Here is a 57,500-nt window from a genome sequence, read left to right on the forward strand (position 1 = left end):
TTTTTACTATAAGTGAAGTGTACAACGTCGATCAGATCATCTTCAATTTAAAAATATAGGCATAGACAAATTGGCTTTGTCGCAAGACTGCGGTCTTCTGGTGTCTCTGGAACCGTTCGGCTCTTGCTCTGAATTATGGACAATTCTGTAAAGATGCTTCAGGATTTACTGCACTGAGACAAGTACAGAGCACAGGAGGACCGCGTTCCCATCCGGGCTTCAGGCCACCGCTGGAACACAGATTTACAACATCAGTGACATACCTGATTACTTTCGGACACCAAGGAGAATTGGACAGTGTTTTTCCCCTCTCCCTGTTCCACTTTTACAACAGGGTTGGACAGTAGATGTAAGGCCTTGTCTGTTCCCACATGCAAGAAGACAGTCTAGGTCTGAATATGGGTCTGTATGTCTTGATTCGACGAGATAAACTGAAAGACACCGATGGTGGTGACGATTTTGGCTGGATAAATACAAGAGAAACGCTGAAGGGAAATACATTTCTAGGGGGGGCTAGTTATCTACTCTAGTATATCCTAGCCATGTCTATAGAAACATGAGGAAGCCTTCGGCAGCCTCTAGACGATCCCTTTCTTCTTATGAAATAAAGCCTTCATTCCCATACATTTACAGCCAAACCATGGACACATGGAGGCAAGCCAAATCCAGCACATCATGCCCAAAAGACACTCAGCCCCCAATGACCTCACTCTGGCATCTAGATTTGCTGAATGTCATTCAGACTTGCAGCAAATGACACACGTTTCCACTCATTTTTTCGATTGCATATACAGACAAAACAACCTGTCAGACAAGTCAATTTGAAATGTTTGAGTAGCACCAACATGGAAGGATGTCTAGGCTGGAAGTGGATTGCAGGTCTTTTTTTCCTTAAGAGAGGAGTTCCTAGGAAGATTCCTTCTATATCGTGCAGAGATCTTAAACCACAGGAACAAGTTTACATAAGCGGAAGAGAAGAGATGTTTAATGACTGCAGCAGGCCTCAAAATATGCCCGCTCTCCACCCATCCTTTCTAGTGTCTCTGCCTGCCTCTCTTACTCGAAAGGACACATAAAGTCTCATGGCCTTTGCATTCGACACAAAGTCCATCTTGGTGACATAAACCAGATGGACACTTCACATTGTGGTTTCTCACAGACCGCATGGCTGCTTCCTCCACCCAGGGTCTGCTTGCTGGCAACTGGGAGGCAACTCGGTCCCATTTGTCTTCTTGAAACTCGGATGGGACTTTTGGTGAAAGGGACGGCTTAGCGAGATTGATGATGCGTGGCCAATTATTGGCTTAGCCTCTGATTCTCACAAAGAAAGAAGGAGCTTTAGATGTAAACATACTGTAGGCTTTGATGAAAGAAGGAAAGGAAATACCTGTGGGGCAACAAAGTGAAATCAATTTCTCTATCAGATAATATCCAGGTCTGATGTTCCTACAATCTGTTCCCTTCATTCTGATCAGGGATATTGTTGCTGTTGAACATACTTTTTGTTATTTTTCTCAATGGTTCGGTCAAGGGTGGTGTACCATTTTTACAATTAGTTGAAATTCCTTGGAGCAGCCGCTGACTGTTTTTTTCCACCGAATTTCTGAAGATGAGCGCTCTAGACAATCCCTTTAACCAATTCCATTCAGTTGGCTGATCCTAGTATTCCACACTGGTGCCATCCGGGTGCGAATGGGAGGGGTGTTTGGGACACTCAGTGGTTGACAGGCATTTGGGGCGCCAGTCTGTAGCTTGTTAACCAAACTCTGACAACAAGAATGCTGCCCTTGAAAATCAATTATAAACATAGGAGTGCCACCACAACTGTTCCTGGCACTGTCTGTCTAGGCATGCTTTTTTGATCCCCTCTCTGTCTGTCTCTGTCTCTCTCTCTCTCCCTCTCTCTCTCTCAACTTCTGCCTTTCAAATGGCTATCTCTCAAAGACTTAATGCTCCTGCTGAAACCCACCAGAACATAGCACATAAATCAGCAGAGGTGATGACAGGTCATGGTGCTTTCGCTTGTTGTGGATGGTCAGTTTTATGGGAGCAGTTGTGTAGTCTTTCATTGTGACTGCTTAGCACCATTCGCTTGTCCCGGACCGTAATAAAAAAAATTCAAAAAACGGCATTGCCAAGCTTTAAAAGGAATGCAAAACCCTGGTTCACACTTAGCGATGTCTATTAATGGCACTTCAGACTCCAGCTGGTGCAACCCAGGGCCTGGAGTTATTCTCAATTGTTTCAGTATGTCACCCTTACACCATCGAGTGCCGGGGTCTGGTGTTTACATTAAAAAGTAACGGCAAATTCCAGGCAGGCCAGATCTGTTTCTTTCTTTTTTTTTTTTTCTCCTTGCGCTGAACCAATTTCACAGCAACTCTGCCAACTGCAGAGAATCTAAGCATGCACTTGGACATCAGTCCCACTAACAAGCACTTTTCTCATTCATCTTTTATGAAAGCGCAGCTCGTTTTCGATGTTTAAAGTGAAAACACACGTAGGAGCTGAGCTGCTCCTGGATTTACCTGATGTGTGAAGTTTCTCGCTCAGGCAGTAAAGTGTTTTTCCTTACAGAGTTTGTACGGTTCACTTTGTACTTTTATACATCTATTATACGTGAGAAAACGGTAACGATTGTTAAGATACATGCTTAACCTAAAAAGTTTATCCTTTTAACTAAGCACTATGTTAATGTTGTATTTTTTTGCATCAATACAACATTTGTTTGACTGTATATTTATAATCACTCCCTCCAGTGTCACCCATATGAGGATGAGGTTCCCCTTTGAGTCGGGTTCCTCCCTTCATCATCTAAGGGAGCTTTTCCTTGCCACTGCTGCCTCAGACTTGCTCATTGGGATAAATACATACACATTGTGAACTAAATCTATCTAATATTAATCTTGAATTGCGTACTCTATTAATCTTTATATTGTTCTTTATATTAACTTTTTGTTCTATGTTTATATTCTGTAAAGCTGCTTTGAGACGATGTCAATTGTAAAAAGCGCTATACAAATTGAAAAAATTGAATTGAATTGAAATTTTATCAGCTACAATGTTGGTTTTCTTCCCAAAGCTCTGATCTGGGATATGGGTGATGATACATACTTCGGTTATGTTTTGTTCGTTTTGGTGAAGTTTGGTGCACCATCTTAACGATTAGTTCTGGAAATTTCATGGAAGGAGTTGTATGAAGATGGTTTTTTTCCCACTAAATCTCTAAAGATGTCCACCCTAGACAATCCCTTTAACTGATTCCTTGCATCTGGCCAATCCCAGTATTCCACACTGGTACCATTTTTTGTTTCGTAAGTTTTTTTTTTATAACTAAAGGAGTTATTTTCTAAAACATGTTTTATACTGAAACCCCATCCAGCATGCCCCCTGCCACCTGGTCCCCCCGAGTCGCCCCGGGATAGACTCCAGGCTTCCCGCAACTTTTCATAGTACACAGAGTTCAGGAAATGGATGGATGTATAATATTATGTAGACTACATGAGATTTCCATCAGTGCCTCAGTAATTCATGCTGAAACTGTTGCAGTGGTTACTGGTATTATGTTTATTGAGCGTTCACTCAAAATGACTTGTTCTCAATAAGCCGCATCATTTTACACACCACATCATCTGTCTTGCAGTCAAACCTTTATGTAGGACCATAATATCTTTTAGAAGTTCATTTGACTTGAAATGACTTTTTCTCTTCAGAAAACACAGCATTTGTCATATAAATGAATGCAGTCTTAATAAAAGTTGTGTATTAATGATTTTTTAGTTCTTTTGTATGGATTTCTGTATTGTGTGCATTTCCGCATTATATATGTGCACAGTAGATTGTTAGATTGTCAATTGTAATGAACCTTTAAGATAAAATTGCTCAAATACACATACATACAAAATGACGTAGATTTGTCAACTCAAGCAAGAAAGCAAGTTTTATTATGATACGATTACCATAAACAAGCTGTTGTCAATAAGTAGTTTTGTTCATAAACTTGTGTTCTATTTAATTTATATATGGAATATACAACATTCATTCATTCATTTTCTACCGCTTATCCGAACTACCTCGGGTCACAAGGAGCCTGTGCCTATCTCAGGCGTCATCGGGCATCGAGGCAGGATACACCCTGGACGGAGTGCCAACCCATCGCAGGGCACACACACACTCTCATTCACTCACGCAATCACACACTAGGCGGAGGTGGGAATCGAACCCCCAACCCTGGAGGTATGAGGCAAACTTGCTAACCACTAAGCCACCGTGTCCCCCCGAATATACAATATAACAATATTAATATAAATACAAATACTTTTATATCCATCCAACACACATTGTTATTTTAAGTTGTTGCAGATATAGTGCAGCTATTTACTGTATGTTGTTGAAAGCAGTAACCCTCAGCTGACCCTACACACACAAACTCACACACACACACACACACACACACACACACACACACACACACACACACACACACACACACACACACACACAAAGGAGTGTTTAAAGTCATTTTTCAAGACGGTTTGATGAAATAGCCGCACTTCGGGACCACCACAGCGACGGATGTTGAACAGACGTTCTCAGTGCCACCATATTGTTCTACAGTCCGTCTTTCACAATGCATCCATCTGCTGCTTGCATTGGCACGTCTCAGTTTTATGACCTCTGCTCATCTGTAGTCCTCTTCTGCTGAAGCATCTCATTCAATTATCACAGTCCTTCATCACACAATAGACTTTATTGCTGAACACCTCACAGTCCTGAGGACCCGGTTATTGGCATTCGTTTTGTTTTCCTGCTGACTGATGGTGTTTAAATGGCAGGGTTTCTGAACGTTGCTATGGTGCGATGCATTTTTTTTTTTTTTTTTTTTAGAAATTTCACATAACTCTGTATTCATAATTCTAAAGCAGTGATTTTGTCTTTTGATTTCATACAAGAAAGAAAGAAAGAAAGAAAGAAAGAAAGAAAGAAAGAAAGAAAGAAAGAAAGAAAGAAAGAAAGAAAGGAAAAGAAAAGTAAATAAATAAACAAACAATGAAACATGTAAGATGGCAAACAATCATTTAAACATAAACAAACAAACAAACAAACAAACAAACAAATAAATAAATAAATAAGCAAATTAAAAAATGTGTGTGTGTGTGTGTGTGTGTGTGTGTGTGTGTGTGTGTGTGTGTGTGTGTGTGTGTGTGTGTGTGTGTGTGTTCTCTGGGTAGAGGTTTACTCACTCACTCACTCACTCACTCACTCATTATCTACCGCTTATCCGAACTACCTTGGGTCACGGGGAGCCTGTGACTACCTCAGGCGTCATCGGGCATCGAGGCAGGATACACCCTGGACAGAGTGCCAACCCATCACAGGGCACACACACACTCTCATACACTCACACACTCACACACTACACACAATTTTCCAGAGATGCCAATCAACCTACCATGCATGTCTTTGGACCGGGGGAGGAAACCGGAATGCCCAGAGGAAACCCCCGTGGCACGGGGAGAACATGTAAACTCCACACACACAAGGCGGAGGCGGTGTAGAGATTTAAATTTTGAATATAAAACCAATTCAATTGGTTAGTATGTTTATATAAAATGAAACTTTGAATATAAGTAAGCAGCTGAGTGTTGGGATTTGAACTGACAAACTTGTTCTCGGTTGCAGAAACCCTTAACCAGTGAACCGGCCCGGAATAAAAGTTACAGAAAGTAAATGCATTGAGGCTCAAGACTTTCTACTCATTAACTCCAACGATCAGGACAAGTTTTGGATATAGAACTTCGGTTTATATGTTTTTAGAGATGGACTCCCAGTACTCCAGTACATTGTCTTGTCTTGAAACAAAGCTTATCTTCATGTCAGCTACTTGAAGCAGCAGGTGAACTTTTGTTTCTCATTTTAACATCTTGCAATGTCTTACTGTGTAACAGAGGGGTTGGGGTTCGTGGCCACAAATCAATACACTGAGACCACATGATAATACTGAGACCACTTGAAATCTAGTTTATGGCCACAAAGTATTTAAGTCATGCCAACTCTTATAATATAAAATGACGGATGTTAAAACTTTAGACGTTTGACCACAGGAACCTAAAACACTTAGATGACTGATATTATTGTACTTTAGCTTAGTCACGAAGTGATACACAAAAACATGGCCACACAGTAACATGGACAACAATATACTGAATATGGCCACTCTCTCTCTCTCTCTCTCTCTCTCTCTCTCTCTCTCTCTCTGTCTCTCTCTCTGCATCTCTCTCTCTATGTATTTCTCTCTCTCCCTCTCTGCATCTCTCTCTGTCTCTCTCTGTCTCTCTCTGTCTCTCTGTCTCTCTGTCTCTCTCTGTCTCTCTCTGTCTCTCTCTCTCTCTCTCTCTCTCTCTCTCTCTCTCTCTCTCTCTCTCTCTCTCTCTCTCTCTCTCTCTCTCTCTCTCTCTCTCCCTCTCTGCATCTCTCTCTCTCTGTATTTCTCTCTCTCCTTCTCTCCCTTTCTGCATCTCTCTCTCTCTCTCTCTCTCTCTCTCTCTCTCTCTCTCTCTCTCTCTCTCTCTTTATGTACCCCCCTGTCTTTTATATCTCTCTCTCTCACTGTGTTACTGTAGAAACTACACTATCTGACTGCTGAGATTAAAACTTCCCTCTTACTACAAAATCACATAAAGTTCATACATGCAGTTATTCAAGTCTTAGAGGCCTTGTGATCAAAATAAAACAGAAACAAAATAAACAATCTGTAAAAAAAAAATGAAAATAAATGAAAAATCTGTAAATATCTGTTAAATTGTTACATGAAAATGTTTGTTTGTGAAAAATAAAAGTGTAAATAACTAAATAAACAAACAAGTGAAAAAAACCAACCAAACAAACAAACAAATAAATAAAATAAAATAAAATTAAATTAAATTAAATTAAATAAAATTAAAAATAAATAAATATTATATAAAATTCATGCAATTGTTTCTCTAAGAGCTATCGCTACAACCTTTTTTGCTAGGTCCAGTAGGATCCAAGGTCTGAAACAAACCTAAAAAGGTCTCTCGCTCACACACACACACACACACACACACACACACACACACACACACACACACACACACACACACACACACACACACACACACACACACACACACACAAACACAGACAATTTTGTGTGGTTTTCTAAACAAACTCCCCATTATCCATCTTTGTGCACATCCTTAGTTGCATCCGTTCGCATTGTGCACAATGTCAGCACATTTACAGCATTGACACGTAACGCAAACATGCACATGTAAACACACACGCAAACAGTTTACAAACAGCAACATTACAAGGACAATCACAACCATCTGAGCACTTGAAGAGACAGTCGACCGGAGCGTTATTTACCTTTTACTCTGCAATGAGATTTGATAAATCGAACAATACCTTTCGGCATGCACGTGAAAACCTTCCCACAGGAAGAGGTCGAAGAGGTCGGAGCCCAAATCAAATCTATCCATTGAGGCTGTAATGGCATTCTGTTGGAGAGCAGGAGCCTGCGGGATGTTATTGCCCGCTGCTGGGCATCGTTGACATTTATCAGGCCTGCATCTGGATGGGAGAGTGAGATTACTGTGTATAATCTGACAAGAGCGAAGGGCTGGGCAGGAAGCCACTGTAATGAACGAGATGAATCAGAGAAATGGGATGTCTGAGCTCAACAGCCTTCTATTCGAGATGGAGCTGTCCAGGATAATAAAAGCACAACTTTGTGTCTTTAGTGATGATAAGAAGCAAAGCAGTGTGTAGGAACTGAAAACAAGCATAATATATAGGTATAAACAGAGTGTGTCATCTGTGCCCCACGCAAAAATAAATAAATGACTTTAATTGCGTACTCTTTCATCTTCACAATAAGCCAACGGAAAGCTGATCCTATATTAACACGTCCTACTTCTTGCCTTATCGTAAGCCTTTCTTCGCATTCTTTCTTTGTTTTTATCCTCCATATCAATGTTAAAACCGTTTTCTGCTCATGTCACACACGCGCACCGAACGCTCTCTCCGCCCATATAGACAAAACACACCCCTTTCTGCTCATTGGCTACACGTTCGTTTTGATTTTTGTTTATTTTGTCGTCCCGATTCAGTTTTCTGAAGCATTTCTAAAACAACGGAGACCTCACCTTTAAAGAGAGAGGTCAGAGAATAAAGACCAGTCTGGTTTAATCAGAAAAGTATTTCAGAACACAGATTACATTAAACATTGAGGCGGATGAGCTATAGCTGTAAGAGAATATGTGATGTCAGGAATCTACAGTGAGTTTGAATCATTTAAAGCAGAAATATGTAAGCGGTCATGTTACTGTACATTGATTTAGTTTATCTGATCCTATACACACCGCATGAGAGTGTATCGGCACAGCTGGAGTCCACCAGAAAGACAAAGTCAAAGTAATCAGCAAGCGGTCTATTGGCAGCTTTGGCCACCAGCGTGATCACACACATAAATAACTGTCCACACAAAGGACATGCAAGGGCATCAGACATTGAATGAGATGGCAATTTAGAGTTAAACGAATCCCATCGGCGACACAGATTTATTGGCAAGCGACAGGGGTTGTCTGGCAGACTGGATTTCTGATAACCGCATGGTAGACCACTGTAATGTGGCAAAGAATAACGTGAGGAAGGAAAAGTAACAGAGCTGCTAGATCACTACCTTCACATCCAGCTGTGTAGAAATGGCAAGGTCCTAGTCTAGAGTGCAGATTAAACATGCAGCATTGGAAATGTGGTTCTATTAATTATGAGTTGGTGTTGTGACTGTGAAGGGTTGAATCATAGCATAGATCACTGAAAGCAGGATTTATAGCTCACAGGATTACACCATTCAGACTTTGATACGGAACAGTTTTAGAGCAGCATAAATAAAAAAAAGTATTTATGATTGGAAATTCCCATCAAGCCTAATCACCAAGATCAGTCCTTGAAAATAAATAAATAAATAAATAAATAAATAAATACATACATACATACATACATACATACATACATACATACATACATACATACATACATACATACATACATGCAATTCATTCTGTATTCTTTACAATCACATTATTTAACACTAACAACGCTAATCATCATCATCTTCTTCATCGTCTTCATTTATTTTTTTACATAGAACTTTTTTTTTCTTAGATCAAAATCTTAAATATTTTACATATAGATTCAGGAATAACAAATAAATTTATGAAACTTTCCCTAGCTATAAAGCATTTATAATAATTATATTAAAGTAATTTTAAGCATTTATAAACACGTAAACCTTATAATAAGTATAATAATGTATAATAAGTATAATAATGAGACAATAATATTTTATTTAAAAAATATTTATTTATTTTAGACTATTCTGAATAACAACAACAACAACAACAACAACAATAATAATAATAATAATAATAATAATAATAATAATAATAATAATATATACTATTTTCTATTTTTTAGATGGTTTTATTATTCTAAGTAAATAAAAATAATGATACAACTACTTTAGTTTTACTGTGATGTTTATTATTTATTTATGATTTGTTTTTTGTTTTTTTTTAATATTCATTATTTCATTTCATTTCATTAACACTGCAAAGGTATCATGGGTTTATTTATGTCACGTGACAGGAAGTAGCGGTCCCTTCGGGGTCAAGATGGCGGCGTACAGCGTGTGAAGAGGACACTAGCGGTAGCTGTTTGGAACGTGGAGAACATGCTTAAGACGCCATGTAGCCGTGCAGCAGGTGATTGAGCGCCTATGTAACGTGGCGGCGTTTATAAACGCGCCGATAATAAGTCGTATCTGTGGATAGAAATACCTAAAGGGCCTGCATTGTGGGTGGCGTGTTAGCCGGTTAGCTTAGCCGGTTAGCTTAGCCGGTTAGCTTAGCCGGTTAGCTTAGCTTAGCCGCCGTCGTGCTGTATTGGGTTGACTTTAGCCGGTTAGCTTAGCCGGTTAGCTTAGCCGCCGTCGTGCTGTATTGGGTTGACTTTAGCCGGTTAGCTTAGCCGGTTAGCTTAGCCGCCGTAGTGCTGTATTGGGTTGAAGTTTCTTTCCTTTGAGGCCGTTTGGGGCTTCATCCTTAATGCGTTTCCTGTTATCAGTAGTGCACTACATAGGGCGGTAGACGCCGTTATATCATACACTATGTAGTGCAGCAGTGCAGAAAGTAAGGGTACATTTGTGATTCAGCCCTAGCTGACCTTACAGCTGGTACCTTTAGCTGAAGGATGTCTGAATTATAAACATTTTTCGTAGTATTTCTTCCCATCATAATATAATTTAGCTTAACCATTTTGTGTTTAATGCTCATGTTAAGCAAATGTGTTTTAATTCGACAGATTTATTTATGGCTGATTTTATATCATGTTTATTTAAAGATTTTTTACTAGCATTATACTAAACATGGGTTCAATTATTAATAAAATTATTTCTTTTTTATAGCCTGAGCTTTAGTTAGGAAACACAAGACGTTTATGTGGAAGTGGTTTTCTAGGGGTCGAGTCTTAGTCATCTGTATGTTTTGACCTGAAGAAATCCTGCTGAAGCCTAAAGGTGGCATCAGATAGAATATTCAACATCTGTTCTACAGTCACCATGCAGATGTTCTGCACTTCTACTGTCACGTCCTATAAAGCATCAGATGACAAAAGTAGTGAGAGACAGCATCGATTTGCACGCTGTACTTTTTTTCATCAGAATTGTACTAATGATTAATGGATTTAGGATTTTTAATAATAATTAAAACTAAAAGTTAATGTTCAGTATTTCAGAAGACACTCAAGGAGACATGGACTTGATCAAAATGTATCATCAGGTTTCCAGGTCCACTAAGCTGTGACTGCTGGGCCCCTGAGCAAGGCCCTTACTTAACCCTCAATTGCTCAGTTGTATAAATTGAAATAAATAATAATAAAAATCGAAAAATGTACGTCACTCTGAATAAGGATGTCTGCTAAATGCTGTAAATGTAATGTAAATGTTTGGAGTCCCGGTCAGCTCGAGTGCTCCATGACTTTAAAGCAAAAATGTTGTTTTTTTTAAATTCATGTAAACATTTTCACTATTCTATTTCTACATTGAGTGTGGTGTGAGAAATATAATATGTAAATAAAATGTTTGGATTAAATTAGAAATCTTCTTTAAAACCGAGGTGGTTTTATTAGTGCTTTCAGAATTTTGGAAGTCGCCATATGTTGGATTCAAATGTGCTACAGGGCATTTAAAAAAAAAATATTTCCTTCTTCCGGATTTTTATTTTCTTTCTTTCTTTCTATTTTTTTTTTTTTTTTTGGTTTTGTCAGTTGGCAAACTTGCACCACACATAACGACTTTCATGGCCTTACTCATGTTCCACGCACGTCACTCGAAGAGGGCTTGTGCTGCACGTGTGTTGTGATGTCTTATGATGCGTCTCGGCAGAAATCTGTAGAAAATCTGCTGTCATTTTGAAAAATTGCAAGATCCTCAGAATACCATAGAGTTTGCTTTATTGTGTGTTTGTTTCTGTGATTGAACAATAGTGAAATAATCAAAGCACCGAATTTTATTCCCTTTCCCATAAGCACTTAGAAATATAATACAGAAATATTGTGGTGATACATATTTCTCAGACTTGGTGGGTTACATACTTTTTGGGCAAAGTTTTTTTTTTCTTTCTTTTTTTAAAATTTATTATTTTTTTTTAGTTCAAAATAATTACTTTTTTTTAAGGCTTTCAAAATCACAAAATGTATAATTTGTTTGCCATTGTTGTTTTTGTTTGTTTGTAGAAGAATGAATAGATTAAATGGTATGAAAGGGGGGGCACGGTGGCTTAGTGGTTAGCACGTTCTCACACCTCCAGGGTTGGGGGTTTGATTCCCGCCTCCGCCTTGTGTGTGTGGAGTTTGCATGTTCTCCGGTTTCCTCCCCCGGTCCAAAGACATGCATGGTAGGTTGATTGGCATCTCTGGAAAATTGTGTGTGGGTGAATGAGTGAATGAGTGTGTGTGTGCCCTGCGATGGGTTGGCACTCCATCCAGGGTGTATCCTGCATTGATGCCCGATGACGCCTGAGATAGGCACAGGCTCCCCGTGACCCGAGAAATTCGGATAAGCGGCAGAAATTGAATGAATGAATGAAATAGTATGAATTTTTGACTCCAGTGCACCAGTTTTTTTGTCCCTCATGCAGCCTGCCACTTTAACTTCCTTTACTTTCTCGATCACTTTGTCGTTCTGCAGGTCTGACTGGTGCCGCTGTGACCCTGACGCTCTTAATTAACGCCCCCAGAAACCAGCGCAGCATCCGGACTGTAGCGCAGCTCTGCAGGAGCGACCCGGCGCGCTGGATCTCCTTCCAGCACCTGCGTTTCCTCAAGCGTCAGGTACGATTTCGTTGTGACGATCAACCCTCTTCTTATATTGGTACTGGAGATGCAGTTTTTTTTTTACCTTCTCAGCACTCTGACCACAGCGAGTAGGGGAGATATGGATTAAAACAATTTTATTTTTTTAAATTTCATGACACAGCACCTTCTATTGGGAAACTCTGAAAGACTTTGTTTTTAAGATGAAAACTTTGAGTTTCAATAACATTGTATAGAATTGTTTAAAATAAATAAGCTGGTCCCAGTGAAAGCCTGAACAGAACAGAAAACTGCTTCAGAAAGTCTCTAGATGAAATATTATTGGATTGTTTGATAACATACCATGCTGCACCTTTTTTATTTTCTTTCTTTATTTTTTTTCTTTCTTTCTTTTTCCATCAGTATGTGAAGGCGAGCAGTGATCTGAGCCAGCGAGCTCGGCCGAAGCAGGAGCCTCTGAACTCCACACTGGAAGAAAGTGCAGATGTGGTCCTCAGGCAGATTCAGGAGATCCCAGACATTAAGCCTGTGCCTCACGTGGCAGTTCCAAGCGCTGATGATGAGCCCGAGGCAGTCAGAAAGGCTCGGATCGAGGCTCGGCAGTGGAAGGAGATCAGCGTCAACTACTCAGAGTTACCAGGGATCTATGCTCGGCTCTCTAAAATCAAGCTCACAGGTATGACGGGTGGAGGAAGATTTAATCGAGTAGCCTAGGCTAGTCTGGAGAAGGATTTGAGTTTGCTTTTCCTTCTAAAGTTTTCAAATGTAGCGTGTGCAGTGTGTGTGGGGCAGGGAAGCAGATTCTCGATTCTGATTGGTCAGAAGATGATCGGGGCGGGATCTCTAGCAGTAACTGACGTTAACGCAGATTTGTAATGCATTATTTGCAGAGACACTGATATTTCTATAGCAACAGTAACAAAGTAATCTTTGTTGCCATGGTAACAGTAGCATCATTCTATTGCGATATGTTGTTTAGATGCATAGAACAGCTCGGGCCTGAGTGGTGGTGTTTTTTTATTAAATGCATATCACTGAATTTGTATCTCTCTCTCTCTCTCTCTCTCTCTCTCTCTCTCTCTCTCTCTCTCTCTCTCTCTCGCTGTCCTGATGACACCAGCGCTTGTGGTCACTACAGCGGCAGCTGGATACGCAATGGCTCCTGTGCCCTTTGACCCCATCACCTTCCTGCTGGCCACAGTTGGAACAGGACTCTCATCATGTATGGCCAATTCTATTAACCAGGTCAGTGACATTATACATCAACAATACATTCAGGACTCAGGGGAAAAGGGCTGTAGGTTTGTTTTCCCACTCTGTCTAGTAAGCAGGTAACAGTGATGTGTAGTGACCGTGTGAGGTAACGGTCATGTGTAGTGACAGTGTGAGGTAACGGTCATGTGTAGTGACAGTGTGAGGTAACGGTCATGTGTAGTGACAGTGCAGGTAACAGCCATGTGTAGTGACAGTGTGAGGTAACGGTCATGTGTAGTGACAGTGTGAGGTAACGGTCATGTGTAGTGACAGTGTGAGGTAACGGTCATGTGTAGTGACAGTGTGAGGTAACGGTCATGTGTAGTGACAGTGTGAGGTAACGGTCATGTGTAGTGACAGTGTGAGGTAACGGTCATGTGTAGTGGCCGTGTGAGGTAACGGTCATGTGTAGTGACAGTGCAGGTAACAGCCATGTGTAGTGACAGTGTGAGGTAACGGTCATGTGTAGTGACAGTGTGAGGTAACAGTCATGTGTAGTGACAGTGTGAGGTAACGGTCATGTGTAGTGACAGTGTGAGGTAACAGTCATGTGTAGTGACAGTGTGAGGTAACAGTCATGTGTAGTGACAGTGTGAGGTAACGGTCATGTGTAGTGACAGTGTGAGGTAACAGTCATGTGTAGTGACAGTGTGAGGTAACGGTCATGTGTAGTGACAGTGTGAGGTAACAGTCATGTGTAGTGACAGTGTGAGGTAACGGTCATGTGTAGTGACAGTGTGAGGTAACAGTCATGTGTAGTGACAGTGTGAGGTAACAGTCATGTGTAGTGACAGTGTGAGGTAACGGTCATGTGTAGTGACAGTGTGAGGTAACAGTCATGTGTAGTGACAGTGTGAGGTAACAGTCATGTGTAGTGACAGTGTGAGGTAACGGTCATGTGTAGTGACAGTGTGAGGTAACGGTCATGTGTAGTGGCCGTGTGAGGTAACGGTCATGTGTAGTGACAGTGCAGGTAACAGCCATGTGTAGTGACAGTGTGAGGTAACGGTCATGTGTAGTGACAGTGTGAGGTAACGGTCATGTGTAGTGACAGTGTGAGGTAACGGTCATGTGTAGTGACAGTGTGAGGTAACAGTCATGTGTAGTGACAGTGTGAGGTAACAGTCATGTGTAGTGACAGTGTGAGGTAACGGTCATGTGTAGTGACAGTGTGAGGTAACAGTCATGTGTAGTGACAGTGTGAGGTAACAGTCATGTGTAGTGACAGTGTGAGGTAACGGTCATGTGTAGTGACAGTGTGAGGTAACGGTCATGTGTAGTGACCGTGTGAGGTAACGGTCATGTGTAGTGACAGTGTGAGGTAACAGTCATGTGTAGTGACAGTGTGAGGTAACAGTCATGTGTAGTGACAGTGTGAGGTAACGGTCATGTGTAGTGACAGTGTGAGGTAAGAGTCAATTGTAGTGACAGTGTGAGGTAAGAGTCAATTGTAGTGACAGTGTGAGGTAAGAGTCGTGTGTAGTGACAGTGTGAGGTAACAGTAGTGTGTAGTGACAGTGTGAGGTAACAGTCGTGTGTAGTGACAGTGTGAGGTAACAGTCGTGTGTAGTGACAGTGTGAGGTAACAGTCGTGTGTAGTGACAGTGTGAGGTAACAGTCGTGTGTAGTGACAGTGTGAGGTAACAGTCGTGTGTAGTGACAGTGTGAGGTAACAGTCGTGTGTAGTGACAGTGTGAGGTAACAGTCGTGTGTAGTGACAGTGTGAGGTTTAACAAGTGAGCATCTCAGTTTAACTCCTTATAACTTTGCCTCTAAACAGCCTTCATTCTCTCAACTCAGGGTTAGTCCAAGCTGTGGGTGTTTTCTTTTCTTCTTTCTTTCTCTCTCTCTCTCTCTCTCTCTCTCTCTCTCTCTCTCTCTCTCTCTCTCTCTCTCTCTCTCTCTCTCTCTCTCTCTCATGCTTGTCCCCTGCATCACAGACACTTATTAGAGAATAACATCAGTTTATTAAATTGCTGTTTTATAAAAATCCCGCTAGCTGCTCCAGCCGAGTGCAGTCTATTGTAGTGAGCTGATGTAGATGATCTTATTATATGATGTTTTATACGGTTTTATATCATATTTCTCAGCACTAGTCTAAAGTCTTTTTTCCTTTAAAAAGATCAACACTAATGATAACTGTGTAGCTAAAAAGTTCAAAGTACAGCATCAGACATGTCGTAGCCTCACAGTGAGCTCTGTTATGAACAGTCAGAGTCTGTGTGTACCGTAGCTAATAACACGCTGAGTAATGAGCTGGCGTTTACAAAAGCCTTGCTTTTAAGCAGAGTCTCTCCTGTATTTAACCCCGACTCTGCTCAAGCGCTCCCGACGCAGTAATGAGCCTCTGGCAGTGCTGTGATTTCTGTATTGTTTTGTTCGCTCTCAGCGAGATGGATGAAGCGCCGCTGCAGCACTGGCACGACTTCACTGAACGCTCAATAGACTTTCATTGCGCATTACGCAAACACAAACACTCAGTGTGGCCTCTCATGGCGCTCCTTTTTTTTTCTTTCTTTTTTCTTTTTTTTAATTCCTTTTTATTTAGACAGACGTCTTGTGCAGAGACTGAGCTTGTTCTCTGCCTTTTAACTGACTCGTTTTTAACTGACTCTTTTTTTTTTTTGTTGTGTTTTTTAATTTCTCTGCTAAAAGCTTTTTGCCAGACAAAAAATAAGGAAGAGGGACCGAGACAGAGACTGTGACTGTAAAGCAGTTTGTTCAGTTGCACCGCAATCAGCGAGCTTCTTTCATCGCCGTGATGTCGTTCCGCGCAGAAATGCCATCCGTGCCTTTAGAATATCAGAGTAATAGCCGGCACTCGCATCAGCCCCGGTCTGAACTCCATTAAGGCTCGGACGTGCTCTGTAATTTTAAAAGAAGGTTGTGATTGGAACGCCAGGTTCTGCCCTCGGGGATGGAAAGCGGCTCACCTCTCAACTCCACTCTGAGCGCACGGGGAAATTCCTCAGTTCACTGATTTACTCATCCTCAGCCTGAGCAGCATCTAAGCAATGCCGATGTAGCTGCTTATTAAGGCCCTGACTCATCACTACACCTGCACATGTATATGCTGAAGCTATTCATAATCACACTGGCTCAAAGCATCCCAGGTTCATGCTTAGCAACACTTTGTGAAACATAAGTCATAAAATCAAAATGAAACATAAAATCATATCATTTCCTGCCTTTTTATGCAAAAGCGTAATTAAAATACATAAATCGTCGCTTATTAACACATTGGCAGGATGTTGTGAAACGTTACGATAGGTAGATTCTTTTGTAATATTAAAGCAACAATCGGCTCAAATTTATCGATCCAGTTTGTAAACACGAATTAACGCTCCGTCTCGCGTTCCGCCCGCCAGTAAAACCTATTAAAGGTTTAACCCCGTGTTAGCTGGAAATCAACGGAACTTTTCCTTCAAATTTACAATTGACCCAAAACAAATTCGCATTTGAAATGAACTTTGTGCATTTTGACTTGCGGTTTCTTTCTTATACTTGAGTTATGCTTCAGAAACATTACATTAAGTAATTAAACCCTCAGTGGTGTGCGGAATGGCCGAGCCTGACGAGGTTTGCTTTACTGCACAGAGGTTAATGGTTTTTCTTTTATTGGTCATCCTTAGGTTTTATTTTATTGTTTTTTATTATTTATTTATTTATTTATTTATATTTATTTTATTCATCTTTATTTTTTGCATCTTTTTAAATTTCAGAACGTATTCTAAAAACTAAAGTGTAAATAGTGGTTGGCTGTGAGATGAATGTCTGTTTAAAAAAAAAAAAAAAAATTATAAAATCCAATGCGTTTAGTCATTCACATCACACCTGACTTGATGCACGCAAACATGTTATCCACACGTACAAATATCATCAACGTACGTCCTCTGATACCGTAAGCACAGCACAATCCACCCTGGCTTCAGGGCTTTGGGTTAAGTTCAATTCAAATGAAGGTTGTGGTTATTACTTAAAAGCTTGCCAGGGCCTCAGGGGTTAGAGTAAAAAAAAACAACAACAGATTTTTGTGTGTGTTACAGCTTCTGTGTGGGTAAACAATTAGAATAGAAGAATGACAAACAATAAGGACAGTAGAGTTCATGTAAGTACGCATATTCATCAGAAATGTATTTACATAGAGCTTTTAACAATAGACGTCAGAAATTAGCGCTTATTCTTTTCCACAAACAAGAAGGTAGATCGAGATCCGTAACGGGACGAGGAGTCATGGGGAAGAAATATTACTAATAATATATTCATGAGGGAGTGAATTTCAGATGTTCCAGACAGAACTTCGGATCATACGATTTTCAGACGTTAATCTCGACCGCTTGGAACATTTGGTACTCAGTGTGATGAAAGGATGTTGAATATACGGGGATTGTTTAATGTGTTGAAGATTACAGCAGCAGGCCAATGGAAGAAATATTAAATCTGTAGGGTTTCTGTGTACAACCAAAACAACCAATGGTGCCGAAGCTCCAAGCAGATCGAGAACATCTGGATGAATCAGTCAGGTTCTTTTTCTTTTCCCCAAATAAACACACATTTGTGAGGCTGGAGCCATTATTGGACCCATCATCTGTATTTCATTGGACAACATCTCAGCCATACAACACGTACTTTGTTCATACTCGGCCATATCCTGGATATCGAGTGGGACCGTGATCTCAAATCCAACTCCAAGCAATGAAGACATTTTCATAGCATCTGGCAGCCGCTTGAATTCAAATCACCTTGTACGCTCGGAAAACACATCTGTCTGCTAGTTTATATCTTCCAGAGTCTAAAGACAGGGACAAGCTAAAGCACTGCCAAGAACAAGAGTCAATATTGATACAGGGGGAATATTAATTATAAAGCCAGATTACATTTGCCTTTTAAAGAGGAGATTGGTCTTTAAAGACTGTGAAGGGAAAAGCTTTCATTTCAGACAGGCACCAAAACATGGAATAAAAGTTCTGGTTGTGAATTCACTTTCCTTTGGTTTTGGACCTCCTTTAATGGACATTTGGAAAACAGATTGGGGGAAAAAATGCAATTTTAGACCAATGTGGAGAAACTACATGCTCTCAAGAGTCTCAAGATGCCTTAAAATAACAAATCCAGTCATCATTTCATCAATTCTTTCATTTTATGACCATTTTAGTAATTTTGTGAATGATCTATCATAGCGAAATGATTGTTCTTGTTACCACTTGGTCAGGTCATCAATCAGAAGCTTGTTGAATCAATAAAAAAGACTTTGACCTGTGGGTTTTTGACCTTAAAAATATTCTTGTTTGCCGTAACCCGACCGACCCTGTCAATTTAGGACCGACTCAAATTTTAATTTATTTTGCTTTTTTTTTTTTGCTTTAAGTCCGACCGACTTGCCGGTTGTAGATTTGCGTTAAGACCGACCAATTATTATTTTTTTTACTCTTTAAACAACTAATACAAGAGCAATATAATAATATTAATTATATTTTAGTAAGTATTGTAAATATATAAATCACCTAGGCCTACATACAAACGAAGGCTACGTTCTTTCTTTTAAATAAAAACCCATGATCTATGTTTACACTATTGGTTACCGGATGTCACACTACGGCCTGTGCGTTCACTTCGTCTCATTCTCTCATTCACTGTCAGAGTCAACGGTTCGTGCTTGGTAATGATGGCTGCGGCTGCAGTAAACAAAATTTTCGCGGTCACCGTTCAAAGTCATACGGGTTCGGGCACCGTAATACATCTAAAAAATTCATTGAATCAGCTCGACACCGCTTTAACTTGGCACGAAGTTCTGGAAAAACTGTCCAGCATCAAAATAAGGTTCGCAATGATGCGCCCGAAGGCACGGGTTGCAGACCCAGTCAGTGACGTCACAATATGCTAATTTGTTTAAATTCATACCTACGTAATTACCATCACCAAAATTGTACTTTTTTTCCTTACATTGAAACTTGGAAAAAAAAAATAGACCTACCTACCGACCCCTTTTTTTTTTTTTTTTTTTTAAACTGTTACTGCAAACCAAAATATTTTTAAGGATTTTTATGTTTTTCGCAGTCATCGGAACACTAATATAAACTATAGAAATGTATGACTGTTGTATGTATGTTGAAGGTACGTTTTGGATCCATGAGAACAAAACCAAGAACAACCTTGATCACGTGTCATGCTCGAGGTTTGTCTGAAGTCTTATGTTCTAAAAGTAAGAAGGAAGCGGCACTAAATTCTGCCATGTCAGACATTTGTTCTAAAAAAATCGAGCACATCACCGACAAGTATCAAACGAGTCGAAAATCGTAATGTACTCGCCGTATTTAAACAAAGCGATAGTTTCCATGTAAAATCCCTGTAAGTCTGAGCTGTCAACTACAGCCGCAAGCAAACAACTGGACTGGATCTTAGTTTACAAGGCTTTTAATGAGCTCTGCTTTATTCTGTGTAGATGGCCTTGTCCATGCTTGTGGAGCTCTAAACTAATAGGCCATGCGTGATGTTGAAGGTCATTCAATCTAGACATATTATAAGTGCTTTGAAGATAGCTTTCTTGGGGTCGGCAAGTAACATTTGCAGCGAAGCTTCACTCTTCACATGTGGGATTAGATCGAGACCTTGTCTACTCCTTTGTCTTGCTACTTCGGTTACTGCTTCATGTGGACACGCCCTCGGATCTCATGCAACCTTGGAAATCTTCCATACGAGTGTCTCTGGGACAATTAAGTTCCGTCTCTCAGATAATGCATATTCATTTCACAAGCCCATTAAAATATGTAGGGTTAAAAAAGGACATTTAGTTTTTGCCTTAAGGCAAGTGTGCGCTTTAGACTTGCTTACCACTACAGTGGGTGCTGCGAGTCGTTCTTGTTTTGGCCAAGAGTGCATAATTACATAAACAGAGGCTCAGCACTCGTCGAGCGACACTTGATCACCTGCTGCAAAGCGACACGGGCGGTCTTTGATGTGCGCCACACTGTCCCGACACATCCAGCGTGCAAACCTAGACAGATCTTTACCTGGGTATAGGCTAAATGACCACACCTTACACACTCTGTGCTTTGTTTTCACATGTCCAAAGCAGAAAATAAAAGACACAGTGGAATAAGACACCCCTTGATGTGGTGCCAGTGTCTTTTTGGTTTTAAAACACACCTTTCTTGTTTGCCACAACTTTTGGGCAATCTGGTTGATCCAAGCCACGCTATAGTAACAGCAATATAGTATATTATGTTCATAGTACATATCCCCCTGTTTATTTCGGTTATAGTAATGACTATATTTTGTTTATAGTAAATTCTTTTAAATTCTTCTTCCTTCTGTAAATTTTAGTTTATAGTAATAGACATCTGTATATTATATTCATAGTACATATATATCTTCTGTATATTATATTCATAGCACATATATATTTATCTGTATATTAAATTCATAGCACATATATATTCATCTGTATATTACATTCATAGCACATATATATTCATCTGTATATTATGTTCATAGTACATATATATTTATCTGTATATTATATTCATCTGTATATTACATTCATAATACATACACATCTGTAAATGACTGTTTATAGTAATAGCCATATATTTTGTTACAGCACATATCCTTCTGTAAATCTGTATATGTTCATAGTACACACACATCTGTAAATCACGTCCATATTACCAATAATTTAACTTATTTAACTCTTGTACAAACTGTATATCCTGCACTTGCTGCTATTGCACTCTGGTTAGACCTAAACTGCATTTCTTTGCCTTGTACTTGTACATGTGTAATGACAATAAAGTTAAATCTAATCTAATCTATAAACAAAGCAAATGGAGCAAACCAGAGGCACGTCATGGTACTTGCTTGGATCGGTATCAATCTTAGAAACTGCTTTTTAATTGTTTGGATGAGTTCAAATTGAAGTCGAGCAGTTATGTGCATTACGCTTTCAAGCAATGGTGGTTTACTACCCCTATTGTCAAGGGGTGGGGTGTTTGCCCTATGACCAGCCTGAACAATTATCCCCGACATGTGGGATACTTTTTTTTTCTATTTGATAAAAATCTGATCATTTATACCTCTCTTCCAGGCCTCAACAACAGAAACTTTAGCTACCTTCAAACTTCCTCTAATTGAACTTCTGGCTTGATACTGTAAGTGTCCACGTTACCCCTCATATGAGTACTCCATTATATAAAGGGTTTTCGTTTTGTTAGTACTCAGGTGTTGTGGTTGAGTCACGGATGTGACAGCAAGCTAAATAATCGCTTCTTCCTTGGCATGTGACTTTGAGGGTGCTGAAATACTAACTGCTAATCAGTCACGGTATCCCACGAGTCACGTTAGTGTGCGTGCATTCATTGTCATCACTCAACATGAAAAGCAGAGGCCCATACATTCATGCCTGCTGAGGAGGCTTAAGCTGCTCTAACAGCCTTAGGGAGTTGGCTGGAGCTGCACAGCAATGTTGTGGTTTCTTTTCTTTCTATTTTTTTTTTTTTAATAAAGTAGAACCCTGTATAGAACTGCCAGAGAATGGTGTAAGAGCCCACAGACTGAATGATAGCATGTCTGTGTCTCTGTCATTACCAAGTGCTTGAAAAAGTAGGGAAGAAATGGACTAACAATTTCTGTTCATGCACTTTAAACTTACCAACTGGCACTAAAGAGTTTTACCACTTCATGAAATCCGGTTAATTCAGTACGGTAGCTTCGGGATGTACACAACTGTCCTGCCACTCAAAGTATTACATGTCACTCCCCACTGATTGATGTCTCATGGTTAGGTTCAGGTTTTAGCGACAGTGAATGTTTGCCAAGAAGAACTCCAGTGCAAATTTCCAAGTAGTCGAGCAACGGAAAATGAGAACTGGATGTTCATTAACTGCAGTTATGAAATATATATATATATATATATATATATAAAAAAAAGAGCGATCAGCAAAACACCGCCATGTGCCTGCAGCAATGTATGTTGCTTGTAACACACAAAACTGAACCACTAAGCACATCATGCACTATATAAATGACTCTAATCAGTGTAAGACAAAATGGTCCTGTCCCAGTGATCAGGTTGAACTCTATACTAGAGCCCTGCGCGGGACTGTTTTTATAAACCCGCACCCGCCCGCTCCCGCTGAATTTCTGACCAGGACCACCCGCACCCGCAAGCTGCGTGTTCCACTCCCGCCCGCACCCACAATGTTTGTGTCCTCTCCCGCCCACTCCTGCGGATTTTTTCTTGGGAGCTTGTGAAAATTTTGATTATATACAAATGATCAGACTAATTATTAGTTCAGGCTTATGTCCAGAATAACGGAATTAAACATGATTGCATTTAAATAAGATAAATTAATACTAATGCTAATACAAATCTTCTTCTCAACGTCATATGTTGACTCCATTCTTATTATTAGGCTACACGGGGTCCCGCGGATCTCCCGCAAAATTTTCTGACCGCCCACTCCCGCCCAGGGCTAGGGTGAAACCGCCCGCTCCCGTGAGATTTGCGTCGGGTCCCACGGGAGCCCAATCCCAATGCAGCCCTCTACTCTATACCTCTACAGGTGGTTTATTTTTGCAGTATTTTGTATCTTTGTATTGATCGTGCTTTTTCCTCCTCGGTGTGGTCAAGGACAGATCAAAACAACTGGTCCAAAATTGCTTGAGTGAGGTGGTCTTGAACTGCTACCAGATGAACTCCAGTGTGGTGTGCAGAGAATGAAACAAACATATGAACTTTGGGGAACGCTTTTATAGGTAGATCTGAACTGAGTTGGGGGTAAACAGGAGCGAGTTCCTATTTTGCACCCCTTAGGGAACGGTACTTTCGCCTGTGGTTCACTATGATCAGTGTGAAGCTAACCCAAAAGTAAAAGTATCAGTTATAATCATGTCAATCATACTAAGCAAACTCATGGTAGCTATGGGACCCATTTGGGTTAGGGGCGTGTTTGTTTTGGTGATTTCAAATGTCGACATTGGCTTTCAAACATCGAAGACCCTGCCTTGAATAAGACTTTTGGCCAGTTTCAAAGAACATGATTGAGTCTGTTATCATGATGTTAGGGATAGCCTTACCATTCCATGTTAGCCTTGCCATTCCATTCCATGCTAACCATTGGCCAGTCTCGATTAGCTCTTGTTTACAGAACAGACAGTCACAATCCGCAGTCAAACAGGTTCAGCATCAGGCTTGTCATGTTCCGCAGGAAGCATGTCATCACCCTCTCCATTTGGTAGCTGGCATACAATAAGACCGGCTGGAATTGGTTCCCAAAAAAGAGTTTTAAATGTCATGCAAAGCGTGAAATGCATTCTTGCTGTGTCATGAGTTGTTTTTCTGTTTATAAAGCATCAGCCTTTCCAGCCCAGTAATTTGTTCCCCACAGATTCTTAGCATTTCCATTTTGTTTTTTTACGCATAAATTAGAGATGGCGGTAAACCCTACATTTGCTTGACCCAGCACATCACGTCTATGCCCTCTGGATTACCAAAGCACCACTGCTTGTCTGACTACATGACTAACTTTTATGTTTTTCTTCATCTTTTCCTTTTTTTTTTATTTTTTTATCTTTGATCCATACCGAGCAGTGTGTATGATTTGCACACTACAACCTCAGGTACAACTGCAGCCTTTCATGCAGTGTTTGTTTGCTTGCTCCAAGAACGGTATTTTTTTTGTGTTCACGCAGCTGCGGGACGAAGCAAGTCGTTATTGATTGAACTTGTCAACGCAGGTTAAGACGTAGTCGACACCAAAATGCACTGCGACTGCAGGTACTCCCAAGTTTCCTAGTCACCAGGGTTATGAAAGCTCCACTAATGACATGGAAGTATTATGTCAGTGACAGCCTGTCTTCTCATGCAGGTGTAGCAAACAAGTCGAAATTCTTTCGAATGTTGTCTTTCGTCGTGCGCAAATATTGACAAACCACGCAGTCTATGCTTAGCGCACGTAATAAATGTGCATGTGCTGAAACATCTCAATATTCTCTATTCACAGTGTACTCGTGATGGACATTTCCTGTGTTTTTCCAGGTTGCTTAAGTACACATCGTTTTTGAGAAAGAAAAAAACTGATATGAAATATGAAACTGAAATGTCAGCACCCGGCGATATAAAGGTGACGTAACGTAGCTTAAACTTAGCATCAAAGGGTTTGACTAAAAGGTTTTTGTCTTTATGCTCAACTAAAGTGAAATAATCAGCATATTTCATCTTTGAGAAGCTCGTCTTGCTCTCGCCTCGACTCGCTGTAACTGCCGCACATACTTGAATAAACGGAAACACGCCCACAGTGCGGCGTCTTCGTGTTTACAGGTTGGCATCCAACGATCCTACAATGCGTCGCTGCTGTAAACAGGTTAGTATGTAGGCTAAACTTCAGCCTAAAGGAATTTATTTAAAAAAGTAACGGACAAACGCACCATACGGTAACGGAGTTACTTTATTTAAAAAGTAATGCGTTAGAGTATTAGTTACTGTCAAAATAACTGCGTTACAGTAACGCGCTACTAGTAACACGTTATTGCCCAACACTGCTCATAATCAAATAATTCTTTCATGATGTGCAGATTTTTATTTGCAGCAGAAAAGTCTTTTCCTCAGCCGGTGAAGTCCCTGCTATACACCGGTGTGGCTGCGGTGTCATTTCTAGCTAAGCTCAATTAGGTGCTACTTAATTCCGTTACTCATCTGGATTCCCACATTCACATGGTTTAAATTGGCACATTTCCAGCTGAAGAAATGGAACTTGCCAAGAAATTCCCCAGTGAGATATGATGTTTTAAACGGCCACCAATCGAACCCACCTTTAGCATGCCATTATAATGCAAATCTGAAAGCCCGCTACGGTAAAAGTAGCATATCACATCAAGCCTGGAACTGATTTAATGTGCAGCAAAGTTCCCGTTTTGTTCAATGATCAGAAGGTACCGTTTGCCTCGGTGCTACTTGGTGGTATTAATCAAAAATTAAAGCATGATTGCTGTCATTTGGAAGGAAAAAAAATGGCGCTTTATTAAAACAAGTTGCCACATCAAGCAAATGATATATTAACTAACAATGTGGGACAGTTCATGTCCTGTGAATAAAGGCAAACCGTACGGATCTGAATCGTCGTCGCTGCAGAGAAGAGGCTTGATGAGAACACTCCCTTTGGCGTTTGTCTTTTTCCCGTTTTCTGGTACATCGACATCTGGACTGTTTTTCTCGGGCTTTTAAGCTAGAGAAAGCGAAGTCTAACATCCCATGAGAATTGTCCATGATGACAAGCATCTCTTACTTGATCTCGCTGGTCATAGACAGGCAGACTGGCAGTCGCCGCAAATTTCGCTTGCATCCATTTTTCTTTTAAATCCCTATTTGCATGCATTCCTAAAGATAAGTAGGGATTTAAGGACAAACAAGAATCGTGTTGTTTTCCACCATCGACTGTTTAAGACTCAAAATACATCCTGAACATCTCGTGGCGATTATTTGTCACCAGCGATTGTCGGGAGTCGATTACAATTTTTAATAAATCGGTAATGCTGTTTTGTTGCTGCACGTAAATTGCTGAAATCGCATCACTTCCATACACATCTACTAGCTCCAACATTGTAAATGTACATTATTACATGTTTAGCATGTATGACAAGTTAATGATTTTATGTTTAAGACCCTAGAGCAGTGTTGAAAAGTGGCCAACCGTTGGAAGCCGGTTTAATAACTTGTGTTTTTATTTCTTTTGCTTCTCTCTTGCTGCATCGAGTTAAGATACACAGATAAAATATATGCAGATAAAATCTTTTTGGGCCTATTTATTTATTTATTTTTATAGAGTACATCCCAGTTTACAGCTCATCCTCCTCTGATGGGACTAGTATGAGTTCTGAATGAATTGCTCGAAGCCCCACTTACTCCATCGTATCCAAGGGCACCCTATTCACTTTAAGCCTTAAAGATTAGTCTTTTTTATTTATTTTTTTTGTCATTTCTTCAGCGAAATGCAGAGCGATATGCTTTCAAGTGGCACGAAACTTCAAGGCCACGGGAACAATGACTTCGCCGGACATTATTCTCGTCACGCTCGCGATCAATTTTCCATCCTCATCCTTGTTTTTAAACCAAATTTAGTTTTCTTCGTCTTCGTTAAAAAGGGCCAGAATTTGCTGTTTGTATCCTACATTATTTAGCTTCATCAATTATCATGTCGGTTCCACTTACACAACTTTGAGGAAGCGTGATGGTTACCTTGCAAACGGGTGTGTAGTCCTTTTGCTCAGATTGCTTCCCGGGAACTAGCTTTATATTTTCTTCTTAAGACTCCCAACGCGATTATAGACGGCATTAAAAGACAGGTTTCCTCTAATCACTTGGCACTCTGGAAGAGGATCCTGCATGGCGGGAGACTTTTCATAGAGTTTGGATACAAATTAATATTTAACCAGATGGGGCTTATTAATTATTTATTTTCTGCAAGACTTTAGCGGCAGAATCCTCTCGGTGGCAATCTACGTCAAACTTGACATGCTGGCACATTTATGTTGCTAGCTCCACACGGAACCTGGTGCTTTGTCTAACGATCTGCAAACGAACCCTCGCTGTTTACGCTGTGAAATTCTGTGTAAAAGACATCCTGAGGCCGGCTGCTAAGCTTTTTTTAGTCGGGCATGGACCGGCACTGGTACATTTGGCTTGATTCTTCTTTTTTTTAAATTAATTCTTTAATTAATTAATTTATCATCATCTTTGACCTTTCCCCATTTTATCATATTGAAAAGAAAGGAATCATGGCCGCTCAGGGAACAATACTGTCTATACAGTAAGTCCCTATGCTTCAGAAATAACATTGTTCTGCCTGATACGTGCGCATGAATAAAATATGAACTATATCCCTAACGTGTGCAATGATGTAGATTTGCTTGTGGCAGCACTGCCTCGGCGGGGGCAAATCTGAGAAGACGTAATTATAGCATGGATCACGTCCGGGCAATATCACCGCCACATCTCATGTATATTGCAACCCCTGAACATTTTCCTGATTAAAATTGTTAGTCTTTTGCATGCCACGGTCACCAAAAGGTCATTCGGTGGTAAATGAATGATGCACTGTTGCTTCTATATGCAACTGGCTTTTTGTCAAATCCCATGACCTGAGACCACTGTTTTCAACAACCAAAAAAATAAATATGGTGATCTATCATCTACCGCACTATAAGGGGCAACTAAGAGCCTTAAATTTTCTCATAAATTGGCCGTGCGCCTGATAATCCGGTGCGCCTTGTGTGTGCACTGAGTTCCAAAAATCTGTAAAAATGTTGTTGTGCGACTTTAGTAAGCGCTCCGCTCGATTGACTCTCGAACCATTTCCCGCTGATACGGGGACGTGAATACATACACTACGTACGCTAGCAGCGATAAACCAATCAGAGAACATTACGTAATACGTACAGTACGTACGCTTACCTCCGCCACGCCTCCGGTACTGTAGGTATCCCTCAAAAATGGCACCGGTGAAGAGACATGCTTACGAGGCACAATTCAAACTACAGCCTATCAGTTACGCGGTTGTAAATGGGAATAGAACAGCTGCGAAATAATTTAACGTCAATAGTAGAATAAAGTTCAACTAAACTCACTGTTTTGCTTCTGTTACCTTTTTTTCTTTGTAGACCGTATGTTTTAGCATGCACCTTATAATACGGTGCGCCTTATGTATGGGTTAAGTACAGAAATAGACCCCGTAATTGAGACCGCGCCTTATAATCCGGTGCGACCTTATAGTGCGGAAAATATGGTAATTGAAATCTGACTACATAGTTGGTGAGGAGTTAGGATGAAAAATGGCTTTGGGTAAAAATGATACCACTGTTGAATCGGGTATTTTATATAGTGTGATATAGTGGCAGTCTGGTCAGGTTTGTTTCTTGACCTGTGGCTGATTGATTGTGGTCTTTATTATATTCAAGCTGTTTGTTCAGCCTTACATATTTTTACAAAGATTTTCAAGACCCCGTGGTCCTTCCCTTCCTTGCCAGTCTCGTTTGCATCTCTTAAAGTTTCTCAGTTCGTGTCCTCTACAGTTGGCAAAGCAGACAAAAGATGCGTTCCACTAATCCTTTTCTTTCAGACTCCAAGGTTGAAGTCGTGTGCCATTTCTTTTCATGATCAAAGGTATTTGCCTGTTAGGATTGGGACTGTGAGATGTGTCTGATCACTAGCCTTTGTTTACTCAGACCCCTCCCAGACAGAGAGCTTTGTCAAGGAGGAAGTGTAGCACATCGCTACCTGTTTGATGTCTGTGGAGAACGGAGCTTGTAGGGCTGAAGATGAAGGGCCAGATTTCATAGATCTGAAAAACCTCAGCACACGACACGTCAGCCAAACGCCAAGTTTAATCTCGTGTCTTTTCCAAGCAGCCCATTAGTACTTTTAGCTCTTTTTGCGTATTAACGAAGGATCTTTAAAATTATGCCTGCTTTTCGTATGACTGCTAAATGTCATATAATCGTTTTTTTTTTGTTTTTTTTTTACCATTGGCTTGTTCCACGAGTCAACGAAACCTCTTGGTCCCAAGTACACTTGTAGACTGTCCGGTCTTGAAGGTACTTCTCATTTCATTTCACTTCACAAGCAGGATTTAAGAACCTACGTCCAGATTTACACATTTTCTGCACTTGTTGAAATCTTGAAGGTAACATGCAGATACCATTCTGTATTGTCTTGAAACTTTTTTTTTTTTTTTTTTTTTTTTTGCATAAAATCATGTTTTTTAATTAATTATTTATTTATTTCTATAATTTTTTTTCCCCTCTGACTTGGAGACTGACTCCTTGAGGATACTCTGATACCAGTGGAGCAACACTCTCTTGTCTTTCGTGACCTTTTGGGTTAATCTGATCCACACCCTGAGGCAGAAGTCCGTGGCCTTTGTTGTACACATCCGTGATTTTTAATCCTAGGGTTTTTTTTTTTTTTTGCACCTCTTCTATGACTGATATTTTAAGGCAGTTATACCAGAAATATTCTGATTTTACATTCCTTACTTTTGTTCCACCCGATCAAGGGTACCTCTTGACCGTATTCAGTCTCTTGAGGCCAGGTAAACATGCACCCAACAACCCCCCCCTCACCAAATCGAAAAGCCAAGCTCTTTGTTCGGTTTCTTGGCACGTCGTGCGAGGATCAGGTACTGCGACAGGAAAAAAAAAAAAAAAAACATCCCTGTGATCTGATCTACAAAGCTGACAGTGGAGCTCACCGTGAGGAGATTGCTGTCTTAACCCAGTTTCCTTCAAATCAGACAACGAATCTGTTTAAACAAATAAACAACGGTCGTCGGCTGAAAACGATTCCTGTATTTCCTGCATAGGGATGGCATTAAATTGACGGCATTAAAGAACTTTAGATTAACCGAATTTCTGAGTAATTGTGTTTTTATTTTAATAATGGTGTACGTCATTTACCCTCTTTCGTCTTTCCTTTTCTAAAGATCGCAATCTTTTTAGGACATTTTTTCAGGATCTCTCCTTTTTCTCTTTTTCTCTTCCGCTAGACGTACTCCGGGTTTACACGGCGACTTAAATATATACGAGCAGGCATTAAGAGCCTGCGAAAAAGTGTGAATTCCAGCCTCACCCCACCACCACCACCACTTTGAGTCGGTTAAAGGTAGATGTTTACCGAGCCGCCTTTTGTGCATCGCCCTCTCTCCGTCATTCGATGGAGGTGACGCTCAATGGCAATCGGAACACTCTATTTACTTCTGAGATGCGTGTCTAATTAACAAAAGCCGCTCTGTTAGCTCCGTGCCTGTGAGCTAGCGCTGAATGTTAATTTGAACCCACTGGAGCTGTTTGTGATCAGGGCCATTACTGGTGAAAAATGAAATGGAGCTTCACCATGAGCCAGAATGTCCCAACAGCCTCCAGCTACACGGTTTAGGCTTGTTGGCAGTTCTCTTGGTTTAGCAGGAAGTGGTCTTTAAGATTCAGATATTTTTATTGTGTAACTTATACAGTAGATTATGATTTCGACTCAGCTCGATGTGTACTTTTTACACAAGTACCCCTGCTAATCATCATCTAATTTTCTTTTCTAAACTATGGTTAGGGTTATCAAACTTTATCTTTTATTTTTCTTTCCTACCTGTTTTTCCTCGTGCGATACTATAAGGTACTGTACGCTTGTCTTAACCAAGACAGTTCTAGCTCCGATGTCTCGAAAGCTTCGCACAAATCTAAGCTTTTGCTATTGCACATTTTCTCCTCCACCCTGCAACGGGGAGGCACATTCTGGTATGTCTTTAAAAGCATTCTTTCGCAAGCCCTTTGCTTTTGCACTAATAGGAACTCTCGCCTGAAAGTCTAGGCACAGCTCGAGCACTACTATTAAGGGCCAAGTCGTTCGAGGCTTCCTGAAGCTAAGAGGGGGGAACGTTGCTTAGACTTTTCTTGGGCTTTTTCTAAACAGTATTAGCAAGCTGATAAAGATTTCCTAAGAATCGTTTTAGGTTAGTTATTTTAAACTTTGGCATAACGCCATCTGTTTTCACAGCAGGTGCTTTTCAAGCAGTGTTTCTCCAAAGCTATATTTGGTTGTTTTTTTTGTTTTTTTTTTTCTAATAACCAGTTTCTGGAATTTAGTTATTATTCATTATTATGTTAAGCACGAGTACGATGTAGGTAACAGCTGCGTATCCTGTCACACACCTCTGTGTAGGTTGAAGTTTGAGTTTTAGTTCTATTTCAGTCTCACCACATCCATGTGTAGTTATCAGTAAAATCCCACTTAGACCTTATCAGTACATTTTACTTCTACAGCATTTAGCAGACACCCTTATCCAGAGAGACTTACATTTTATCTCATTTTTATACAACTGAGCAATTGAGGGTTAAAGGCAGGGGCGGTTCTAGGATTTTATCTTTAGGGGGTTTTAGCCCTCAGTGAGAATTTAAAACAATGAGTTTTATATTATATATTATATGACTACATAGTAAGCCAAACGTTATGGTATTATTTAAAATGGCAAAAGTGGACACCAAAATGTTATGTGTGATGTAATGATGCCAGTCTTGAATCGAATACAGTTCATGTATGTGTGTATTCTCTACAAACAGTGTGTCCAATGAACGCAGTCTTAAATAAAATCATATTCACAAAGACCAAATCAATAAATGTTATTTTTATTTAGTATTGTGTGGATTGTTTGCATTAATATTTCGTTTGTGCTACAACTCTGGTAATAAGAATAGTGACATTTCGCTGCTTTTGGTTGCCGTCTTTGCGTCTTTCCGCCGATTAACGTTATAGATAAACGCCTCCAGCTCTGACTGCGCGTGCACGCTGCGCGTACCTGTGCTTCTCCGTTCAGATAAAGCAGACAGCTGAAGACGCACTTTTGAAAGACTACAACATACGCGTGTAAAAGCAAAGTAAAAAAAATCGCTCTTGGATCAAACTGATAAATATGTCCTGCATTTTAACGTCATTTTTATTTTTCATTTTTGAAAATAAAAATTATACTTTAGTTTTAGGGTGGCTGAGATCACACGCAGGGGGGGGGGCTCGAGCCAGCCTAAAAAAGGTCTAGAACTACCCCGGGTTAAAGGCCTTGCTCAGGGGCCACTTGGTGGACGTAGGAATCGAACTCACCACCTTCCGATTGGTAGCCCAACACCTTAACCACTGGGCTACCACATCCCAAAGTAAAATCCCACTTCTTTTTTTTTTTTTTTTTTTTAATCTTTTCTACATGTTTTTAAAACGATGCCTGTAGTAGAAGCAACATCTCTTCTCTAAAGTTTGCACGGTACTTTAATGGCACTGACACCGGAGACTCCTTCAAAAAAGTCTGTGTTCACGTGAAGCATTCCGCCATAGAGTTCCCCGCGTAAGTTGTTTAAATGAAAACATAAACGAAACCTGTGATTTTTGTCTCGTCAGAACTACAGTACTGTCAGAATTCACCAGTGCTGTGGTGTAAAAGTGTTTATCCAGCTGGTTGGAGCTGCTTTTCTCTTTCTGCTTGGCTGCTTTTTCGGGAACTTGAATCTTGAATCAGGTTTTGAAATGTTTCCTATCAGGCAATGTGCATAGTCACCCCAGTTGCACCACATTAACCATGTTATTCAAACAGACAACGGCAAAACATGTTGTTTCCTGTGGCTCTTTACTGCCCCAGCCCCATGCTTGATGTGCTGCCGAGATCCACTACCTGTATATGTGTGTATATATATATATATATAGGATGGGGGGTTGTGTTTTGGTGCCTTGCTCAAGGGCACCTCAGTCGTGGTATTGCCGGCTCGAGACCCGAACCCACAACCTTAAGAGTCAAACTCTCTAACCATTAGACCACGACTTCCCCATTGCGTGGGGAATTGCATGGTACTTTGGCTCCGGATGAAATAAAAGCTCATCTGTTAGTCTTAAAAGCAACACCACAATGCTGCAGGTTTTACTCTGTGGTTATCGTGTACTGTGACCGCCTAACCCCAGAGGTCTCCGACTTTTCTCTGGCATCCTGAAATGGCGTAGTTACTGATTAACGTGTGTGAGTGACAGGATGGGCTGCTGTACACAATACATCAACATCAGAAAAACAGCGAAGCATGACATTGTAACTGGGTGTGACTCGGCTGAACAGCGCCGAACCTCCATTAACTTTGCAGGTCAGGAAGTAACCTTTTAGAAAAGCAACCCAATAGTTGAACGGATTAACACGGCTTAGTGTTGTGCCACAGCGATTTTTGGTGTTTCTTTGTTTATAGCCAGATGGATACCCGGTGTAAACTCGATACGGTTCAACACCGGCACTTGACCTTGTCATATACACGTCTGGAGCTATACATGTTTTTCATCTCCCCCCTTTCCCTATTCTGTTGTTCCTGTGTTCTTCAGAAGTCACACTCCTCCCTGACTTGTTGGGATTAAAAGACGATGGAGTCAGGGGTAGCCGTATCCTGTGTAGGAAGCGGAAGCACTTTGTTAGCAGTGCGTCCTTTGTTGTGGAAATGCTGGTGGCAGTGATCGATGGTAGCCATGCCTTTGTGCACCGTCAAACAGCTGCTCGTACCAACAACTTAGCAGAGCCGAGTCGCAGTGCACGGACGATTTGGCTGATCAAAAACACTAGTTAGGGACTGTTTTTGTTGGAACGTGAGGATTCGGTTTCTCAAGTGCATCAAACCCTCGCATCCATTCTCTTTTCTTCATTTGAAAACTTCATAAATCAAAGCTAATGGTTTTGAGTTCTATAGCTGATCTTGTTGAGTATGTTTCAAACCTTTTTTTTTTTTTTTCTTATATCCCCTCCTTCACGAGTAAATCAAATGTGAACCACTTGGGTTCAGGATGCTGTGGCAGTCACTGGTTTATGACCAAACTGTATAAAGTATAATCTGGTGACACTTCTTGGAATCTGTCTTCTCATGAAACTTGGTTAGAGATGCAGTACAACTAGATATAAATAGATTTCTGCAAATCTGGACAGCCTTTACATTTCTTACATAAGAATAAAATCATTCCATTGTTTTAACCCCCATTGACCGGTGGTTAAAGTAGTCTGGGACTTGTTTTTTGTTATACTACTACTTTGCCTTTTTGGCCAGTAGTGCGAGAAAAGAACACTTAGCATTTATTTATTGATTCATTCTTTTTCATTTCATTTATCCAGCCCACCATACATTATATTATATATTCCACTTCCCTTGTAACCGAACAAATATATATTTTACTTGCATTGTATCAGGTTTAAGGTAATGTTAGTTCTAAACGCTTTAATGTCATATAAAAGCTTGTTTCATTTATATACTGCAACACCAAACGCTTCCCAGTGTCAACCATTTACATACACCGCTAAATGTTTTCTTGCTTTCTAAAGAAGTCCCTGTAAACGAGTTGTTACTATAGAAAGACGTCAGAGCAAGCGGATTAATATCACGTTATTTGTCACGCAGTCGAAAATACTGTCGTTATACAAAATCTGACGCTTTTAACCTTTTGACCAATCCTATTTGAGTCTCGTTCAAATGACTCCCACCTGGTGTCATAGGCCTTAAAACGACATTCAGAAGAAAAAATATATATATGTATATATATCATGCTTCATGCTTTTTAAATGGACAGCTTTAGCATTTGTTAAATATAAATATATAGTTGTATATTTTTATTTGTATTGCTTGGAATATTCCCCATCCTTCTTCTCATTCCAGCTTCCTTGACTGCTGTGATCTGACTGCCATTCGTATTATACTATTTCTGGCCATCAGGTCATTCCCTCATTTCAGCCTGTCTGTATCCTGCGCATGTTCTGACAAGAACGGTTTTACTCCTTTTTACGCGCAGATGGTTGACTGCTCACTCCGAGGACCCGGCGGAGGAGCTAACAGGGCCGCGCTCAAAGTGAGGGATGAGGAAAAATGAGTGCGGGGGCTCTCTGAGGCCCAGTGCATATAGCAAAGGAGAACACAAAACGACAGGAAACACTTAACACGTCTTCGAGCTGTTTCGAAAACCCGCCCCAGCTCCATCTGTTGCCGCTCGTGCTTGCGTTACTTAAAACATGGATTATTCATCTTGCTGTTTCACAGTTGTGCTTTTACAAGTCCTCAAAGCTCAAAGAGAACGCGGATCCTCTGCGTCATGTTATGTGTCGGCTAATGTGAGGTCCCCACTCGAGCAGGCTTCGCGTTTTTAACCGGGCCCGTACCTCATCCATTAGCACACAGCTAATAATAGGGTAGGAGACCACAAGGTCTGCATCTCAGAAGCCTGTTATATGGATTTGAGAAACCACAATTAGAGCGTGCTGTATAATTGCCGGCTTAATCCTGGACAGGATGAAGGGGTGTCTCCCTCTCTTTATTTCATGCAGTCTTTTCTTTCCTATAGCCATTTAATCGTGATGTCGCTGCACTCAGCTGTTGACGTTTTTGATAAAGACTGATGCACACAGCTGTAGGGTTTGCCTTGCAAAAATTCCCTGTTGACTCAATCAACTGCTCAGCCTTTTTTCTTTGTTGCAGACACTAACAGGGATTTGTCTTTGAAGATGTCTTTTCCTGCTATCTCTATCTCCAGTCGTTGTCTTGTCTGCCGCATGTTTGTGTACGTTATCGGTTGTCTGCGGTAAAGTGTGCGCAGGTGGCCTAAAAACAGCAATGTAGTGAATTGGGAGACTGATTATGGAATGCAAACGTACGAAAGGGGCTTGGATCTGAAGCACACGTTGCGGTTGTTGAGAAAAAGCGATATGATTCGCAAAAAAATGCAGAAGCCGCTGACCCGTGTCTCAGCATGTCTTCAAAACAGCAGATAAAGAATGAAGGGGAGAAAGCAAGATTATATATCGAGAGGAGCTTCTGTGACATTATGCAGCGTGTGAGGTTGGTGGGAATTAGTGCGGTAACGCATTTGCTGAAATGCCGATTGGAAAGAAGTCAAAAAACGAAATGGTTCCATCAGCAAACCCTTCCATCACGCTGGTCTGTTAAACGGAGCGGGTGCTGATAAGAAAATTCAGCCGTCTTTAAACGATCCATACGGAAGATGTCTAAACCTACGTTTGAATTTGTCTAGCTGGAATTTAGATGTAAATTCTGATGATTGGACCATTACAGAACATTCATTTACTTTTAGGTTCTTTTGTACCGCTGTTCTCAAAACAACCCACATCTACGACTTCACAGCGCTATCTTTAAAGGACCACACTCCAACTTCTCTCCAGCCTTTTCCTCTTGCGCACAGCTGGAATATCCCAATATAATCTAAACTCTGTCGGATAAACACGCCTGCTTACTCATCATGTTCTTCTCCGGGATGCTGAAATGAGACAGCTTTGCCTATTGAACAAGCAAGCTTTCAGCATTCAACTTCCATTCCCACCACTTTTATAAGCACCCCGATTTCCGACCACATCCTCGTCGCCTACCCGTGAGATTCACAACGGGACGCGGGACCGCATATTTCGCTTATCCAGTGAAACCTCGGGCATGAACTTGTCCAGTGTACACAGCTTTAATGGTTATCTGAAAGTGGTCCGGAATGTTCTCATTAAAAAGCCAGCAGACTTATCAGAGTTTGTCACACAGAGCTTTCTCCCAGAAAGGAACTTGTCGTTTTAGCACAACGGATGTGTTTACCTTGAGAGTGAAATAATGGTATCGCCTAATTGGCGTCTGTGTTTTGTTTGAGAGAGACTCAAAAACTGGGCTGATCAGTGGATTGGTGGAATGCTGATTAATGGGGTTCTTAGGAAAGACCTCAGTATACACATTACATGATCTCTGAGAATGAAGAATGTTCTGAGAATTCCTGTGTTAAAAGCAGATTTAACAATATTTAACTTGCAGGGAAAAAAAAAGTGGTTCCGATATTTATTTTGTAAAACAAACCACTTTGGACCACTTTGCCGTTCGACTACCTGCCGTTAGTCAGTGGTGGCAGTGGGATTTCACCCTTGCTTCATGTCTATCTACGAATAGTCATGAAAAGTGAGAAGAGAGTCATTTATTCAGCTCAGCTTCTATAAATTCCCAAAGCTTTCGTGCAAATACGTGAAACTGTATTTAGTTATTTGAAACGGATGGGTTCGGATAACCAAGATATGCAGTACACATGGTACTTCTGGACCAGTTTGGGAACCTGTGCTATAACAGAGCCATACGTAACGTGACGTACAGTACGTTCAAGGATCGATGATCTAGATTAATTCATCTCACTTGTGACACCCTTACAGGGATGTAGATATGATAGATACATCATGGCTGTGCTACCTAAAATACCAGCAAACTGCTTTTTGGTGGGAAAAAACACATCACGGCTTACTCCTAAGAGACGGCCCAAATGATTTAATATGACATCCAGGTTAAGGATGAAGGACGGCTTCCCTTCTCCCCTGCAAGTCCCCTGACCCCGTGAACCCTAAGGCAACACCGCTAAGCCTTTGGGTCCAGCTCCCGTCCAGCACAGACTGCCATCATCCATCTTGTGTCGTCATCTTGAAACACATGCTAATGTTGTCCTAACTCGAGCAAGTGCGGCAAAAACATCTGCAAACGTTGATCAAGAGGCAAGGCTGAGAAAATGGGACATGTTGAGGAATGTGGAGCTTTTGTGTTGTTGAGTACATGGGGATACAGAGCAGGTGAACATGTCAAATCATTCAAACACAAGTTTTCCCTGGTAATTTGTAACTCTGACAGCAATGTTTCCATCGTTCCGTTCTGTGATAGTAATTCAAGCTGAACTTTGGCGACGGCTACACACATCGATTAACATGGACTCCATGATAACATGTTCCCGGACATCAGTAATTGGCTTATTACCATGTCGGCTGTTTAGCACATCACTCTGACCATTAATCACGCTTGTCAGCATGCCAGCTGACCCTCTGCCAGGTTGTTTACAGCAGTGCTCCCAGGCTCAAGGGACAGCAGCATACAAATGATCAGAAGTTCAAAAGTGTTGGAAGAGACTGTCTAACATCATCTCACTCCTGGCTCATGAAGTTACCTGAGAGTACTTTTTATTGGCAGGATCATTAGAGAACCACTGTTACAGCTCAGCGTTTTCATGAAGGCTGATTTCATTTAACTTGTGTTTGCAGTACCTTTTAAAAGTTTGGCACCAGAGACCTGTAGCCAATCGTTTCCCACGTTTTTGTTACTTGCTCAGGATTGGTATCTTTTTTGAACTCATGGTAATGAGAGGGATGGAGGAGTTTGGCGAGCTCGTAGCAGCGTGTTGTAGCCGTGTCGATGGATTACACCAAGAAAATGATTCACTCCAGTCTTTATTATCGCCACATATACATTACATTCATTCATTAATTTTCTACCGCTTATCCGAACTTCTCGGGTCACGGGGAGCCTGTGCCTATCTCAGGCGTCATTGGGCATCAAGGCAGGATACACCCTGGACGGAGTGCCAACCCATCGCGGGGCACACACACACTCTCATTCACTCACACACTACAGACAATTTTCCAGAGATGACAATCAACCTACCATGCATGTCTTTGGACCTGGGGAGGAAACCGGAGTACCCGGAGGAAACCCCCGAGGCACGGGGAGAACAGGCGGAGGCGGGAAACGAACCCTCAACCGTGGAGGTGTGAGGCGAACGTGCTAACCACTAAGCCATCGTGCCCCTCTCCATATACATTAAAGCAAAGTGGAATTCTTTTCTTCACATGCCCCAACTGAGGATGTTTGGGTCAGAGTGCAGGGGCAGCTATGATACAGCACCCCACAACAGTGGCATAAATTTCATAAGGGTGGACACGTGACAATCAAACCCTTCCTCAAGCTGTTATCACAGATTTGGAAGGGCACAATCTTATAGGGAGTCTTTGCTGTACCAAGGAACCCAAACCTAACAACAGTAATGGTCTTGAGGCTGAATGGCCAAATCTCCACAGCTATACTCCAACTTCTAGAGGAAAGTCTTTCCAAATATATATATAGCTGCAAATGGTGTTGTCTGAAAAGCACAACTGAAGCCTGTCCCGGTCTCCACAAACTTTTGCCAATATAGTGGATGACTAATCAGCATATAAAAGCTTCCATCAGGCCAGAGTTTCATTATGATTGATTACTGCATTTGTCAACATGTTGGGTGAGTGATGGAACATCTGCTTCTCTCCTGTTCACAACTGTTAACAGGTGGATATGATCTGTGGTTTCAGCTGACTACCAGAGAGTAGGGTTTGTGTCTATAGTTTAAAACATGCATGTTGGATCTTTATAATCACTTCCAATATCTTCTTCACCCACCGAGTTGGTTTCTTCTTGTTTTTCAGTCTATAGACTCCAGATTTGGAACCTTCTTCTGTGACTCGGTTCACACACTGCATCAGGCTTTGTTGATTTGATCTCATGTCCAGATGATCTAGACCTTGTTGCCAGATTGCTGCTTTTGTGAAACACATCAGGAAAGCGTTCTGTTTGTTACCCATGAAACTCCAGAAACCGGTCTGTGCACCTGGTGTTTGATTGGTTGCAGCTCTAGATTGTTGAGCCTTGTTTTTTTGTTGATTCAAACTCTTGGATCGTTTCATCTTGGGCTTGTGTGAATGGAGAAGTGTCTCCACGCTTGGTTTATAGATCTTCCAGATCCTGTTGATGTATTTGTGCTGTGCCAGGTGGTCAAATGTACACAGTTGTTGTGAACATTTTATGCTCACTAGTATGTACAGTACTTCCTTGGAATCAGACTTCCCTTGGACACTATTCTTCTTGTGGTATCTGTGTTCTGATGGATTCTCTTGTGATACAGTAAATTAATTATTTGCATTGCACATTCTTTCTCTTTCATCACACATTCCGTGGCCTAATGGTTAGAGTCTCTGACTCCTAAACCCTAAGGTTGGGGGTTCGAGTCTCAGGCCTGCTACAACTGAAGTGCCCTTGAGCAAGGCACCAAACCCCCCAACTGCTCTTCGGGCGCCACAGCATAAATGGCTGCCCACTGCTCTGGGCGTGTGTTCACGGTGTGAGTGTGTTCACTGCTGTGTGTGTGCACTTTGGATGGGTTAAATGCACACATTTGTTTCCCTTCAAGCTTGCCGAAAATCAAATAAGAAGAGACGTGCACTTCATCAGTTTCTGTCTCGGGCTTAGTGTAAAGATCATTTTCTTATATACACTTTTAAAAAATGGCCCATGCCTAGTGCAAGGCCTTGCTTTTGGGTGTACTGTGTAGAAGGAATAGCTTGAAGAGGAGCAAGAGTAAGTCTGAGTGAGTGATGATCTGAACCAGATGATTCATACATCTGAATGAATGAGAATAGACAAAGTGAGAGGACACACTGCCAGGATGCTTAGAGTTTCTGTCAAGCCCAGAAAATAGGAGAATTCTTCAGCTGCAATCCAGCTGTTTTTCATACATCACCAGTCTCTAATGTAGCCATGCTCATTTCAAAAGTTTCATAAATTTGCTTTTCTGTGGCTTTTATTGTCACACTCTTATTCTCATTTTTGTTGCCAACCTACAGTCACGTTAGCATCCGTGCATGTAGCTTCACATGAATCGGCCTGAATTCCCCCCCCCCCCCCCCAAAAAAAAAGTAACTGATTTATTATTTAAATGACGCACTCAACTTGTATATCTGAAATATTCACTTATTAGGTTTGGAAACCCATCATGAACTGAAGATTTTGCGTTTGTCTGTGGGATCTACACCAGGACTGATTCTGGGCTTGTTGTAACAGGGTTGTGTTTGTAAGTCAAATTCATTGCCAACCACGGATCATTTGCACAGTTCATCACTCTCATGGTTTACAAATTGGTTGGTATGTAACAATGTACCAATTATTTTCTCTTTTGGTACCAACACTCAGCACGCAGTGAGGACATAATGAGATTCATAATGACGGGTGAGATTAGAGCTCCTATTAAAGTAAGTTTTAGATATCAATCAGGCATTCCATCTTCTCTGCTCAACACAACCTTTTCCCTGCCATCAAGAATCCCTGAAATATATTTCTGTGCAATGAAAGATAGCATTCAAACATGATACAGCCCGGACCCAGATGTGGAAGAATTGTCCCTCAGACCACCGTTTTCAAGAGGACCGTGCATCACTGGTGGCAGTCTGGACTGTTTCCAGGCTTAAACACAGTTTTCACACATCACCAAACCCCCTAATTTAACACTAATATCTTTTGGATTTACTGAGCCACCCAGCGCAGATTTATTGCTTTTTCTCAATTTTTTCAGATGCTGGTAATACACAGGCTTGCATACTATTATGGCTCTGTGCTCTTTCCAAAACCACCACGGACACATCAGCATCCAGGCCTTGAGCCTTTTTCTCCAAGTAAAGGCAATATTAGAGCTTGGCCAGCACTCCTGGTGATCACACTCGAGCCAGAACCCTCACCCCATTTCTTTTTCTGACCTCTTGATGCGCTTTCTGACCCAGGAAATAGAATTAACACCTCAACCCTCAAACTGAGCTCCCTTAGCGCGGCCTGCAGCTGCTGCGGTCCTGCCCCATGCCTCTAATGGCTGAAAGAATAAAACTGAGCCTTTGCAGATCCTATGCTGCACTTTTACACAGCAGATGTTGGGCTTTAGCTTCCCCAAGTCATCTCAGATGACATTGGTCCATGTTGGATGGAGCTGCCAAAGCCTGTTGAGGGGAAAATGAAAAACCATCAATCTCGAGTGTCACCTCTTGGACGTGTTTGTCACTGTTCATTTCTTTTTTTTTTTTGTTTTTTTGTTTTTCTTCTGTTGAGAAATTGTGCTGGCTTGCTTATACAATTTAAACCCATCTGTGTGACATGTCAGACAAACAACGCCTGTCATTCTTGTTAAATGAAAACTCCACCCTGAAATACATTAAACAATGTTGAAATATAAGGGGCATCTTTAGCAAATTTGGTGACAATTTGTTGATTGGAAGAAGTTGTGACCCATGCTGACGTCACAGAGGGTATTAGGTGGTACGTTTAGGTGGAGACGAAGCGACGGCTATGGGCCTTCTTACACCTTGTGACTTCATGTGTTTTCTCTGATCCGATCGCTATCTGATTTGTTAAAACTGTACCATTTACATCAGACCACATAAATAAGTCTCGGCGAATCGGATATCGATCCGATCTTTCTACTCCCGCCCAAAATGCTAATATATTTTACCTCATTTCCGGGGTAATTGAAATGGAGCACGCTTTGGTGTATGCGGTTTTCAGAACGCAATCAAAAAGAAGACGGAAAAACTCGTTGCGGCGGTTATGCTACAAAAAACAGCTTTTACTGTTTGTTTCTGGCGCGATGCACGACTCGTGAGTCACCTGCGAGTGACGTACTTCCGTTTGGGAGGAGTATAGCGCCGATGTATGTGGCTTGAACAACCACATGCATTTACACCTGTCCAGTTTCATCTGAAACGCGTCCCAGACCACCTCCTGAAGGGGTTTGTACCATCGGATTTATATCCGTCTGGAAAACGTTTCGGAGCGCATTTAGACCTGGTCTTTTTACCATCGGATAGCTATCTGAGCACAGAAAACGCACCAGGTGAAAAAGTGACCAGGTGTAAAAAGCCCCTAAATCCCACTACACCACTATCAATAGGCGGTGACATTTAATAGTTGGAAACTTGGTTATTTACTGATCTGCAAGACAATGAGTATAAAGGCATTAACAGCCATATTAAGATCAAACTCTGAAGCTTTGATAGTTGATCTGTTTGAGTAGATTGTACAGATGAGGAGGTGAAAGCCTGCTGTGTCACTCACTTTAAGTAGATATGATCCATGGGACAAATCCCTTCATCAACTGGTAGTCACATATGTGCAGTGTAGTTAATATCGATGGTAAAAAGTTCAAATTAAAAATTAACCTTCGGTAGTTTCGAATAATGCATGTTAATCATCAAAAACATGAAAAAAGCAACCGATAGGATGATTATTTTCTTTCAACGTTTCCGTTAATTACAGAAGAATATATGTATACTCTCAAAGTAAGCAAACTCTTGTCATGTGTCATCTTTTCCGTGGTAAAGTGTTAGTTCTCATTCCTCCAAGAAAACACACACGTTTTTTGTGTAAATTGTTCCCGACCACAGAGCCTTCTCCAACGTCTGACCATAATTTAAAACGGGAGAAAGAAACGTGGGCTATCTGTTTATTAGTTCTTTTATGTGAGCTGTATTTCATTTGTAATGCGTCCTGGGATTCACTGGTCGAAATGGTCTGCTATCTGTTTTGTTCATTAGGTGTGGACTTGCGCACCACGATTAACTGGTTCCTGGCTTCAAGCACCCCATGTGTTTGCATTTTAGCCACACATTGTGGTTTCCCAGGGGTGGCCTTTCAGCTGACTCCCCAGGAGAAGGCCATAAAACAAAAGGAATAAGCAGTTTTTCGTCATAATTGTCCCCTTATGCACTACCGAGAATCCCCGAACGCACACGTAACCGTCTGACTATGTGTCACTTGCCATATTCTGCCTCTGTAGTGATTCTCCCACAGTAAGTGCAGCATCGATGAGTCCACAGAGCGTCTGATTGACCATTTTAAGTGATTAATTTTGTGCCAGCTCAATAAGCTTCTCATGCACTGGTGTGAGACAGAATGGTGGTGGAAACAGATGTTTGGTCTTGGCATTGAGGGATAATAGTCATGTTTCTGAAGTGTTCTTGTTTGTTCTTTGGCAGAAGACAAAGCATTCCTGTCAAGGAAATGACAACACTTTTGCTTACACGGTTTCTGAAACCTTCAAGTCGAAACGAACACGATTTAAAGCATTTCCTCGCATTTCTGTGTCCTTACTCTAGATTATTTGAGCCTGTGAAAGCATCGAGCTGCTCAGTGTATGACCGCTAGTGTATTGGATAAAAGCTCTCACATTTTGTCTCATCACTTTGTATTACTGCGTAGTGTCTTGTCTTAATCTTCGTACTGACTGCTTTTTCCTTTACTGTTTTTTCCCACAGTACTTTGAGGTGCCCTTCGATTCCAACATGAACCGTACCAAAAACAGGCCGTTAGTCCGAGGACAAATAAGGTGAGTTTTACACTCTTGATGCTTGAAGCCCTGGATGGGGATTATCAGTGTTTACAAATTCTGTGCCCAAATCTTGTGACAAAATCCCAATATTGTGACAAAATCTTTTATTTTTGGACTAAAGTACATCTTTTTTTTTTTTTTTTTTTTTTTTACAAATTTTTGTTTCTCTTTGGAATTGTATCTGCTGTATAGTGGATCTGAGACTGTGTTTGACTTCCACACCAAGCAACTGTTTTTAAATTTGGTTTACCTGGCAAAAAGAAATGTGTATCGTTACTGTGGACTTCTCCTCAGGTACCTTCTGTTAAAATGTGGTTGTCTCAAATGTCTATATTACTTCCACTTGAGAAACTCACTTATGATATACATCAAAAGTCTAATGATTTTTGGCAGATATGGACACCTCTCTGGTGCCACATTAACAAGCTCTCTTGGTCCTCTGTGTTACAGTGTACATTTTGTTATTTGCCTGACTGTACTGTCTTTTCTACCTGATCGTCCACTTTCAGTTGTTCTTTATTGTATACTCGAGACTGTATCAGTATGATTATGTACATCAGAATAACCGACCAATAAAAAAAAAAAAAATTCTGTGCCCTTTTAGTTTAGCTCGTCTATGAGATCTTAGCGATCAACTTTATTTTATGATGCAGTGTTTATATCCTGGTGGGTGTGGTCTGTTCCAGAATGACACCCCGTCCCCGTCCTCCACGGGACTCATTTAATTTTGTGAAGTTTGCCAGGTTGTTAAGACACTAAGATCTTAATAGAGGTCTTCTCCGGTCTAAAGAAACCGAAGTGACCCGAATCACTTTTTACCCTAACCCGATGTGCATAATTTATTTTTTTTGACAATTTTTTTAACCCGACTGGACCCGAATGTTGCATAACTCTACACTAAAGTAACCGCTACAGCGTGGATTCAAAATTGATTGACAGGTCTGTTTCAACGAAAATTAGCTTACCGCCAGCCACACGTCGCCAGCCACATGTCGCAAGCGGTCTTGGCAAATAGAGGAGAGGTTGGAAAAGGACTCAAGTCGATGCACACACACGAGATACGGTAGTTCGGGTCTTCTCGGGTCCGTTCGGTAAAAACACATTCATTTTAAATTACCCGAGACCCGATGCCGCTGTTATTATACCCGACCCGTGTCCAAGGCACATGTGAAACTTTTAGACCCGAACCCACTCGGGTCGGACCTCTGGGTTTTGGATCTAAGTGGACCCGTGAAGATGTCTACATCACAGTCAAGTTGAACAGTTGTGAGGTTTCAAAGTTTGTTTGTTTTTTTGACAGCACAATCCAACAGCATTAATAAAAGGATTACTTTTAGCAAGGAAAGTTTTTTTTTGTTCATTACTTCAGTAAAGTCCTAGGGACATGCACAATCAATGCAAAGATGCATGCGGTGTAGTTTTTTTCTTTCATTTGTCAAAGTCTGTGTTATGTATGCCCTTCATTGAGGGAAGAAAATAGCTCGTGCATCTCTTAATGGTTTTGATGAGTACCATAATTTCACTTTTCGTGTTCACCCATCTGTCATTGTTAAACCTTCACAGGCTGAACATCATTTTTGCTCTCAAGGCTCTCATTATAATAAGTAGGTTGTGAATAAACTATGAGTCTGGACACATTGCTAAGGTCAGCTTGCTGCTGTCAGCTTCTCTTTTTACACTCTAAAGACCTCAGGCGGTGTAATGTCTGGATAAGGTTGAGCCTGTCGGTATTAGCGGCCCCGTGCCAGCGTTTATCTTCTGATGGCCGCTTACACACCTGTCCTGAGGAACCTGATCCAGGTGCATGAGCTGTCACTGACCTTCTGCTGTCTGCTCTTGCCTTTCGGGGTCTGATATGATGCCATGACATAAGGATATATTTTATTTTTTTTTTTATATTATATTTTATATTTTTATTTTTTTATTTATTTTTTTTGGATTAGTTTTGATATTTAGCTTGACACGTGACTTTAGGAGATATTTTATTCCAGCCAACACAAGTGAGAGCGCTGTTGTGGATGTTTATACCAGGATCACCAAGCTGCTACTCCCGAACCTCTGAGAACGACCCTTAATTGTTCAGCTGTGTGAACGAGAACTGGACGTCGCTCTGGAAAACGGTGTCCGCCAGATGACATAAATGTGTTTAAGTGTTTTAGTCAATCAGGTGGCAACATTTTTGGATGACACTGTATTTTTGTTAATCAGTTCACTGGTTAATAGCTATTATCGCTGCTTGCGCAAAGCCACATAAACACACACTCGAGGTTAACAGCCTTTGCCTGTTGCTAATCGGGGTTTGTTAGTAGATTCTGATAGCAAAAGACCCGCTGACCTACGATTGAGTCACTTTCCACAACAAAGAGCTAATCAGTCAACATGACAAGTAAAGACCGGCAGTCAAGTGAATCCAAACAGATCAACCCAAACCGCTAGTTAATCCCTCTGCTCTATGCCTGCGTATTGTTCCTGAATACACACGCAAACACATCTCACACTGTAGGATCATGTGCTGGAATGCTCAAGATGACACTTTTTTTTTGCATCTGTTGGCTCTTTTGAGGCTTTACTCGCTGACATGTCTCTCCCAGTCAACACAGCAGGATCGAGTGTTGTAGCTGTAGTTTGGATCCAGAGCAGCTGTGCGAAAACACCTCCGGCTTCACTGACCCCGTTCAGACTAAGCGTTTCTCAGAGCGCCGATAAAGACGCGAGCCGACGGCCGATAACTGCCATCTGTTAATCCCTTGGTTTTAAAGTTAAGCTCGGACATCTCTCCTGAGATATGTACTCAAAGTTAAATCCGTGAATCCACCAATTTTTTGACAGATATCGCTGCATTCTGTTTAAAGTGCATCCCTAATGGTTCTAGCTAGATCTCTGCAACCGAGGTTCCCTTTCAGAGAGGTTCTTTTTTTAAAAGAGAAGCCATATTATGTTAGTAGAATGGGTTTCTCAACGATTCATCTCATTTGTAGCTTTCTAACAAAGATCTACTTAGAGTCTCGTTTTTTTTGTTTATTTTTGTATGAAGGTACGACCGTTCTTGGTTCTATAATTTGCCACAGTTGAGTCAATAGACAGATGACGGTGTGGACATCTGATTCGCGATGTTTTTTAGAACCCTGGAAGTTCTGCTATTGGTGTCTACATGAAAACTGGCAAAGTGAAGATCCCTTCTAAATAGAACCTTTGGGTGTATCCCAGATCACACACTTGTACACTACAATACACATCTTTGTAGTACAAACAGTGTGTGTAGTGTAAGGAGGGGGGAAAAAGTGAAATACGAAAGATGACACGCCAGCGACAAGACGTCTAACAGACGTCTTCAAATTAGCCCATGGTGTGGTTCATTTTTAACATTTTAGAATTCTGTCCTTGAAATGGTCCAAAATGCAGCAGCCCGCCTACTCACAGGTAGCCGCAAACGAGACCATTTCACACCAATCTGACGTTCTTCGCACTGGCTGCCTGTCCGATACCGTATCGACTACAAGATTCTGATATTCGTCTATAAAGCTCTCAATAATCTAGCTCGATTGTTTTGTACAATCCTGTAAGATCACTTAGATCCCAATATGGTCATCTCTTGCTGGTACCACGATCCTGTCCGCGACGCAGGGGTGACCGAGCTTTCGCAGTAGCAGGCCCTAAGCTGTGGAATAGCTTGCCACCATCCGTCAGAACTGCTTCTACATTTGCAGAATTTACATCCATGTTAAACACTCACCTCTTTTCCTGTGCTTTTAATTGTTGTTCATTTGTATGTGTTCTTTTATATTTATGTTCTTTCTTTTTTCCTTTTCTTTTATCTCCATGTACAGCACTTTGGCCAGCTCAGGCGGGTTTTAAATGTGCTTTATAAATAAAATTGAATCGAATTAAAATTAGGAGGAAGGTTTCTTTCTGAATTGAGAGATTCAGACAAGGTAAGGTAGAGGAGCAGCCAACACCCTTAAACAAACAGAGACACGTTCGTGCAGTCAGCCACGCAAACACAAGCGTCACCGTTCAACCCCATCCTTCTATCCATTAGCCTTGACATGAAGCCAGCCATTTGTTCCCTTAAATGCAAACATTTCAGCAAGTGTTTGGTGTGTCAGCCCTGAGCATCGTGTCCTCTGGAGGCTTTGAAGTTTTGCTCCGATACGTGGAGTGACACAAGAAGTCACGTTACACCAACGTGCAAGCCGACACTCCAAAACGTCCTTCAGCACGGCTTAACATCGGACCGGTGCACTGATACCCCTTATCGTGCTGTACTCATATACTCGTGTATTCTTCACCTTTAATGGGCAAGAGTGAAGCGTAAACCTTTGTATACCTTTCAGCCAGAAAGCTTAGTTTCTTTTCATCACTTGTTACAGCATTAAAAATGGGAAAATCTGCGTCTGAACCTCATGATAAGGTAAAAATGAGACTTTTTTGGGATATATATGTAGTAACAATACCAAAAATGGAGATTATATCTTTTTTTCATGATTTAATGAAAAGTGCTGCTATTAAAATTAATGTTGGTACTTAAACGTTTACGTTATAAAATGGCAACATTTTGTAGAGATTTTGTTCTTTGCTTTCTTTCTTAATCAACTTATTTTTATAAATCTTAATTTTTTTTTTAATGTTACAGGGTTTCCCGCAGAAAATTTGTTGGTTAAGGCGGTTGTGTTGGGCGTTAGGGTTGGGCGGGGCCCGGGGTGGCGGCACTTCTTTGTGAGATAGGCCACAGACTCTGTACTACATTTAACAATTATTAAAAACAGGCACGTGCAACCTAGCTAGCAGGTGAAGAACTCAAACAACAAAATCACCAGCTAACTTACTTTAAATTTGCAAGAACTATAGACTAATACAATAACAGGCTTACAGTAACAGTCCACTTACATTTCTCACGGACAGGTGTTTTATCAACTGGCTAGTTATCCTCCAGTGACGGACCACGTCTTTCTCTCATTTCGGCCGTATGGCGCGCGCGCCCGCTCGCGGTGTGAGGCGCGTCCGTGTTATTCTCCGAGATGCACTTGACGGCCTTTTGTGCAGCGGAATTTATTGGTTTTATTTATTTTTTTTTTGGACGACCTAGTTAAGGCGGTAGGGTTTCCCAACTTAGGTGGGCCGCCCGAACTGCAAAGTTCTGCGGGAAACCCTGATGTTAAAAAGAAGACAGTTTTGTAGACACGGCGTCAAATAAGAGAAAATGGCATTAGACGGGATTTTATTCATTTTTTTATATTATGACAAACTTATTTATTTAAACTCATTTATTACAGAAATTTATAAATTCTAATATAAATTGTGTGAGAATTGTGCGATAAAATTAGTCATATCTCCCAGCCCTGCTTTATATTCCATAGATGATATTATCTAGTATAGATATATATTCCATAGATGATATTATGTAACTGATATGAAGTGCTGATATTAGCAGTGATGATAAAAACATCAGTTTAGAAGTTTGGAGGTTTTTATTTATTTATTTATTTATTCATTTATGTTTTTAGTTATTTATTAAACCTTTAGTTTGAGTTCATATAGTGAGCTTTAGATCTGGAGCTGTGATCCGATCAGTTACAGCGATGTCTTGGAACTGGAGGTCACCAAAATGGTCACTGAACCCTCACTTTTTTAATCTTGTGAGATCTCAGATGATGGACTTGTGAAAATGAATATGGCTTTCAGAACAAAAAGCACATTTAGATTTTCCATCTCCTCCTCTGCGGCAGCAGCGACGTGAATGGAGTTTCCACATGTAGGATTACAAATCTGTTAGCAGCGTTAAACCCAACATGCCGAATGCGTTCCTGCTGCATGTTGTATGGGATTGTTTTATGAAACTTTAAGCAGAGCCGTGATCGAAAAAGGCAGTTTGTGAGATTGAGTGAAGGACAGGAGTGAGTATAGCGCTCAAATCCAATTATCCAGCTAACTTCTTTACGATTGTTGTGGCTGGAGGCGTAACTGAATCCGTGTGTCAGGAGCAGCATCACGGCCACCTCACCAGTCCAAGTGTTCTCCCACTGGAGGTGGATGCAATCGGACCCTGAGTGGTTCCAGCGTCGGAGACGGCACTATGAATCGGTCCATAGAACAGCTGTTGATTTTAGTAAGATATTTTATTAATTTAATAGTAAAGGTGAGTCGAGGTGACGGAGTGGTTCAGCTCTAAATTAAGACCAGAGCTCCATTTGCTGCTTTTATTCTGTTGATACTTTTTCAGAATACAGAATTCATATTGGATATTAAAGTGAAGGATCAGACAGACAGGCGGAGACACAAACACACACACACACACTCAGTCTGACACACAGATGCATACACACACACAGACACGCACAGAGAGAGAGAAACACGGTGAGACACACACGGAGAGAGACGCAGACAGACACACACAGGGAGAGAGAGAGAGAGACACACACACACAGGGAGAGAGAGACACTCACACAGATACAGACACACACGTACACAGGGAGAGAGAGAGACATACACACAGAGAGGCGCAGACAGACACACACGGAGAGAGAGATAGAGAGACACACACACACACACACAGGGAGAGAGAGAGACACACACACACACAGAGGCGCAGACAGACACACCCTCACACACACACACATGGGGAGAGAGAGAGAGAGAGAGAGAGACACATACACACACACACAGAGATGCAGACAGACAGAAACACACGGAGGGACGGACGGACACACACTGAGAGACAGACACACACACGTGGAGAGACCCACTCATACACACAATGATCAAATTTATTAGAACATATGAAGCTGTGACAGGTAGAATGTGCATAAGAATATATGCTAGTTATATATACACACATAGAATTGTGTCTGCACTGTGTGTGTGTGTGTGTGTGTGTGTGTGTGTGTGTGTGTGTGTGTGTGTGTGTGTGTGTGTGTGTGTGCATTACGTACAGTACAACAGTAACCATGATCACATTATATACCTGCTGCTGTTGGCCGTGTGGATTTTATTACTGTAATATTGTAGGAATTCACAGAAAGTCCTGTTTTACTTTCCTTGAGCTTTTCATTAAAATGACACCGAAGCTGACACGGGATTAATTAACCAACTAACTAACTAACTAACTAACTAACCAACTAAATAAATAAATAATTCATTTAACCTGGTTAAATATTTAAATTTGTTGTGTACAATTTAAATGTCAGTGTCTGCGCTGGACCTCGCCATATATTAGCAATTTTTTCATTTAATCCAACGTACATAAATATAAAAAATAAATAAATAAAGGTGATAATTGTTTGTTTGTTTATTTATTAAATTCTGTTCATTAAAAAATCCCCAGCCTTCCTTGTGTAAAGCCTCAGTGTCTTTACAATAGAATAGTATAAAAAGTGAGCGTAGTGGCTTATCACTGATCCCTCGCTCTACACACACACACACACGCACACACACACGCACACACTTATAAGCACCACATAAACGGTTTATAAGAGCAGTAATCGCAGTTATGAGGAATTTCCAACTCTCAGGCTTTTTTTTTCTTTTTCTTCATCTTTGGTCTCTATCTGGATCTTTAGTTTATGGAGTATTTAGCTGTGAATTTGAAGCAGGCCTCGACTGTTTTTAATGAAGAAAAGAAAGGACTAAAGGGCCAGCGCTCGTGCCTAACTAGTAGAAGTGTGCTAATGTAGGGTTTGATGTGCAGCACGTGCCTGAACCCCTTGGTTTCTGACACACACACTGAAACACTTACCACAGCAGATGCTCTTCATTTCTTCAGCTTATTTATGACTTTTTTTGAGCTTGTGTACTGTATGTGTTTTACACCATGTCTCACTCGTTCTGTTATAGCTGCCTAATATCTAATGAATCATTTGTCCCTCTCTTTCTCCCTGTCCCCCCCCCTCTCTCTCTCTGCCCCCCCCCTCTCTCTCCCCCTCTCTCTCCCTTCCCCACTCTCTCTCTTTCTCTCTCTCCCTGCCCCACTCTCTCTCTCTCTCTCTCTCTCTCTCTCTCTCTCTCTCTCTCTCTCTCTCTCTCTCTCTCTCTCTCTCCCTCCCTGCCCCACTCTCTCTCTCTCTCTCCCTCTCTGCCTTGCTCTCTCTCTCTCTCTCCCTCTCTGCCTTGCTCTCTCTCTCTCTCTCTGTCTTTTTCTTCTCTCTCCGTCTCTCTCTCTCTCCCTCCCTCTCTCTCTCTCTCCCTCCCTCTCTCTCTCTCTCTCTCTCTCTCAGCCCTCTCCATGCTGTATCATTCGCTCTTGCCTGTGGGATCCCGGGCGTGACCTTGTTGACCCTGGCTGTGAATCCTCTCACAGGGCTCCTGGGGGCTCTGAACATCGTCCTGTACACGTGTTGTTACACGCCGCTGAAACGCCTCAGCATCACCAACACGTGGGTGGGCTCGTTGGTGGGGGCAATTCCACCCATCATGGGCTGGACTGCTGCTACAGGCACACTCGATCCAGGTCTGACCAATACGCACACTACACACACTTGAATGTACAAATTACACAAGTGTTGGCCTGCTGCGAGTCAAGTGTGTTACGACTGCAATAAGTTGAGAGCAGGCAGCTGAAGTGTGTCCTGTGGTGCAAACATCCGTGATCTGTACATGAGGCTCGATAATAATCCACACCCATTTACTGCCTGCAGCTGCAGAAGGGAAAAACTGTTCTGCCGAGGCCTCCGACTCCCTTTCTGGGAACGTTTTCCCCAAAACAGGAAGTACTTTCAAAATGTTTATACACTTAGCTGACGCTTTAGCATTCAGTCTCGGTTTTATTTATTTATTTATTCGTTCATTTGAATCTCTTTCATCCGAGCATAGCCAAAAAAAAAAAAAAGAGAGAGAGAGAAATATGAAGGGATAAATTTAGAAATATTAAGTTAAAAATTAATGGCTTAAAAAAATGTGCTATAAAATATATTTATATAAATAATAATAATATAAAAAATATAAAAAGAAAATCACCCAAAAAAAGGATTAAAAGATTTAAAAATTGCAATAAAAAATATTTCAAATGATTGAAAAAAAATTTATATATATATATATTTCTCAGGGGAATAAAAAAATCTTAACATACCCATATTTCACACTAATATATTGTTGTGTAATTATTCCTGTAGCCACATGTTTATTCCATTTTCTGTAAGAGAAAATACAACACAGATCTCTGGTCAGTGTAAATGGGGACACGAGGCTCGTCGTAAACAGCGCCTGCGTTGCTAATTGCTGTGTGCTTTGTGGTGGGAAAGATGAGCTTACTCTTTCAGTTCCCTTGTTTTCCCAGAGGGTTTAGCTGCGCGTGTGTTTACACAAGCAGTGCTGAACACACACACACGTGTGCATGCTCTGGTGCTCCAACTTGGGCCACTGCATTGCTGCTGTTGCTTTTCTTTAGCACTGGAGCTGAAACACAAGCTTCTAGTTCATGAAATGTGAGAATTTACTCGAATGTGTTTTGTTCATGTCACCTGTAACTTTTTTTTTTTTTTTTTTTTTTTTTAGTTGTCCCAAAGCTGCTTGTAGTACATTTTAGCCATTATGATGTAACTGGTCTTTTGAAATATGCTATTAAATGAGAGTGCTTGTTTCTGATTGGCTGGCAGGTGTGACGTAAGCATTTTAGACAGTGTTTGTAAGTTATATGTAACTATTCAAAAATAAGGCAATTGGATGAATAAAATGTAGCTTCACTTGTAATTTAAACATATTTTCTTACAAGCTGTTTTAAGTGAGCTGGCATTAAGGGACTATGGTGGCCATTGGCTTTTCTCTTTCTCACTCTTTCCTCCTTGTGCTCTTTGGTACCCATCTAGGTGCTCTGCTGCTGGGAGCGTTCCTCTACTCCTGGCAGTTCCCTCACTTCAACTCTCTGAGCTGGAACCTACGAGAGGACTACTCGCGTGGTGGATACCGCATGATGTCAGTCACCCACCCAACCCTGTGTAAGCAGGTGGCACTCCGCCACAGCGTGGCCTTGATCGGTCTGTCCGCGCTCGGCCCCGTGCTGGACGTCACCACCTGGACCTTTCCGCTCGTCTCTCTACCCATCAACCTGTACATCAGCTACCTGGCTTTCCGCTTCTACCAGCGCGGTGAGCGCCAGAGCGCACGCAAGCTCTTCTTCTGTAGCCTCTGGCACCTGCCTATGCTGCTGCTGCTCACTCTCACCTGCAAGAAGAGACGCCCTGCCGAGGAGGCGGGGCCGGCCGGGTCCAAAGATACAGCTGTCGCATTACACGCTTCCTCTTCTGCTTAAATTAGCTTTATTTCGATTTTTTTCTACAAGACCAGCAGCTCAGATCGATCAGAGGAAGAGCTCACACCGAATAAAGACGACGAGTCTGATCTGACTATATATACGGTTGATAAAATGATAAAATACCTGGACTCACTCAGGTACAGAAAAGTGTGTAAATATGTTGATTATTTAATTCAATATCCAGCTGCACAATAGCTTTGACACTCTGAATGAATCACAAAAATACATTATAGGAAATCGGATCCAGATTTGTGTCTGGAGCACTTCGGAGCATGTCATTATGCACTGTCCTCAGTGTCAGCTCGGGTGTAAAGCCATAAATTCATATATATTGTAACTCCGATGCTTAGCAAGCCACACAGCGGTATACTAGGTTTTGTCATGACTGTAGCCAGTTTGCTGCTGGATGAGGGAACTGGAGAGGCTTTTGGAAAACCTGAGCCATGTTTCCACCGGGTTAAGAGACGATCCTGTATATAATTCAATGTAGGAGTCAAAATAAATTTGTTCAGAGACAAAACAAAACACGTCGTCACAAATATTTACGTTGTCGCTAAAACAAATGCTTATTTTTCTTCAGTGACTTCTTCTTCTTTGATTCTTTGACTGTTCTTCAATGGTCACGCCTTGTTTCACATACAATCATGTTCAGAAAACTTCTATGACTTCTAGCAGTTTGGTGCAGATTCTCTACTCCAGAAGCCTCCACATCAACGGTAGCAAAGGGTTGTGATGCAGCAGAGAGATCGTCAGCACCTTGTGTTGGCTTTCATGCCATCCTACATACTGTATTACACCTCTTCATGTTGTGTAACTTCTACATCTGACCTCAATGTAGAAAAAATCACCTGTGTGTGGTGATAAACATGTGTTCTGTAAAAAATGTTTAAAATAAATGTTTAAACCCTGTGTGTGTGTGTTTGTTTGTGTGTTCATGCGGTTCTTCATGCTAGTAGCAATGTAACACAGGGTGGGCTTCATTAATCACCTGGATATGGATGGATTTACTCAAAACATTTGTGAGAGCAGCTCCAGAAGAAATGTAATCTATTTTTCAGGATCTTAACGAAGATCAAAGCCCACACAATCGTCAGAGAACGTCTTCAGATCCGACGAGACTCGCTAATGTGATCGTTGATCTAATTATAGAATAGTCACAGGTTTATATACTGTACATGATACACTACACTAGTGTATATTTTGTCAAATTGACATTTCATATCAATTCAATTTTATTTGTAGAGTGAGTTTCAGTGTCACAGTTAAGGATCAGGGTTTAAGTCCTAGCACTGCCAAGGTGTCACCGTTGGGCCCTTGAGCAAGGCCCCTAAAACCTCTCTCCTCCAGGTGTGCTGTATCATGGCTGACCCCATGCTCTGACCCCAACCTCCAAAATTGGGATACTGTATGTGAAGAATTTCACTGTGCTGTAATGTATCTGTGACCAAAATAAAGGCTGCTACTTCTTCCCAGTGGATTTTGTCACAAAACATATTTACAGCATTGATTATATCAGGATCTAAATGTGTCTGAATGAGCAAGCCAGATGTGACAGTGGTGAGGAAGAAACCTTTAGAGGATCAAGACTCAAAAGGAAACCCATCCTCGTGCGGAGGACGACAGAGGGCAAGATTCGAAATCCTTTCCTTTCTGTAACTCTATACTGTATGGTTAAAATACAGGTGGTGGAAAACGGGAACTAAGTGTTGTGTAATGAAATATTTACACATGTTTAAAATGTGATCTTTTACTGTTTTGATTCTGCTTTGAGATTTTTGCTGTCGTTAAAGGTTAATCGACTGCTGTGTAATACGGTTGATTGGCGTTCATCAACATATCGATGGGTTTGATGAAAAAATTAACAATTCATCAAATGAGTTTCCCAGCATGATGATGATGATGGGGGATGTGGTAGCCTAGTGCTTAAGGTGTTGGGCTACCAATCGGAAGGTTGTGAGTTCGATTCCTACGTCCACCAAGCTGCCACTGCTGGGCCCCTGGGCAAGGCCCTTAATCCTCAATTGCACAGTTGTATTAAAATGAGATAAAATGTAAGTGTATAAGCTCTGGCTAAGGTGTCTGCTAAATGCTGTAAATGTAAATGATACAGAAGTGCACGAAGCACAGAGGTCTGTGAAGGCGTGGTGTGTTAAGGTCGGAGTGGAAGAGCTGGAGTGTCCTGCACTGAGCTCTGTCTCTGATACAACCCCACTGAACACGGACTAAACCCCAGACCTTCTCACCATCTCAACTAATGCTCTTGTAGCTGAATGAGCACAAATCCCTACTGTACATCCACACTCCAACGTCTAAGGAGAAGGAGAAGAAAAAAAAAGAAAGGAAAAGATGACAATCGAATTGAATGATACCAGCAAACGAGGATGATCGTTTGCGTCCACAAACGTTTGGCCGTATAGTGTACACGGTGTCTAGTGTTCGTTTTTTTTTTGTCATTGCTTATAGTTTTTAATAGTATTAATGCTGACAATTAGAAAACGTTAATTAGAAAAAATCACACACTCATCTCAGACTCTGCTGATGTGGTACCTGAAAATAAATAAATTGAAAATAAATAAATAAATAAATAGTAACTACATCTTTTATGCACTCCAATTCTCAGTGCACCGTCTGACGTTCATTAGGATATAGATCTAATTTGCATATTTAATTTTTTTGCCTCAAATGCCAGCACTGAATTTCTGCATTTTGCAAACAGCTGGTATTTAAAGTGCCATGTGTTGGCTGGTGGATTATTTTTGGGGTAGATGTGTAAATTGCATCCTTGGCTAAACTACTCCTTTAATCCTCACTCGTTCCTGGACCTTGGAGCCGTATGCTTTATTTCCAGCACTGATACGTTTTCCCCTCTTTTCCCTCCTTTTTTTGTGGTTGCAGAAGCCTCCGGGTTCACTGGTCACATTCGGCTAGCGTGTCGCCCCTCGGGATCAGTGGAGGATCGACCTCTGCACCTGTCCAACTGCAACATACGATCCACTCTTCCATGGTCACACACACACACACACACACACGGAGCAGCCTCCGTCAGCACCTCGGCCTGCTCTCCTCACTGCTCCTCCTCCTTTCTGCTCCCTACAGGAGGAA

General features: G+C 41.2%; 1 protein-coding gene across 1 annotated transcript; it reads left to right on the forward strand.

The window, feature by feature from the left end:
- The first annotated feature begins 9,672 nt into the window (after positions 1 to 9,672).
- On the forward strand, positions 9,673 to 55,307 carry LOC113651618 (protoheme IX farnesyltransferase, mitochondrial). Its single transcript, XM_027160446.2, has 7 exons — positions 9,673 to 9,791; positions 12,275 to 12,417; positions 12,802 to 13,075; positions 13,520 to 13,644; positions 44,082 to 44,152; positions 52,366 to 52,598; positions 53,953 to 55,307. The coding sequence occupies exons 1-7, from the start codon at positions 9,761 to 9,763 to the stop codon at positions 54,393 to 54,395; spliced, it is 1,320 nt and encodes a 439-aa protein (XP_027016247.1). The 5' UTR covers positions 9,673 to 9,760; the 3' UTR covers positions 54,396 to 55,307.
- Positions 55,308 to 57,500: the final 2,193 nt, after the last annotated feature.

The sequence above is a fragment of the Tachysurus fulvidraco genome, chromosome 8, assembly GCF_022655615.1.
Source record: "Tachysurus fulvidraco isolate hzauxx_2018 chromosome 8, HZAU_PFXX_2.0, whole genome shotgun sequence".
Lineage (NCBI taxonomy): Eukaryota > Metazoa > Chordata > Actinopteri > Siluriformes > Bagridae > Tachysurus > Tachysurus fulvidraco.

Excerpts from the sequence above, each read along its gene's own strand:
- LOC113651618 (XM_027160446.2), top strand. The coding sequence starts at position 9,761 with ATGCTTAAGACGCCATGTAGCCGTGCAGCAG. Across the intron at positions 12,418-12,801 it reads TGCGTTTCCTCAAGCGTCAG|TATGTGAAGGCGAGCAGTGA; the intron begins GTACGATTTCGT and ends TTTTTCCATCAG. Across the intron at positions 13,645-44,081 it reads TGGCCAATTCTATTAACCAG|TACTTTGAGGTGCCCTTCGA; the intron begins GTCAGTGACATT and ends TTTTTCCCACAG.